Source organism: Podarcis filfolensis (assembly GCF_964270895.1).
Source record: "Podarcis filfolensis genome assembly, chromosome: 4".
In the NCBI taxonomy this organism is placed as follows: Eukaryota; Metazoa; Chordata; class Lepidosauria; order Squamata; family Lacertidae; genus Podarcis; species Podarcis filfolensis.
The window spans coordinates 5,480,337-5,552,425 of record NC_139607.1 but is presented as its reverse complement, the minus strand read 5'-3'; the positions used below and the strand labels follow the sequence as shown (position 1 = coordinate 5,552,425).

Sequence of the window (72,089 nt, the reverse complement as noted above, 5' to 3'; positions counted from 1 at the left end):
CTTAGCATCCCAGAGGCCACAAGGAAGGTCACAGTTCCTGGGTCCTCCCGTGACCTTCTCAGAGCCCAGTAAGCAGCCCTCCACCACACGGAATGTGTGAGTCCTGATTTTGTGTGATTTTGTCTTTGCTCTCAGACCCAAAGTGGCAGGCCAGCTGTACTAGCATTGTGCATTGCTTGATGTGTTTTTTAAAAATTAAGTTTTATTGTATTATATTAATATGCTATAGCCATTTGGAGTCTCCAAGAAATGAACCTAATTAGGCTTGCCATTAGGCCCACCAAGCCAGGTCCATCTGCCCTGTATGATGTCAGGTGGAGGCCAGGTAAATACCCGGCTCAGTCTGATAGCAGTCAGAGGATTCTCAGTGCCTACAAAGTCATCTGCAAAGCACTGTGCAAGACAGTGACTAGAAAGGCTTATCTTCCACAGAGTTTTGAAAGGACAAGAAAGGTTATCAGCTATCATAGTAACATCAGACGACTGACAGGTGGGTGACTCCACCCACCTGTCAAAGGTCACTCACAAGGGCTGAGAGAGAGATCTGTCTGGTGCAGTGGCCTGACCCTGTTTCCTACTACAGTGTAGCACACCAACCAGCTAACGGATGCCCTACACATTTCCACCTCCTTATCCCCTTTCCTATTTCTTTTCTTTGGCTTCTTCCTCCTCTCCTTGTCCGTCCCCAGAGCAGGGAAAAGACACCCACAAAATAGCAGGATGTGCTCTCTGATCTTTTAGCAAAGATGGTAACAGCAGCTGCAGGGCCTGGGCCTAGACCTGCCTCCAGGAACCAACTGGGCCCTTTGATTGGCTCCCATGGTGGAGCCCAGTTGCTCCTGCTCCTCCTGTGAATCTTGCTGTGCAATGGCAGTGCACACTTTATAGCCATGTACATCACAAAACATAGCCATAGCCATAAACAAAATTAACCCATAAACAGCAAAGCTTTACATAACATAAAAATAAGCAGAAAAGCCCCCCAGGAAAAAAAAACCCCATCCATGTCATTTCTTTGTCTCACAGAAGAGGATGGCTACCCAATAATCATCACAACATAGAACTTAATAACTGGGCAGAAGATGAAAGGTCAGAGAGAAGGACATGGTAAACGTGCAGGCAGACTTTTATTACTGAACATTCTAGAATGATTTATAGTTTGCATTGCATCCAGCCTTGAGCCCACTTTGCTTATTTACGCTGCCGGGATAACTGTGGAACACTACGGCTTTGCTGCATTTCTTATAGTCTACATGCCATCAGCCAGACATTTTTTTGCAAATATTCATATAACAACTGCAATGTAAAGAACTCACCTACTGTTGCCTAACCTCTAAAAATTAGAGATGTCTCAAATATCTGTGAGTTCACAATCATAATGCAAAAGTGTATATTCATTTCTCTTGAGAAATACTATCACTATTGTTTCTGTAAGTTGCTTCAGGTCACTTTTTGTGAAAAGGATTACTACTACTACTACTAATAATAATAATAATATGAAAAAGGAGGGTTTGGATGCACAAGAGGATGCACACTTAAGCCAATAGCATATGTGATGCACAACAACAGTTCTGCTTTGATTTAAAAAGATGCTATGCTTCAAATGGGAGCATCATACACAATTAAGCCAACTATTACTACTACTGTAGGGTTGCGCATCGAGGTCCCCAAGACACCCCCCAAAGAAAAACACAATTGACACTTAATTTTTGTTTAAGGTTTTTGGCATAATTTTGCCCACAACAGATAGTCATAACCAATGCCTAAGCAACCACTCACATTGCTGTAATTTAATAAAGTTGTGGGCAAAATTATGCCAAAAACCTTAAACAAAAATTCATTGAAGTGTTTCAAACATGACAGATGACAACTTTACATGCAAAAATGCTGTATTTTTGTGCCACAAGAATAGATGATGATGATGATGATGATGATGACGATATTTATACCCCACACATCTGGCTGGGTTTACCCAGCCACTTTGGGCAGCTTCCAGCACATATGAAAACATAATAAAACATGAAACATTAAAAACTTCATGATACACGGCTACCTTCAGATGTCTTCAAAAAGTTGTGTAGTTCTTTACCCCCTTGGCATCTGAAGGGAGGGCGTTCCACAGGGAGGGAGCCACCACCAAAAAGGCTCTCTGCCTGGTTCCCTGTAACTTTGCTTCTCGCAGGGAGGAAACCAGCAGAAAACCCTCTGAGCTGGACCTCAGCTGGATGAATGTTACATTTGGGACTGCAAATTGAATAAACTATACATAGTTTTTTGATTGGCATTCATTTAGAGGGCATTAGTCACAAATGCTTTCCTGGTCAACTAGTGTAACTGCCTAGAATATATTTTGGTATTGACATGATACAGCATTGTAGAAAGGAGCTTTATGCTGCTTAAGGCACACAAAAAAACAAGCCCTGTGGAATTTCTCCTCAGCCCCAGGCCTTGCTCTGCTGGAGAACAGAGATGTCTGCCTCCCACCCCAAGCCAGGCTGCCACTAGGGGTGAAGTGGGATTCAATTGCCTGTCTGTTCAGCCCCTGTACAGGAAACACAGAAAGGCGCCATCTTGTCCTTTGCCTCAGGCAGCAAAGTATATTGGTCTGGCCCTGTTTCATGTCAGAAACCCCACGGCTCTCATCATTTACGTTCTTGTTATTGTGTCATCCTTTTTTTGCTGATGCCAACGTTACCATGGGCACCTAGCAACATATTAATTTGCTGTCGTCTGATTAATAATTCACTTCATTGTGAGTTCAATAACGAGTTCAGAAGAACATGGTCAATAAATAATAGATGGCATTCTTTCTCTCTCCAACTTGGCTTTAATTAAATTACATTCATTATAACAATACAATAACAAGAGAGGGAGTTCAATAACCCATTTTAACAGTTTCTCCTAGAAAGAAAGATTTGCTAAATCGTATAGTCTATGGTTTAAACAGTTGACGCGGTAACAAGCTGGCTTTTTTGAAAAAAGAAAGAATAAAACTCAGACCAGCTGATATTCTTTTATAATAAGAGGTAACAGGTGTTCCCTGTAACATTGCTGTGTTGCTGCAGGATAAAGTTTACCTTATTCAAACACTCCAGAGAGGCATGTTCTTCATTTTTGTGTCACCCTTTCTCCAAGGAGTTCACAGTTATCCCATTTTATGCTCATAAACATCCTTTGGGGTTTAGCCCGGCTGACAGAAATAGGGACATCAAGGCCATCCAGATAGTTCCTTGACTAGGGCTGCAATCTTAACTCCCACTTACCCAGGAGTAAGCCCTGTTTATGTCAAAGGACTTATTTCTGAGTAGACATGGTTTGAGTAGAGATTTGAGTAGCGATTTGAGTAGTGTCCCCAGTCAAGGTCCAGCGTTCTCTTCATTACACCACAAGTCAAAAAAGCTTTAAATGCTCACAAATACTTTCAGGATAACATAAATCTTAGACTCTGTCCCTCACTCTGTAGTCTTTAACATACTGTTCACTCTTAGGATGGATCAGGATTTGCTGTACTCTCTCACTATCTCCAAGATCTCCCCATAGCCCCTTAAGTACAGAATTCATACTATTTTTTGAGACAACTATTGGATGCTCAGTTTATTATTATTCTAATAAGTCTGAATTATTTTCCTACTGGTCCAAATGCCCAACCCTTGTTTAGCCTCCCCCTGCCCTGGTTTGCTGAATTCAGACATGCTCCCCCACCCATGCGCTGCATTTTGGAGATTGCCATAATACGCAGGTGTCTTATCCTAGGGTCTCATCCTTCCCCTGGCATGTTGAGTCGATGATGAGGGAACATGATCCCTCCCAATCTTCAATGTATGATGTTTGTGCAGGTTGATACAACTTGTGCCAGGTCATGTCAAATTCATCCCACAAGGGGTTGAATAATCCTCCAGTTTTTTGCTGCCAGCATGGGGTTGCAAAAATCAAGGTGACATCAGTATGTATCTTATGGGCTGCATTCAGTTGTAGTACACAAGTTGTGTAGGCCTGTCATATGCATAGTTGGCCAAATGTCCAATAAAGGCAAGGAGGCAGACCCCAAAATTCACTGCTGGATTGCAAATATTTTCATAATCCAGCACTAACCCTAGCAGAACTAAAACATGTCAAAAAACGATGTGATACACAAGTACGCCCTCAGTATACAGGAACAGCCTTCATGAGTGGATTCCTCTAATTCCAAATTGCAAAGTCCCAAGAGTTAGAAGGCATCTTTCTTAAAATCGTAGGCAAATGGAAAAACACATTGCTATTGAGATCAGTGTGTTTCCACATAATAAAACACATGCTGCAATTTGATCCCCTTTAGGCAAACAGCACAGGAAAGCAAAGGCAAGCTTTTTCTTGCATCACTGCTATACTTTATTGCTGTGGTAAAATACCTCAGGGAGGTATTAAATGTTGATGTCATTCTCTTTCTAATTTCAGTGTGAGAAATACCCTGAGAAAAACTGTGTTTATACAGGGTGCAGAATGTAGACAAGAGTTTATTTTTAAAAGCCCACAAGGAGATATGAGTGTATGCATCTTATTTCTCTCTATCAGCTGGGTTCTTCCCTTTAGCTTACATATACTGGCAGAAAATGAGTTGTGAAATGCAAGGTGTTATAGTTTGAGATGCCATTATCCCCTGCCCTCTGGTGTAGAAAGTGCCAGCTTAACCTCTGCATATCAACATGCTCCGCCATTGTCTGGTTTTAGAACTTTATGCCTTTTTGCTCATTCTTATAGAATACCTCAACTAGGGAAAATGTGAAATGCCTGCATAGGCAGAATTTGTAAGTTTTGTTTGTTTGTTTTAAATAACCTTGCTTTTCAAGGGACAGAAAAATAAATTTGTTATGACTGATGGTGAGTTTTAGCATTTAACTTTACAGACATCCTATTATTTGATCTCAAGTTAATTGTTTGGGCTTTTTTAAACAATAATCATTAAAAGAATAAAATACAGCTGCAAAATTCACCAATAACAAAGTTAACAAAACAGCAGTTAGGAACATCAATGCAGGAGGAGGGAATACAACCCCTAACCAAAACTCTGGGGTAAATTTGTGTGTCACAAGGGGGAGATCATTCCTCCACCTGAGGATCACAATCTCACACAATCTCACCCTTAAGCCACAGAGGGGGTGGCACTGCCCAAGGGATCTCTCTTGCTGACCTTAATACCAGACAGTTTGATGTGTGGGATGAGGTGCTCCTTCAGTTAATTTGGACCCAATTGTTTTTTTCAAGACTGTATATCTTCTCATTGGAGTCAGCTCATATATTCAGCTATAAATCGGCAGTTACCTGAAATTCATGTAATTAACTCAGATGAAACAGCATAAACTTATATGACAGCATCACAAGGGTGCATGAGAACTACAGATGTTTTCACTCTCATTGCCACTAACCCACCTGCTGTGGGAGAGATCTCTCTCAGTGTCTTCTGCTCTTCTGTATTATCTTGATTTACTCTTGTTTTGCATCCAAGATCTTCATCTCAGCATGGTTATTTTATATCCTCTGCTAGGTTACACTTGGCATCCATTCTAATGCTATCTTCCAAGAATGTCAAATTTCCCCTTAGTTACACTCCTGGTGTATTGCCATCTGTTGCTCTTGATCTCCTCACTCATGTGCATTTCTTTTCCATTCAGTCAAATACTTTTAATTTGAAGTCCCAGCAGGGCTCATGCATAATCCTTGTGCTGTCCTTATGTCCAAGGGTGAACATAGGGCTATGTATCAGAGTGAAATGCTACCACTGCTGAAACTAGAAAGGATTTGTTTTTTTCTTAAATAGGACTATGCATGTAGATAGAGAACATTCTGATAGTGCCACAGTGTATAAGATTCAGGTCCCTGTTTGGCACTCACCACCCAAATTTCAACAACAGGGAAGGAAGAGTGAGTAAGGGACAAGGGATGGATATGCACAAATATGTATCCTTCATCGTACCATATATAGTTTTAACAGTATAATTAGCAACAACATCTGTGTGTATTTAAAATAATTCTAGGAGCAAGAGGATTTTCATCAGGACCAGCCACAGTTTTGATTACCCACCTCCCAGCAACAATTAACATTGGGGGGGGGGGATCATTAGCATCAAAGGGGACGTTTCTGTGCCCCATCCCAATGTTAACTCCTGTGTGTGTGTGTGTGTGGTGTGGAGAGTTCTGTCCCCTTAGCTAATCATGCTATTTAAGTGCTGTCTGATTTTAGCCTTAGTTGCAGCTTGAGAGAACTACGTGCTAAGTCAAAGGAAAGTGAGTTTTGAGGAAGGATTTGAAAGAAGAGAGCGAGAAGCAGCTTGCAGATGCTGTAGGCATAAGGAAATAGAAAGGGAGAAAGGACAGAGAGGTTTAAAGAAGCAGGTGTCGTGACCTTGGGGTCTGACTCTCCACTTTGAGGGATAAGGCCATGGACTTGGAGGAAGTACCAGAACAAGAGAGGGAGTTGCCCTCAAAATCACCACCAGATGTGCCTCATAAGGCTCAGTTCAACTGGAGGGTGATAGAGGTGGAAAATCAAAAGTCACATGAAGAGCCATAGTGCAAGACAAGGACAGAAACAGGAAGACACACATAATTATACTTAAACTTGTATGTTATAAAGGTCCAGTGAGAAGGACAATGCCTCTTCTGAGATATGCATATGATTGTGACAAGCCTATAGCTAGCGTTGAACAAATTAAGGAGTGAATTGAGCCCTGAGGTTCCTGCGTATAAATCCTCTGGAGAGCAATGTGCTTTAAATTGGATATTAGATTTAAAAATAGAAGCAAGAATTGATAACTCAAAGGGCATTTTTATTTTTGTGGAAGACCACTTATCTTTCAGTGAAGTGATCAGTATAATAAGAGAATAGTGGCCACGCTTAAAAAATAACAAAGAACAAAGTTATGTTTTAGGCCATAGTAACAACCTGTTAAGCCTGGCAATTTGGGGACTAGTCTTATAACAAGATTCAACTGGATGACAGCTTAACTCCCTCATCGTTGGCTCAGCTGAAGATATTCTGGTGTATCTCTCCCATCCCGTCTCAGCTGGAAATCAGGCAGCTGAGCTGAGCCAACAGATCTTAAGACTGCATAATTCCTGAAAAGGGGGCACAGTGTGACGGGACTAGATCCTGTGCATTCAGCTTGTCATGTGCCCTGGCCAAAGATTGGTGCAACTCCAATTCTATTTTAAAGGCTTGTTTTTGTTGAATCAAGCCCATCAATCAGAGGAATTTGGCACTCTCCAGGTGCCCGGCTTTGATTCCTTGACCTCCCCGTCAGCGACTCCCGGCAGGACAAGGCGAGGTCTTTATCGGCCGATTCTCCTCAAACGTGAGAAGAACACAACCACTCCTCCTCCCTCACTCCCTGCCATCCCCAGGGAGGGGAAAGAGACAGACAGAAATGTATTTACATGCCTTTATTTCTGTCTTTCCTCAGTGCAGAGAACAACATGTCTGCACTCTCTGATACCCAGCTGCACAGAGAGAATAACTCCACCCATGTACTTCCAGTACAGGGTCATGTGACACTCTGAGCTAACATCCGGTGCTCAGAGCACATAATAGACTGTCCCTTCTTCCCACGGTACAGTCCCAAAACATCAACATCCTGTTTGGCTTTCCAGCCATCTGGAGCACTCAGCAGCATTGCTCCTTTTTCGTAACAACCTCCCCCAAAAGAATCAATGCGTGTTGCGGCATGCATAGCGTGATCCAGAGAAGAAAACAAACAGTTGTTATACACATAACACTCCCCTGTTGTTTCAGTTCCACCCTTGGAACTACCCGCCACTGGTTTCCCCAGTGTACCTCTCTGGTTGTCTGGCTTCCAAGGAACGAGTGCATCTGCACTCCCTTGGCTAGCAACTCTCTGTTGTGTCTTTGTCTCTGACTTAGACACAGCTCCAACCTGTCCTCGGTTGTTTACAACAGCAACACATGCAACAGCTAAATTAGCATACTCTTCTGAGTACCTTTTGGGTGGCTCACCCTTTGTGACTCTCTCAGACCTGCGTATGAGGTGCTGATCCTCTCTGCTCACTGGTTCAGTCTCAGGACTCTTAGGAGAACCAGTTCCAATGGTAAACAGTGGTTCATCCTTCACCTGTGAAGGTCTATCCAATGTGTGAGATTTCCTCTCAATGACTGTGACGACTGAGCTCTCTGAGCTATCACTGTCACTCTCAGTACCACTGTACTCTGTGAAGTCATCATCATCATCTGAATCGTCCTCTGTGGGAAATGTGTGTGCTATCACTCTCTCCTTTTCAGGAGCACTCTCTAGAAATTTTGTGAGAATCACCTGACCAGATTCAGACAAAATTACTCTGTAGAGACCCTTTTCATATCCCACAAAAATGCCTCTGGCATTCTTTACTCCACCTGGAGCTTCTGTCCTCACATGAGACCCAAAAACCCTGAAATGGGCAACAGAAGGTTTTCTCTGGAACAGTTTCTCAAAAGGAGAACTTCCCAACTCTTTCGACACCTTTCTCACCCGTGCATGACAATACGACATGAGTGACTCCGCCCAGTACTCATGTGGCAGATGTGAACTAAGCAATTGCGCATTCATCCCCTTTTGCAATTCTCTGTTCACCCGTACACCGACACCCCTGTTCCACGCTTCCGCTGAAACAGCAACCTTGTGTCTAATCCCCTTCTTCTGCAGGAACCTCTGGAAATCCTGTAAAAGAAAAATCTGCTTCTCATCTGTCAAAAGACAATCAATGTTAGCATCATGCATATCTTTAACTTTGTCACAAAACTCCTGAAACCTTTCTAAGGCTTCCTGTGGCTTCTTTAACACATAAACCCAGACAAAGTTAGAGAAATGATCCACACACACAAGATAATATCTTGCATTGCCTCTAGATGGTTCTAGAGGACCAATCACATCAGCATACACCCGCTGAAACGCTCTGTCGACCCTGGCCACCTTCTTGGCGCTTGTTTTGGTCACACCTGCAAGAGAAATCATGTTAGACTCAGAATTACATTCCATGTAATCACTTTGCGTAAAGTCCAACAAATACAGTCCACCTTTCTGTCTGGCAGAAAGATATAACTCTCCATCTTTGAAGATCTCGCAGCCCTTATCATCATAGGACAGTTTCAGTCCTTTTTTTGCAATCTGCGAAACACTCAGCAGATTGAACTTCAGTTCAGGAACCAAGTAAACATTGTGTATTGTCAAGTTCAGACTCTTAAGATACACAGATCCAACCCCAGTCGCCTCCAGCTTCTGACCGTTGGCTTGTTCCACAGCGAAGCTTTGCTTCTTAAACGTCGAAAAGAGTCCTCTGTGTGGGGACATATGAACCGTCGCTGCAGTGTCGATAATAAACGCGTTCCCAACATCTGGCGTGGTTCCTTTCGCCATCAAAGCCCTTGCAGGTTCCACCATAGGCTTGGTATGACCTTTGCCTGACGCCTCAGGCTTTGCTGAGCGGCCCTTCGCTCCTTTCGGCTGGCGTGGCTTCTTGCAGCTCCGCTGAAGATGCCCAGCCTGTCCACAATTGTAGCACTGTACAACGTTCAAAGCTACAGCATCCTTTCCAGTAGCCTCATCGGTGGGGGAATTAGAACTCCGTTCCTCCCTCCCCCTGTCCTTTACTTCCAGTGCAGCATGCCGGCTGTGTTCATCCTGAACCACGGCACTCAGGGGCACTCCCCCCTTCTTGGCATCCATGCTGAACTCAAGTCTCAGCTCTCTCACCCTCGAGCTAGTTAAAATCCAAAAGCTCCTTTTTGAGCTGTTTTTCTGCCTCTCTCCCAGGCAGGCAATCTCCAAGCTATCTCAAAGTCAAAACAACTTTCGCTTTCCCGGCTCTGACTGAGCCAGCCCCAGGTGTCAGTAGTTTTCCACTTACTGACTGTCGTTGCTTAGCAACTGTGCATACTTTTCATCCTTATCTCGCCGCAAGAATTTCTGGTATGCAAGCCTTTCTTTCAGAGCTGTTTTGCCAAACGCAGCTCTCTCGTGAACCAGAGAATAAATCATTCTGCATTCACACTTTTAGCCCGATATTCAGCATACCTTTTGGGGCTCCGTTGCTTGGAAAACACCCCCTCTAGGTGCCAGCCGTCTGTTTAGCTTCTGGCTGCAATTTCAGACGTTATCTTCTTTCCTTGGTGCAGAGGATGGCACACGATCCATCAACCTCTCACCTCTCATGCTGATTCCCATGGATCAGATAACCAGCAGCGTCTGCTACCATATGTTGAATCAAGCCCATCAATCAGAGGAATTTGGCACTCTCCAGGTGCCCGGCTTTGATTCCTTGACCTCCCCGTCAGCGACTCCCGGCAGGACAAGGCGAGGTCTTTATCGGCCGATTCTCCTCAAACGTGAGAAGAACACAACCACTCCTCCTCCCTCACTCCCTGCCATCCCCAGGGAGGGGAAAGAGACAGACAGAAATGTATTTACATGCCTTTATTTCTGTCTTTCCTCAGTGCAGAGAACAACATGTCTGCACTCTCTGATACCCAGCTGCACAGAGAGAATAACTCCACCCATGTACTTCCAGTACAGGGTCATGTGACACTCTGAGCTAACATCCGGTGCTCAGAGCACATAATAGACTGTCCCTTCTTCCCACGGTACAGTCCCAAAACATCAACATCCTGTTTGGCTTTCCAGCCATCTGGAGCACTCAGCAGCATTGCTCCTTTTTCGTAACAGTTTTCTCTCTGCTGGGACGCGGGTGGCACTGTGGGTTAAACCACAGAGCCTAGGACTTGCCGATCAGAAGGTTGGTGGTTCGAATTCCCACGACGGGGTGAGCTCCCGTTGCTCAGTCCTTGATCCTGCCAACCTAGCAGTTCGAAAGCACATCAAAGTGCAAGTAGATAAATAGGTACCGCTCTGGCGGGAAGGTAAATGGTGTTTCCATGCGCTGCTCTGGTTCTCTAGAAGCGGCTTAGTCATGCTGGCCACATGACCTGGAAGCTGCACGCCAGCTCTCTCAGCCAATAAAGCGAGATGAGTGCCACAACCCCAGAGTCGGCCACGACTGGACCTTATGGTCAGGGGTCCCTTTACCTTTACCTTTTCCCTCTGCTAGGCTTAGGCCAGTCAGCCGACAGCAGTTCTGCTCCCGAGTTTCAAACTGGTATAACTCAACCCCATCTTAACTGGGTTATGAGTCAATAATCTTGTACTTAATGATTTTTATATGCCCACATAAGTCTTAGAGAAGACTTGCACAACCTGTGGTCCACCTAGTGGCCTGGAACTAGCCCCATGCAGCTCATCACCACCTTATATTTGGTGCTGAGGTTCTAAAATACACACTACACAATGCATGGCGAAAGAGCTGTGTTTGGCTTGGAAAGTAGGTAATTTATTGTGGCAATCTATAGGCGACACTCAGCTTCATTAGAACAAGAATTGACTGAACATGGGAAGGATATACCTTGGTTCAGGTATAGTGAAAGATAAGTCAAATTTGCAGGGTAAGATTTCAAGCCAGCTATTAGACACACAAATATTGTAAAAGAACTGGATACGAACCACACATTTGTCAGTCTTTCATAAACAACTGCTCATTCAGTTTTCTGCGTCCTGCAACAATCTGACTTTGGACTTAAAATTCTGCATCTGATAAGGAGTCTTTTTATAACCAAGCTGTTTAGGCCATTGTCCTTCTGCATGCTCAAACTGCTTTTTGAACTGTGTATATAATTTTGCCAGATGTTTTCTGTTTTCAGAAATGTGTGACAAATAGATATGATTGGCTGGACATCACAAACCTTCAGGCTAATCATTCACAGCAAGGATGACCAACTGGTGGCTCAGAGAACTGATCCTCTCCTCCTAGGCAAATGTATCTGGATCCAGTCATCCTATCAAATCTTAACCAAGGTATAGGGAAAGCTCTAAGCACAGTTTTAATCATGAATTGGAGGGACAGGGAGGCATTTTCAAGTTGGAGGGATAGAGATGTTCCACATTTCATTTCTTTAGGAATTTTTTTTCCATTCTGTTTATGTGTGTATGTCTCACATATGTCCTATAACTGCACATATGTATATTAAGCTGTGTGCAGGTGCTCCATAACATGATCATCAGTTGTGCAGCCAAGCACACTTGTGGCTCCAAGTCCAGTTGTAGGTGAATGGGGGCTACAGTGAAGAATTTGGCCTTCCCGGATACAAATTTCCTCTTCTATCAGGGTAGGTATTTCCAGCCTAATGACTCTTCCTCTCCCTCTTTGAGGCCAGTACCAGAGAGGTCTCCAGAACTGCAAAAACACTGTCAAACCTGACAGCCAAACAGATCAGTTCAGACTGAAGTAATCTCACCTTCCAAGTTTAGCAAGAAAAGCTTCTGCTGTTTATTTTTCTATGAATAAACACTTGTCATCCTCGCCCCCATTTGTCAATCCAGCACTTCTTTCTAAATACTAAATTCCATTTTGCAAATGGGTAAAGCCCCTAGTATGACAGGATATGCATTTCCTTTTATTGAGGGGGAAAATAGGTAGTTCATTCAGCGGAAACAATTTGAAAACATGTTTTTAAATTACTTGCTAGAATACATGTCTTCTTGCAGGAGATTACTCTGGCTCACGCCCCAGGAAACAGAATTCTCAAACACCATGAACTTAAGAATTGAAAGGGGTGATCCAGACCGCTACTCTCAGGGCGACATGTGATTCTCCACTCTCTTTGGCTCCTGTCTCCCATCAGCTGCAGCAGAAAGAGGCAGGAAGACACAGACAGCACAGACCTCATTACACCATGAACTTTTGTTCATTGTTTCGTTTGTTTTGCTCCCCCCTGGCTGATCCTGAAGCAGTGGCTCATTTCTCACTAAAGTAAGATTTGTCCAAACTGCCCGAAATGTGGCTTGTACTTTCTCAATGTTGAGTCCCATACTCTGACTAATATCAGGCAGATGTATTGTAAATGGCAAGATATAGATTTAAATATATAGTTTTTCTTCTTGGAGAGATTTCTGCTGTTTGGTCTTTCCCTATACAGTGGTACCTCGGGTTACATATGCTTCAGGTTACATATGCTTCAGGTTACAGATTCCGCTAACCCAGAAATAGTACCTTGGGTTAAAAACTTTGCTTCAGGATGAGAACAGAAATCATGCTTAGGTGGCGCGGCAGCAGCAGGAGGCCCCATTAGCTAAAGTGGTGCTTCAGGTTAAGAACAGTTTCAGGTTAAGAACGGACCTCCGGAATGAATTAAGTACTTAACCCGAGGTACCACTGTACTGTAACGGACATAGCCCTCTTGAAGATATAGGGGTCTTGCTTTTCTTTTTGTGAAAATCTATTTAATCTTTGGAAATGCATTAGATTTTAATTTGCCCTCTTAGGTAAATATTAAGTGTAAGTTATTTTGCAATGTGTACAGTAATCAGTACCCCTTTTACTCTTTCAGGTGGAGCCTTTTCTCTAGACAAAATGGCTGCTTCCAGGATGAGGACAAAATTGCTACTCAGCAAATGGTTTCAGCAGAGACCTTGGCTGTACATACATTACCATCTTAAAAGGCAGCATTTCATTTTTTCTCACTGCTTTTCAAGTCAAATATGCCTGGTGCACACAGGTAAATATGTACAGTATTGAAGTCCATAGTGGTGGGCAGAGAGTGGACAGTGATGTCTTCACCTGAAGGAATTGTCTGGTTAGTTTCTCCATCCTGTCTCTGCCCCCAGAAATCCAGAATATCCTGGGATTCAATGCACCTTGAATATGGGTACTATGCCCAAGTTGGACAGGATAGCTCTGGATACAGCCCTTGCCTTTCTCCCCCAGGGCAGAAGTGAGGGCTGCTCACTGAAATCAATAAAGAAATCTAAGCTATTCCTGGAGAAATGATTGGGCACAAGCCTATCCACACACAAAATACAGGAGCAAAGAGAGGAGGCTCTTTCTAACTAGGTTCTTATTTTGTGTGGAAGTTTCCACACAAAAGAATACATAATACCTAAAAACATAAATGTATCATTTATATAAAGTTCTAAAACCAACCTTAAAGCAATATATATAGCACTACACTTCAGAACACAAAACTCTGTTATCCATATATGGGCCAGAATTTCCATCTCCCAATGGCCCAAATGAATAAAAACGCCTTAAGCTGGTGTTGGAAGGTGATCAATGAGATGTTTGCACAACATATGATGAGAGTGAAGTTGTTTTGATGCTCAGTGTCTTTCCAGGCAACGTCTGCATATGCTTTGTGAAACACAATTCCCCTGTATTCTCCAGGAACAAGTTTTATATGCTCAGAGGCCCTAATGAAAAAGCTCTCTTGCTCTCAGCAGACATTTAGTGCTTCAAACACTTTGAAAGATTGATTCTTAGTGCTAAGTATTAGCATAATTTTGCTCATAGAATTTTTGTACCTTTCACCTCCCTTTTGAGTGCTAAATTTGAAACGTATGTCTTATTTTTTCTTCAGATATAATGGACTGTTGTGGCTTGAGGACTCCCCCCAGTTTGTGTTGGATATGAGTGTTTGAAGACATTGGTTCAGCCGCTTGTGAAATACAGTCTCCTTCCTTAACATTTAGTTTCCCCCACTGCATATAAAAGTCATTGAAATTAAATGTATTTGATGCTTCATCATGACCAGTTTCTATTGCAAAGGCTTTGTTAGGTGACATTTATAACTTACATGTATTAGGCAGTGATACAGTTCAAGCGTGTGTTCATTTCATTCCCAGCAAAGTATTGAGGAAAGGATGAGGAAACAGAGAGCTGGAACTTGGAATTATCACTTGTAGAAGTAAAAGCTAAAAGAGGTGAACAGAGCCTTTTCCAGGTTTCCTCACTAAGGAAGGAAGCTTGTGCGGCGGGGTGCACACAAGAGCATTTAATGCCAATCTAGGTTTTTAATTTTTTTATTTATTACTAATATTTAAATTTAGTATTTAATTTAATTTAGACCACTACAGTGGTGCCTCGGGTTACAAACACCTCGGGTTACAAACACTTCGTGTTACAGACTTCGCTAACCCGGAACGAGTACCTCAGGTTAAGAACTTTGCCGCAGGATGAGAACAGAAATCATGCTAAAGTGGTACCTCAGGTTAAGAACAGTTTCAGGTTAAGAATGGACCTCCGGAACAAATTAAGTTCATAACCAGAGGTATCACTGTACAATATATTTGTGAATGGGGGGGGGGGAATCAGGCAAGTTTGTGTATTATGCAAAAGCACTCTTTATAAGAATCACATGGCTTTCAGCATAAAACCTGCAGTACTAAAAAAAATCCCTATTAAAGGAAATGAAAGTCAACCTTTGTGCCCATCTATGTTCCTCAGCCCTGAGTGCTCACTGGAAGGACAGATCGTGAAGCTGAGGCTCCAATACTTTGGCCACCTCATGAGAAGAGAAGACTCCCTGGAAAAGACCCTGATGTTGGGAAAGATGGAAGGCACAAGGAGAAGGGGACGACGGAGGACAAGATGGTTGGATAGTGTTCTCGAAGCTACCAGCATGAGTTTGACCAAACTGCGGGAGGCAGTGGAAGATGGGAGTGCCTGGCGTGCTCTGGTTCATGGGGTCACGAAGAGTCGGACATGACTAAATGACTAAACAACAACAGCGTTCCCCAGCTCTCCATAGCAAATGCAAATAAAACGATTTAAATGTGTTGTAAAGTGCAATATGCAAATGTGACACTAGATGGTGACAGTGAGCTATGCAAAATTCAATGTATTTTTCAAAATGTTTTTTTTTTAAAAAAAGCATTTTCACTGTGTTTTTTATATGTGTGTAGATTCCACCTAAGTCTCACCAGCTCAAAGTTACTGCCTTTGCAGAATCAGCAGAAGTTTTTAATGGAGAAGAGGCTGATGGTTGGCAGTGGGCAAAAACTACCAATCTTCAGAGAGTTCTACTTCCCCCCAAATATCCCACACCAGGAGCTTTTATAGCAGCTAGACAAAGTCCAGCTGGCCTCATGGACCATCTTCTCCACTGAAATCAGCATCCTTCTGGTAAACAATTCCATGTATGAGAATTGCAGCATGCATTAAATGTTCATAAAAGAGACTATAGCATGACTTAATCATATGCACTGACTGCAATATTTTGTCCATGTTAACTAACCTTATGACCTATAATAACTCATGTAGTTATAAAAATATGTATATTCCACTATTCGTTTTTTTAAAAAACCAGAAATGTTTGCAACAATTGCAAAGGAACCGCCCACTAACTTTTAGGAGACCCTAACATGCATATGCCATGTTAAGTTGTGTACACTTAATAATTAACCGTCACCCTTCCCTGTATTTAGGTTGTTCAAGGGAAACTGTCTGATTGCCACCTCTCTCAGAGCATCAAAAAGTAAAAAAAAAAAAAAAAAAAAAATCCCACAATGTATGCATACTAATTTAATTAGACCATCTTTAAATTTCCCCTAATTTGTGTCTAGCCATGGTAGGAACATATTTCAGTGGGACAAGGCATCCCCGACCTGTCAATGCCGCTGGTGTGTACAAAAATGGATACAAATTGAGGCCATGTTGATGTGAACAGCTAGGGAGGAAAGAGTGGAATGCACTGAAAAGAACAACTTCACTGTCCTTGAAGGTTGTTGGTATCACTCCAGAAACCTTCCAATTCATTTTAGACAATATTTCAGTGGCAATTCTACAATGGCAAAATATTCATGTACATTGACTCAGTAATCTTTTCTGAATGTGAGAGTTTAGGTGAGAACTTAGGTCCAAACTAACAGCTGAAATGCCCTGAGCATGCATGAAATCCACCAGAGTTTGTGGGGTGGACCATTTAAAGGCAAATGGGCCATTTGAAACCAACAGTTCAATTATGCTTGAAACCTGACCTTTCCTATTTAGGGTATAAATTTTGTTACCATTGAAGTGTTTTGTGGGGAAACAGGTGCACATATTAGATTGATTTATAAAACTATTTTGGATTGAAACATGGTCTCATTGCATTATGATATAGATATAAAAAGAGTTTGAAGCTCAATGCTGAAAATGTGCCACCTTTTGTGGCATTAAATGTTGAATCTTCCTTCCTGCTCTATTATGGACAGGGGTGGAAATATAACAATTACGGAAGTACTCAGTGCTGAATATGCCCCCCTCCCCATCCATACACACACACCCCACACACCCAACAACACAGTTTATTTCTGACCCAACACCACATTTTATTTTTATGGCCATTTTACAACCTCTGTTGTTCTTCATGGTTTACAACATGGCAGCCAATGTTGTATAGTGTTTGTTATTTCTGGATGAGCACACATAATTGTCTCTAAAAATCATTTATCCAACAGATGTCTCCTCTTCTCTTTCTGCAGTTGGAGAAGTATTTCTGTGTGTTTCCTTTTTAACAATCTGTAGAGAATTTAAAGCAATCTTCCCCTCTTTAGTCAAAAGATGAGTAGCAAAGTAGAAGGCATATTCTGCCTATACTGTACAGATGCTCAACCTAACTTGGTCATTTATTTGATCCTTTCAAGAAGCAAGATTTTTCACATTACCTTGTGGAGGTAGGTGGTAAAATGTGTCATAAAATAATAATCTGTATTGTTATATATACTTTCAATTATTCTTTGTGTAAAATGTGTATAGGAAAATGTTATGTCCTTCACAAACATATATTGTTTTCATTCAGATTTTGCGCTGCAGCTGAAAAACCTCACAATTTTAGTCTGCCTTTTGCAGGCTACTTTGAAATGATTGCATAATTACTCCTTGTATGATTGCTAAAATCTTTTCCTGTTTCCTTAACCGGTCTTGTTCCAGAAACATAACTAGCTGCAAAGCAAGACTCCCAGCGCATTTGTCAAAACAACGTGAAACATGACCAAGTGCAATACCATTTAACAATGGGTATTTCTAAAGTGCCACTTAATTAAATTGTTGTTCATGCAGTAACTACAGCATCAGTTTCCCTGTCCTAGTACAGTATGCTGTGCTGAGGGACAGATGAGCTTCATAGCAGGCAGTGGGAATAAACAGAAGCAGACTATAAACTAATCAGACATTCCCCCCCCTCTCCTTCTGTGCACATGAAAGCTTCAAGTGGGGAGGTCTTAGCTTAGTGACATGTTTAAGATATGGAAGGTCTCAGATTCAGTTTCTGATATGCACAAAAATATATTGGGCGTTTTGCTAAATAGTCAGCTGAATCATATTGAATGAGCTGATGATCGATGATAACGGCTGGCCGAAATTCTGTTGGCAGATGGATTTTCCCCTATATCAAACTAAAAAAAATTGAAGGGAAAATGGTTGTTCTGGAGTTTGCTCATGCCTGTTACTTTTCCCCCCATGAAAAGGTTATTCCACTTTTCTAGATACAGAGAGGGAAGGAAGGCGAAAGATTTATCTGCTGCTGTTATTTCTGAAGAGTTAAAAGGAAGCACATGGTAGATACAAATTCACTTCTGTGTGTGTTCATACTTTAATCATTATTATGGAAATGGAAGGGTAAAATAATACTTAATGATGGTAGTAATGAGATTGCATAACTTGAGGGTGTGCTAATCTGCAGAAGATTAAGAACGTTAAATAAAAGGAAAGCTGTGTTATGTTTGCAATTATATCTCAGAATTTTTCAAGCCTAGAAGGCTGGAAAATGCATATTCTTTATCCTCATCACTTCTGCTGAGAAATGCCCTTTCCATCAAGTGTGGTCTGCCAAGCCCAATCTAGAACATGAACTATGTGGAAAAGATTGTGGGGCACCTGGCAATTGTCCTGTTTTTGGAGTTGACCTGGGGATGTCATCTTGACATGGGGATGGTGGTAAGATTTCCTGCCTTCAGGTCACCCTCCTCCTGTCCCACCAAGGAAAACCACAGCAAAGTCTCCCCAGTCTTGTGCATTGGGCTGATGACATGTTGGGACAGCCCAATGGCTGTCATGGAGGCCATAAAGTCCTGAGCCACTGTGGAACTGCCAGCCTCACCAGAGATACTAAAATCCCTCAGGTCCAGCAGCCTGTGGAATCTCAACAAGTTGCATAGGAGGAAGTCAGGAACACAGCCAGGAACTTTTAACCCAGGAGGAATCTTAACACCACAGAATGGCAGAGGTGGTGGTGATATTTTCCTTGGAATCTGAGTGGTCATAGATGTGTGGCCTGCAGGTGGAAAACTGTTTGGGTGCATTTTGAGTGGCTAAAGTCCAGAGAAGCAATTCCCCCTACTATTCTCTTGATCAAATTTGCAACTTCCATATATACTCTTCATTTTATTGTATCATTTGGATTTTATTTTATTTTTTAAAAAATACTTTTAGGGAGGACCTTAGCATGTGCTTTTCGTTGAATGTGTAATCTAGCCCTTTAATTACATCAAATGGAGTTGTGTACACAAAATTTGGCCAACACTTGGATGTGAATCCATTTTGTCTAATAGAGAAAAGCAGACTGTGTAAACAGAAAACATGCTGCTGAAATGTGTTGGTTTGAAATCAGGGGTTTTTAAATCCTTGAAATCTGTCCAGAATTTCCTTTTTTCAATTTTGCAGCTCTTTCAATAAGTTCAGGTGCAGCATTTGAGCTGCAGAAAAGAGCAACCTTTTTATTCATTCATCAGAGGAGCAATCCAAGAGTATCTTCGTGCCAAACTGACATGGCACTCTCATTTAGTTTACTAGATGCATTTTCTTGCCAAGCCATTTCTCTTCTTCTTCTTATTGCAAAACCATGGGGTGGAGATAGCACCTGACATGGTATTGAAAAGACATGTAATGTATAGCCTGTTCCTAAGCATATTTATTCAGAAGTAATTCCTCTGATGAATCAACTTATCTATGTATCTTCCAAAGTTTTCATATCATTTTGATCAGTTCTCTTCTTCTATAAATAGCCGGAACTCACCATGAACTCACCCTTGTTCTCTGAGAGGTGCCTTGTTCTCATAGAGGCACTGTGGTTGGTTAGTGCCTCTCCTGTGCCCAGGAGATTGGCCTTTTGCCTATCCTGGATGGCAATACTCTCTCTCTGAAACAGGTTCATAGTTTTCAAAGGCTCCTTGAGGCTCAAGTAATCTCAGTGGCTAGGAGTGACTAGGAGTCAAATTCTTGGACAAAGTCAGTGGTGGAACCAGAAGCAGGAATTATGGGGTATACATATTTATTTATTTAATAAATAAATAAATAAATAAATAAATAAATAAAATTAATTAATGGCAGAGTCCAACAATGTGGGGGCGGGGGAAGTGACAGCATGCTCCTTGTGGTATGGTGGTGTCCCCCCTCCCCCCGATACTGCCCATGGACAGGGGTTGCCTGATCATGGTGATTCATGCATTGGTAAGACTTGATTACTGCAATGCAGTCCATATGGGGCTCCCCTTGTGCCTGGGTCTGGAAAGAAAATGCTGCAGCTAGACAGCATGAGGATGGACTATGACCAACAACTCAAGAGCTCAAAAGGTTGCACTGGCTGCCTGTATGCTACCAGCAAAGTCACACAAAAATATAGCATTTTGCTATTATATCACTACTCTATGTGTTGTTTGTTCAACAACAAGATCAGGTTCAATATTCTTATATTAATTTACAAAGCTGTTAACAACATGGGTACAGGATATCTTAAGGACTGCCTGATCTCTCATACGTCTGCCTGATCACTGAGGTCTTGGGGAGAGTCCCTTTTGGTGGCTCCTGCTTGGCTTAGATGCACAGCTCCTAACTATTAGAAGCCGTGCATTAAGAGTTGTGGGCCAAGCCTGCCCCCCTGCCCCCACTGAGATGAGGCAGACACCCTCCTTGCTAACAGGAGACACCTCTCCAGTTTTCTGCCCAGCTTTTAAGACCTGCTGCCTTGCTGGATCTGACTGAGGTCCATCTATCTCCACATTCTTTTGTAATGACAAGCCGGAAGCCTTTCACTGCTAGTAAGCAGAACATGCATGTAGTAGCTTTCCAGGCCCAACACAGGTTTTGGAGGTCCTTTTTTCAAGATATCATCTACTCCACCCCAGTTTGGTCATTCTATTCCCTGCAACTCTCTCCATTGCAAAGACTGCTTTTCAGAAAATGGAGATGTGAATTATATACGCTGGAAGGCTCTCAGTTTCTATGGAAAAACACTGTCCTGTCACTCTGGTTTGGCCTCTGGGCACCTAGGGCCGAGAGCTGACTGGTCCAGCCTCTGGGACCAACCATATTAAACCAATATTCAGAAGTGTTCTGTTTCTATAAATGGAAGAACCATTTAGTCAAAGCTACTTCGCCAGAAGTGGATTAGTCATGCTGGCCACATGACCCAGAAGCTGTCTGCAGACAAACACCAGCTCCCTCAGCCAATAAAGCGAGATGAGCGCCGCAACCCCAGAGTCGGTCACGAATGGACCTAATGGTCAGGGGTCCCTTTACCTTTACTATCCATTGACAGATCAACCAACAAGGAATAAGTACATGTCAGAATTATATTACCCTTGCTGGTACCTGGGAAAATCAGAGGCTCACTATGTCAGGTTCCTATTGGAAGACCGGACAAATGCTAGAACATTAGCAGTGGCAAAGTTTTTATCGGTGGTTGCAAGAACCAATGATCCCTATCTTTATGTCTGAACAAAATAATTGTTTAACCTGGAGGTAGGCTGTCTGAATTGTGCATTGCTTTATAACGATTTGTTGGGTCTCTGGACCGTAATAAAGATTGGTTGATTGATACATGTCAGAATTCAAGCCCATTGTAGCCCTTGAACCTGGGACTTGAGGGACAGCAAGGAGGACTCCAGCACCCTCCAGCACCCTCCAAATGTCCATATTTTCCAGGGACAGTCCCAGAATTACAGAAGCCGTCCTGATTTCTGATTTCATCCTAGAATGTCTCACTTTTGTTTAGGACATCCCTATTTTCATTGGAGAAATGTTGGAGGTTATGGAGTTATGCAACCTCCAAGCCTAGGAGATAAGTTACTATACAAAGTTTGTAAAAGGCTGCTGAAGACATCTGAAGGCAGCCCTGTATAGGGAAGTTTTTAATGTTTAATGTTTTATATATGTTGGAAGCTGCCCAGAGTGGGTGAGGCAGTCCAGTCAGATGAGCAGGGCATTATTATCAATCATTATCATTACCATTATTATGGAATAGGACAGCGAAATATTGGAGAGTACAATGTACCACCACCTTGTACCATCTTATTTTTTGGCCTGTTGTTTTTCTACCTATACTAACATGTCTGAATTAATTTTGACTCTGGTGTTCCAAGTTATTTAATCATGAAAACTAACCCTGGTAATTTGGAGACGACCCTAAAGGACTTCAAAATAATAAGAATAGTTTCTGCTCCAAAGGGAAGTGGCAGAACATTTTGGTCTCAATTTGTGCAACAAATGTGGCAATTAATTCTGGGAGGCTTTCCCACTGCAATTTTGGAAAGCCATCAGAAGGATCAACATAGTAACTATTCCGGTATCTGAAAGGTAGGCTTAGTTAATTTGCTTCATGTTACAAAGGATTTTCCTGCACCATGCAATAAGAGAGGATTGCATCCTTCCTACTAAGAATGGCACTGCTACAGAAGCTCTGGTTCATAGGGCAGTTTTTTTGTTTTTTTTAATTCCCTAAAGAGATCTTAGAAATTATCTTGCTGAGGTGTCCATGAAACTTTGGCAGACTTCTCACAGAAGAAAGGAACTCACTGTGTGTATTTGGACTTTGTGAAGCAGTGGGACCAGATGAAGAGTTGTTCTTGAGCATGTCAGAATCCATTAGATGCAAGTCTCCTGATAGCCTGGCAAAGAAAGATTGTATTGCTCATGGTAGGTGAAAGTTCAGCTCATGCTAAAAAAAGATAGTAAATACTAACAATGTAGAGCTAAGAAGGTGCTTTAAAGGATTGTAAATGACCGTTAGAGATTTGGCTCATTATGAAAGTTCATGCCCAAGTAAAATTAGTGAATTGCAACCTTCAGCCAACAGCATATTTGTTTTTAATGAACTAATTGAAAGCATCCAGCCTTGCTTGGAAATTCTAAGAAACCAAAAAACATGAGATTTAGAAATGGAAAATGTAATTTGTACACCCTGTCGCTGCATCCTGGGCTGGCTCAGGGAACTCCTGACCCAGATCCATCCGTCAAGTAATTTGAAAGTGGATCTAATGCTCACCACCTCCTTCCACTCCATGACTGCTGCTTATCCACCAGCTACTAACTACAACTGCATTATAAGAAGTGGTCACCTGACCAAAACCCATCTTATTCACTGCCACCCTGAAATGGGGTGCAGTTTGGAACTGAGATTCCAAATTGGGCAGCATTGTGCTAAATTGGGTGACAATATATCCCGAGGTGCCCAAATGCAGTTTGGAACAGTTCAGTCTGTCATTTTAATTCAAAACTGAATCCAGAGGCAGCAGCTTGCAAGAACAATTGGGGAGGGGCAGTGTTGTGCACGTGACATCACATTGACATCCAAATATTGTGCGTGTGATATCAGGAAATTGGGAGGAGCAGGGGGCACAGCCGAATGTGGCAGCCACACAACTTCGGTGACCAGCAGCTCCTCCTCCTCCTCCTGGCGCCGCCACTGGTGGGAGTCTGCTTCAACCACCCTTCCCCTCCACAGCAGCAGCAGGAGGAAAAGGAGCCAACCACTGGAGTTGTGACTCGCTCGGCTCTGCGCTTCACCTCTGCATTTTTTGGACATTGAGGCACCCAGCTCCCGCCCAAAAAATATTTGGGGGACCCAAAAGGGCTCAGCCCCCAGAAGCTGGCATCCCTGATTGCATCCAACCATTTTAAAATGTAGAACAAAACTTGAGCCTTGGTCTCGAATGATGATATCTTCAGGGGTGTCCAAACTGTACATTTTGTACATATTGGCTTGTTGGGTCATCTGTTGTGCTCTTGTGCTCACCTAGGCCTTTGGATTCCACATGAATTCCAAATAATCCATTAGGCTTGAGAAGTAAAAGTCATTTCGTGTTTTGTTTGCAGTGTATGTTCCACATTTAACATAAAACCATGGAAGTGGATGTGTCATAGTCATGCATAGAAGCCAAGAGGCTTTCCGAAATTATGGCCAGACTAATTCCCGCACTGTGTTGTGAGGCATACTAGTAATGTACAAGGGAACAGTTGCTGCACCATGCAAAATAGTGATTTGTCACTCTGACATCACCTTCTTCCAATCAGCTTCCAGTGGAAGTGTGTCTGCAGTAGGTATTTGCTTTCAGAGGAGGCACACTCTGAACAGTGATTCATGCAGAAGCTGAAGATGTTCTCCAGTGATGGTGGGTAACTTCTACATATTATAAAAGAGTGATTCTGGTCCCATGTGCCTGAAACAACACGTCTGTCTAAGAACCAGGTGGGTGCAAGGCAGCTAATTCCCTATGGGATCCTCTCTTTCCAGACAAGACTGTGTAGAAAGGAAGGATCCAAGCCAATTTTAATTAAACAAATTAAATGGTTATGATCCAGCCATAAGTTCTATAGATTTCAATGAGGGAATTATCAACAATTATCAAATCTCTCCTATTAAAATCAGCAAGTCTTAAAGGTGCTAAGTCATTCTGAATGGCATATCAACAGTTTAATATATGAATACAATTCTGTTATGGTATGTTATGAATAAAGTTATGGTAGCTCAGTTGAGCAAGGCCCCACAGAGGTTTCTGTTGGTTGGTTTGTCTGGTAAAAATACCAGCAGCCCTATAAAGAATTAAGCAGGGTGCTCAAATGGAGCCTGATAGATTTGTACATCTGTCTCTGTTCTGGCTGCCATACTGCCACACTTGTGACAGATAGTTCTGTGTCTCTAGGGACCCATTCAGAGTAGCAGACAGAAGCAACACAAAGCAAATTTTAGTAAGGAAGTGGCTATTTATAGGAGCACTAAAAACACTTCATTTATTATTCTTTGAAAAATACCACTGTGAGATTTCTCAGCAGTACCCACTTAAAGTATTAGGGGGATAAAACAGTTTTCTCACTCTTGTGGGTTCAGTCTAATGTTGACCTCCTTGGCATATTAGTAATACTTATCAGTCAAGGCTCCCATTTGCCTGTGTTTCACAGTCCATTTTTACATATAGTTGCTCACCACCCCAATCTCTGAGCAGTGTGAAATTCCAGGGGTTCCAGAAGGACTTTCCTGCAAAACCTTAAATGCAGGTGGACAGCCCTGTTTGGATGTTTCCACTAGCCCAGCCCCCAGTGTCCCAACAGCACACCCAGTCTTTGTAGATTGAGTGGGAATGTCTGAAGAGGTGAACCCTGGGTGTTTTCCCTGAAGATGCCTTCAATCTTTCATGTGAACAGGTGCCCCAGTCACACAGAGATTTCAAACACATGGAAGATTCTTGAGTGCATTCAGTTCAACATGAAAAGATCCACCCTTCAGACTTTCTACTCGCCATGTAGGTTTGGAGGATTGGGGATATGAGGTCAACTGCTAGTATGTCTGGCTTCATTCCTCTTGTGACATTTTCGTGGTTAACCCTTGAGCAGGGTTAATATTCCCTTGTGACCATTTGGATATGTATATCCTCAGGTTCTGTGCCTGTTCACTTCTCTCTCTCCTCTCAGTTCTGGTAGAAAGGGTGGTGATAGAGAAATGAACCCAGGCTCCCAGCTGCTGCAGGATTCCTGCCTCTTCTGTGGCTCTGTGGACACCCAAGGACTATCCTTCACATTGAAAGGTTTGTGTTCAGGTCACTTTTAGACGCATCTGGCTACATACTGTGGGAAACAGTATGTTGTGCAGGTCCGCATCATCCTGATATGTGCTCAAGTGCTTGTTGTTTTGCCCTGCTGCTTTCCCTGGGGAAACCAGCTCTTTAAGACTGAATTGGAACAAATGGCAATTTGAGGTTCCCATGGATTGCCATTTGTTCCAATTCAGAAGTAAAGAGCAGGTTTTCATGGTGAAAGTGTTGAGGGCAAACAAAAAAGCTTGGAGTGGGAGTTTTAAGGTGCATAGAAATGCGGCACAAAAGCCAGTCTGGATGAGCCTAAATGGCAACTGGGGAGGTGTAAGCAGAACTGGGAACTGCTCTGGGGGGCAGAGCTCTCTATGCATAACCAGGGCACTGAACATTGCAAGCAGGGGTTGGATACCTGTTTTAACTTCCCACCCAGAGTCTGTGACAACTAAAGTGGAATTCTTCAAGCTGTCTATAATACAAAATGTAAGCAGATTTGCATGATGAATTATTCTACACTTTTGTTATTTTGCACAATTCATTCTCTTTCTGCTAGCCATAGGGGGAAAGGTAAGGAAGTCTGATGTATCTAAAATCTTATCCAGGCACCCCCGAACTTCTGAGATTCATAGAATTGTATATTTGGAAGGTACCCAAGGATCATCTAGTACAACCCTAGATTCCAACACAAATTTGCCCACAAGGATGTATTTGCAAACACAAGGGATAGATATGCCATGTTACCATAATGGTTTAAACTAACAAACCTAGTCAGAATAAGAGAATGAAAGGAATAAAAAATGGGGCAAGTTTGAATTATTATGGTTTCCCTTTCTGACTGAGGTCACCAACTTTTTTGGGCCAGTATTGACCAATATCAGGCATAAGCAAACTCCAGCCCTCCAGATGTTTGGGACTACAATTCCCATCACCCCAAGCTAACACGACCAGTGGTCAGGGATGATGGGGATTGTAGTCCCAAACATCTGGAGGGCCGGAGTTTGCCTATGCCTGACCAATATAGTCAAAAAATAGCTGCCATAAGGGTATCCAGTTTTAATATTTGATCCAGTTTTAATATTGTTTAATATTATTTTACTTTGTTGGAGGGAAATTATGGCATTAGCTCCTATACCTTCCACTCCGGTTCTCTTAGCCCGCTGCTTCCTTCCTTCATCAATATGAACGAACAAACAGAGTTTGTTCAGCACCAGTGACCCGAAATTTACAGTATAAGAAAAGAATGTCTGAAGATAAACTGTCAGAGAATTTCACACACAACCCTTGACATAATAACCCTTCCCAATTTCACTCCCTACACATATCATGGAGAACTGGGACACAATTTTCATTTAGCCTTACAAGCTCAGGATATCCAGTAAGCAAAGGGTACAATAATAATGCCATGTTTGGTATCACCTGACGCTTGTGTTTCACTCTGATTATTATTATTATTATTATTATTATTTGAACATTCACAAAGATGACCTTTGGTGCAAATTCAACTTTTTCTTCTTCTTTTTTTGTCAGTCTCAATAGGATTTTTTTTTTTTTAAGTATTAGGGGCATTGAGAAAAGAGACTGTATTGAAATGATAAATCAATTATCAATTATCACCAAGTGCAGACAGCAATTATAGCAAAGTAACCTCTTTTCAATGGTGAGGAAAAAGTAGTAAGACTGAACCAGGGACAAAGATTCAGGACAAAAGGGAATACTTCACACAGCACATAGTTAAACTATGGAATTTGCTATCACAAGAGTTACTGGTGGGCACTAGCTTGCGTGGCTTAAGGGGGTTTAGACACATTCATGGATGACAAGGCTATCCATGGTTAATAGTCATGCTGCCTGCATACTACCTTCAATATCAGAGTAGTATGCCACTAATTGTTGAGGAGCACAAATGAGCTGAGTGCTGTTGCACTCATGTCCTCCTTATGGTCTTCTCATAGACATCTGGTTGACCACGGTGAGAACAGGCTGCTAGGTTGTGATCATGTTCCATCAGGTATGGTAGGCTCCAATCATTCTTTTCTTTTTGATGGTGTTGGGAGAGTATTTAAACATGTATATCCCACCTGCGGTCTCAAATGGAACAATTTCACTATATGACAAGCGCAGCTTGGTCCCACAGAAAATACCGTATTTTTTGCACCATAACACTCACTTTTTTCCTCCTAGAAAGTAAGGGGAAATGTCTGTGCGTGTTATGGAGGGAATGCCTACGGGTGGCGGGGGGGATCTGCTGCAGTCATGAGCAGAGGATCCATGGTTCCCCTTCCTTCCCTCCTTCGTGGCTCGCTTTGAAACAGCAAAGCGGGAGAAGAGCCGCTGAGTGGGGAGGAGAGAGCGACAGAGAGCCTGCTTCTTTAAAGGAGCAAAGTGGGAGAGGAGAGGAGCCGCTTACACGAGTGTAAGCGGCTCCTGTCTGGTTGGTTCCTTTAAAGCAAGCAGGCTCTCTGTCCCTCTCTCCTCCCCACTCAGCTCGCTACATAGCAGCAAAGCTTTTCAGCTCACTAAGCCGGGGATGAGCGGGGAGGAGGAAGAAAAGCAGAGCCTGCTTGCTTTAAAGGAGCAAAGTGGGAGAGGAGAGGAGCCTTCTCCCTTTATACCCCTCTTCTTCATTATTAGCAGCATCCTTCTCCACCCACCCCAGACGTGCTTCTTCTCCCCTTAAACCCCTCTTCTGCATTATTAGCAGCATCCTTCTCCACCCACCCCACGTGTGCTCCTTGTCCCTTGAGTGCTTTTCCTTCCCTCCCCACTTAAAACGTGGTTACAAAGCACGGATCCACATGGATCCTCAGGATTTTTGCACTGGGTCACCCCAAATTCACCATCAGATCACATAGCATGTCCATGGCTACATCTTGCACCAAAAAAACCATGCACCCACTGTTGCCTGGGGCCGCAGTGGTGCAAAAACATGGTTACAAAGCATGGATCCACATGGATCCTCAGGATTTTTGCATTGGGCTACTCCAAACTCACTGTCAGATCACATGTCTGTGGCCACAGCATAAACCACAAAAATCATACATCCACTGTTTCGTTTAGAATATTTTTTTTCTTGTTTTCCTCTAAAAACTACGTGCGTGTTATGGTCAGGTGCGTGTTATAGAGTGAAAAATACGGTACTTATGTTCTTATGCCAGAGGTATGAGAACAAATCACAGAAGCTCTACTCAGTGCCTGGAAAGTTCAGTTTAAAAAGGAACTAATTCTATTGCAAGCTCATCCTGCTCAAAAATAAACTAGTTCCAGTTTGTACTTTCCCAACTATTTCAGTCCAAGGTAATCCAAACGAACTTTTCTCCTTCATAAAAGGTTTGTCCGGGGGTACATCATTTCCTCCCCAACATGCATAATGTTACAAGCTTTTGTGCTTACGTATAGTGTCCAAAAGTCAAACAAAAACTGTATGCTAAGTAATACGATATCTGGTCAACAGACTGTCAACACGAAAAGCTTTCCCTATAATTGTATTTCCATACTTGAAAAGGCTTTTGGTGTTTAATTTTACATCATTTTCAGTGCCTTTTTATCCACCAGAGAACTTTCCCCCCTCCAATATACTTGCAGCGGAAGAAGTATTTCTTTCTTTTATTAATTGAAGGTTAGTGGTAGAAATACCCATGTACTGTAACTGCTTTTCCTAGACTCATCATATACAATCCCATGGTTGCTGGACCAAGAGCTAACCTGGGACCAAGACTGACAGTTCCCATTCTGGTCTTAAAAGTTGCACAATTATTTCAGTGCTGTTTCTAGGTTAGGTAATTAGCCTTCCCTCCAAACTATCCAATTAATTAATAGCCTGTCCCTGCCAAGAAGTTTTAAAAGGACTCCATTCTTTTTGTAGTTCAAGCCCTGTTTGTTACACCGAAGACCTTGCAGCGAGAAAGCTGCTTTTACAGAGCACTCTTAATAGGAAACAGAAGAACTGATTATTGATCTTCGTCCATAGTGTGGGCAGTTAATTTGGTTAACAAGGCAGTTGCTGCTCTAACAAACACACTGAGGATCATGTCCTTGACTACTTAGTTGGAACTTCTCTTAACCTTTTTAAGAGTTTTGCTAAGAAGAAGTTGAACAAACTAAGAAGTGTGATGCATGCAAGTCGAGTCAAAGATCCATCTAGTCCACATCTCTGCAACAATAGCAATCCAGCTGCCATTCTTGTTTCCATTGGAAGCTCACAAGAAGGGCAGAAGTGTCTTCCTCTGTTGTGTTTTTCTCAGCCTACTGTCCCAAAATCACAGGCAGTTTTTTAAAACTAACATGAGACAGACTTCTCTTCCGTAAGTTTATCTAATCCTTTATAAAAGCCACCCAGGTTAGTGGCCATCACCTCTTGTACCTGTGAGTTCCAAAGCTAAATTATAAGTTTTGTAAAGTATCACTTCCTTTTGTCTCTCCTGAAGCTATTGCCAACTTCATTGAGCAGGAAAATTATATGAGAGGGAGAAAATGTTCTTTTGGCTCTTTTCACACTGTTCATAATTTTATAAACTGCTATCATGTCCCGCTACTTTTCTTGTTTCTAAACAAAAAATTCCCAAATGCTTTATCTTTTCCTCATTAGGAAGGTGCTTCATTTCCCTTGATCATTCAACAATGCAGAATTCGGCTCATCTAACTCCACATGGGACTAGGCTATTAGTTTCCCCTTTCCAGCTCTTTCAGATTCTTTTTTTTAAAAATAGCTGTGAATAGCATCCCATCTGTGGCCACACAATGACTTTATATAATGGCTTTATGATGCTTGCAGTTTTATTTGCTACCTCTTTCCAAACATTTCCTAACATCTAATTTTGCCTTTTCTCTGCTACAGCACAGTTAGCTGATGCTTTTGATAAGCTTTTCTCCAAACCCAAGGAACTCTTTCCTAGGAAGTCACAGCAAACCTAGCAAATGGCACTCAAATCGCTTGAAAAATCTGCATTTAATATGTTTTCTGCAAATATGCTCAACAGTAACATTCTTTAATAAGATCCGCATGGGTTTGCAGACTCAGTCAGAAACACAGGCATCTAGGATGACAGTGCTGAAAGTGCACACTGTCTACATAAAATTTTGAATACTCCCTGAGATTTTTCACACTGTCACTTCTAAAATTAATCTGAGCAGCTTTTGCTTTTACTAATAATGCTGCTGAATTTCAAGGCTGAGGTGAGCATTATGGCTCCAGCAACTCTTTTTGTGCTTGGTTTAAAATCTGGTCTGAAAAAAAAAATGAAGTCTTGTATCCCAGGTGTCAGTAGTAAGGTGGGACACTAAATTTCCCAAGACTTGTGCAATGTGTTAGACTCTGTTCCACTGCTGCCATTGAAGCAGGAAGTCTGGCAGAACCTTCCAAACATGTCCCTCCTTTCCAGCGAGGGTAGAGGAAGGAATTCTATCCCATCGCACTCCCAAGAACGCCAGTGGGGCAAAAGTTTAACTCAGAAGAAATTGAGCTTTCTCCCAAGTTAGAGATAATGGGTGAAATGTCTGTGAAAAGGAGGGCCATTTTTCAATTGACCTGATCAGTAAGTGTTTGGAATTTCAGCAGTAGTATCCATAAAGTTCCTCACCCATTCATATCTCACCTAAGTTTTCACCAATTATTCACCACAGTGATTAGTATATTTATTTATTTTATAAAATTTATGCGTTGCGCACTCTCGCTCTTTTACAAACACCTCTCAGAGTGGTTTACAAAAAGATAAAACAAGAAAATCAAGAAATTGACCTTCCTACTTTAAAACATACGAAAGTTAAATACTACAAATAAAAATACCTCCACTCTAAGCATTTGGGGTGGAATCTACACACATATAAAAACCGTTCTGAAAATGCTTTTTTAAAAAGCCTTTTTAAAAATGCATTGAATTTTCCATGAGGCTCACCATCACCATCTAGTGTCACATTGTATACTCCACTTAAAACAGACTGAAAATGTTTTATTTGCAGCTGTATAGCTGAGTCCTGGGTAGACTTGTCTAAACAAGAATGTTCCTAGCAGGCAATGAAAGGAGTGTGGTGGAGATGCCTTCTTGATCTCAAGACACAGGGAGTTCGAAAGTGCAGATGCTACCCCACAAATAATTGAGTTCTTACAACTGCAGAATGGATATTATGTGGCACCTGTATGTAAATTCTTTAGCTAAACATCTGTTTTAATCTATTTGTTTTGACCAAGAAGAGTGTAACTCCTGGACCACACTACCTTTGTGTCGGAATGAGAACTGTGCCCATTTTAAATCCCAGCAGCTGTTGCAGAAGTCAGCCTTTCCTATTACTTTAATTCATCTCTGCTAATTATCATCTCCAGCTATTCCTGTGAATGACGAAGTCAAAGGAGAAGAGTAATAATTAGCCAAGGGTTTTTCAGATTAATTTGTAGGAAAGTGAGAAATTAAATATTTTCTCTTCCCAGCAAAGTTCTTTGATCTGTAACAATGCTGACGTCTATGAATCAGCGCTTGGAACAAACATTGCAAGCCATGCAAGTGTAGAATGAATGACACCATTGTGCAAGCCAGCTGCTCCTGCATTCCTCAAAAGAAAAGGGGGGGGGACTGTATTACCTTGTGAATATCGCTGTACTACCCCACATATATTCTTCAAGGAGAATTTAAATGCTCAGTCTGAGAATTGTTGGCATGTGGAGAGGGGGTGGGAGGAGGGATGGTCTCAATGGCAAAGCACATGCTGGTCCCAGCTTCGTTCTCTGGCAGCTCCAGTGATCATCTTCTGAGATCCTCCTCCAGGTCTTCCTCTGAGGCACAGAAGGATCACTACTAGTCAGAAAAGATAGTATTGATCTAGATATGGGGGGGGGAGGTCTAAATTGCTATAAGGCAGTTTCATCTGTTCCTGTGTGTGGCTTTTGCTCACATGGTCTGGAGGGTGGTCTCTAATATAACAGCTGCAGTAAATCAGGGGTCAGCAACCTTTTTCAGCCGTGGGCTGGTCCACCTTCCCTCAGACCATGTGGTGGGCCAGACTATATTTTTTGGGGAAAAATGAATGAATTCCTATGCCCCACAATAACCCAGAGGTGCATTTTAAATAAAAGCACACATTCTACTCCTGTAAAAACACGCTGATTCCTGGACTGTCCATGGGCCGGACTGAGAAGGTGATTGGGCCACATCTGGCCCGCGGGCCTTAGGTTGCCTACCCCTGCAGTAAATGAACAGGTGAAGCAGCTTTAAAACTATTCGTCTTCAACAGTACCTGCCTGAGGTATAGTGAGGGATGGCAGTTTGTTTGAGCAGGGTACCCTCAGAGTCCCACTCCTCTCCCCCACCATTCACTCTCAACTTGCCTCTGAACTCTCTCCCTACTGCCGCCGAGAGGAAAATGTCAGGTGAGTGGACAGGTGGCTGCATCACTTGCTCCTTCTCATATCATTTGTTTCTGTTCTGCTTTTGATCCAGTCGTTGGCAATGGCAAAAGGAGTGGTGAAAGAACTGAGGGCTGTAGTAGGGGAAGAGTGGACCCCTGCTGGTGTGTGGACCTTGGCAGGTGCCCCCAGTAATGCTTACACCTGACTCTTCACACATTCATTGGAATTTGTGGACACTGGGTGTGTGGGAGTGGGATCATGTTTGCTCCATGTGTTGAGCAAATGGCAAAGAAAACCTGATATGCATCATAGCTCAGTTGGCAGAGCATGAAACTCTTAATCTCAAGCTTGTGAGTTTGAGCCCAATGTTGGGCAAAACATTCCTGCATTGAAAGCGCTTGAACTAAATGACCCTCATGTTGCCTTCCATGTAATTTACAGTTAAATTATTCTATGATTCTACATCCAACTTAATAGTCCTATGGCTTTATCCTGCTTGTCCCGGGTACCAAATTTGTGAAGGGAGACCCTTGTTCACATTGAACAAGCTTAGTTCACATTTCAAGCTATTTCCTGACTGCATCCAGTTTCAGAGTGAAGACAGCAGGCCAAAGCCCATAGGTGAAGCATGATTTTCATGTGAAGAGGGTCATTATGGCATTGGTTCATTTAGCCCATTATTGTCTCCTCTGAGTGGTTGTAGATATCCAAAACCTCACAAGCCTTGTCACCTAAAATCTCGAGCTGGGTATGCTACAGCCTGAATATCTAGGATCTTAATGGTGGGAAGCATGTCTTCTATTAATAACCTAAAGGTTCCCAATCATCCCATGGTTCCTATTCTAAACTCATGAGCTGAAACCACTGAAGCACATGTTCCAGGTCAACATTTTTTTTTTAAAAAAGAGACATAATTTCTATGCCTCTCTCAATATGGAAGGTATTGCATCATGCATCCCAAGGGTTTTATGTCAAGCACAACAACCAACTGCATGCTTAATCCACTGTTCTTGGGCCTTTGACTAATCAAGCCTGATAGAGGAGCAGGTCTCACACCACGGGCATCATTTTTGTTGGCAGTTGTAGCAACCAGAGTTTTAGCCAGGTCAGCCTCTAGTTATATTAACTCAGAAGCCACCCACTTAATCAATACAGCCATTCAACTATACTTTTTAAAAGGTCATAATTACATGGTTTGTTGCCAAGACCATTCCCAGAAATTAGAAGTAACAATTAAAAATGTGTGGATGTTTATGCCACTGGTAATAAGAACTACTGATGATATAAAGCAATTTTAATGGGACCTCTGTATACTATGAAACTATGCTGGAAGATTATTGTAATGCTCTTCAGGTATCATGTCTTGATTATTTTGGGTGTGCATTTATGATCTTTGCACAAGTGTTTCTCACCAGTGAGTAGGTCAAGAATGAATACTGAAAGGTATTGTACCATTGAAAATCAGCCACTGTGACTTTGAAAAGCTTTGGCATGGCAAAATCACATCTGATATAAGAAAAGAATTGTAAGGAAGTGGCCTACCTATGCAAGTACCAGAATCACTGGCTGAATTTTGGTTATCTGGGTCCATGTGAGGGGCTGTGAGGGGCAAAAGGAGGTGCAGGCTGAACACTGGGGCTTCCTGATGGTAAAGTAGCAGCATAAAGTAGCAGCTATTTTGATGAGCCGTGGTCTCTTCTAGGTGTTCTGCCCCTCTGCATCTAATAAAACACTACTTCGAGTTTTTGTATCATCTCAGAAAGGGCACATTTCGAATAGGCTGGTCCACGTATTCTGCCATCCCATGTTGAAAAAACTAGTCATCATAAAACCAGGCATTGTGCATGCATGTGTTTGTTGTTGGCAACCGCCTTAAGCAATTATAAAATAAAGTGATGCACTTATGTGAGTAAGCCCCTTAGATCAGTATTGAAACAACAGCCCCATACTGTCTCAAACAACATTTAAGCGTGATTCCTCTGTTCTTGCTCAACTTCACTGTCTGTCACTTGAAGGATAAAGAAATTGGGGGCTCAGTGATGTCATGCAGAGGGAAAAGGACCCTAGTAAGGCTGCTGTTGCAGCTGGCTGCTGTGTATTTACCACTAGGCCCACTTGGGGGCTTGATAAATTGTACAGGAAAGGAAAGTTCACAGCAATGAATGGATTCCAGGGCTAGCACTCCAGTGTGTGTTCAAGTACAATACCTTGTCCCTTGTGAAGAAGAAGAAATAGCGAGGAGAGAGATCAGAGGGGTGATCTGAGGAAGGTAAAATGCATTAATTAGAGAGGTAGGAAGATGTGACATGGTCAGAAATGAAAGAAAATCCTATCAAATATTGAACTGGTATCTTTCTTTAGGGATTACTGAACCAGCCATTTCCCTATTATACTCAGCAGTTGTGAGACAACATGTTTGATGTTTTGTGTTTCTCAGTAGGAAGAATACTACCATACGGACTTTTTTCTGATAGAACACAAGAAAAGAATGCCAACCCTCTAGCAGTTCATAGGTTTCCTCCTTGTTTAAGGTATGACAAAAGGCTGCCAGCCCTCAAGAAGTTAACAGAAATCAAGTTAGAAGCATTAGCGTGCAATGCACTGTGTGAGTCAATAAGACAGCCAACAGGAGCATCTGGGTAGCTGCTGATACTCTTTTTAAAGTCAAGGAGATAGTTATTAATCACTAAATGAGATTATGGGTCTTTTAAAAAGACAAGCTCTCAAAACAATGAGTGAGATTATTCAAATGAGAAAAGAAAATAGAAGTATTGTGAAAGCCTCTTACCTCTGCAACATCAGCTTCACAAACTTGTGCTGTGCCCATAAAGCCTAAATCTATATTCACCTGATGCAGCTGCAAAGTACTTGGGTTCAGGGGCAACAACTGATGAAAAACAGTATGTAACCTTGATTGCTTCAAAACTGGGAAAAGAGTCCTCCTCTTCTTTTCTGGGTGAGTGTTTGAAAGAGCTATGTCAATAGCAGCAAAATTAGGAACTTTTAGGACAGGCAAATGAAAGAGAACCTTGTCAATGGAGTAATGCCAGAGTAACATAAGAATCCTTGAACATAAAATAGTTGACTTTTTAACAAACATATATCATTTACCTCTAAAATCGTCCTCCCTGCAAGCAGATTGTAAGATGGCCAATGCAATATGTTGTTGTTGTTGTTGTTTTAAAATGAACCAGGGGAGACCTCTCAGCCTAGCTACTGACCTTAGTACACTGGTATAAATAATTATTAAGGCTACAATAGTTAAATGTATTGAATACTGTAATCCTTCTTGAGAGGTTGCTGCTCAGCAAAACATCTGAGGATATATTTTTGAGGGTTGGGGTAGCTAATAGATTGCCCTGGCAGGTACAATTTGAGACTCTGTGACAGCATTGAAATAACTAGGCAGGATACAGGATTGGCCAAATCTTTATCGACTACAGTAGAAAGTGTGGATGGCATGGCAGTATGGCAGGGATCTCACTCCACATTCCAACCATCCTTAGTTCTCCTTCAGAGTAGAGAAAAACCCAACAGCCACCATGGGAGTCACCTAGTGCTGAGCCTTGGCCTCAAACGTGACAGGAGTGAGAAATTTCAGCTTTGCATGTGCCCCATGGCCAATCTCTCTCTCTCTCTCTCTCTCCCCCCCCCCCCGCACCTTTATTATGCTGATCCTTCCCAATGCCATTTCCACTAGTATACGTAGACCTTAAGTCCCCAAGGGAAAAGTGCAAAAACCCTAGCCGAGGGGCAAGTTTGAGGGAACAAAATCCTTTTTGGCCCTGTCAACCAGCAACTCAAATAGCCCAGTGAGGCTGTAACATAACACCAAGGGTGGGCAAAATGGCCCTTTAAGATCTCACCCTTCATTCCCCTTGTGAGATCCTGTGAGACCTTGAGAGACGTCATGGACCTTCCTGACTGCTCTTTTGGGCCCTTGCCACCGGCCAAAATCACCCTGCACACACAGGTGCCCAGAGCTTATACTGCTTAGATTTGATCCTCTAGCTAGACCTAAGGACAGACTGTAGATAGAGCATTCCAGCATGGGTCAGCTACCATATGAGGCCTGACAGCTATTTGTTTTGTATTTAATTTATTAAAGTATTTATATCCCACTTTTCAGGACAGGTGTCCTCACAAGGTGACATACAAAGCCAGTCTCAAAACATATACAAACAGAGAAACAATAATTTGTTATGGCACGTCAGAGAATGTAATGGCTCACCAGTGAAGGGGTAAGTTGCACAGTTGTTGTGCAACTGTTGTGATGCATCTTTCAAGACACAGCAATGATAGGGCAGTGGTACCTCCCAAATACAGAGGTCCAGTAAGGGTGAGTGGACCAGGAGTATCAGAAGAGGGCCAAGAATATTTACTGTTCTTCCCTTGTCCTTCAACCTGCAGAATACAAATGATATTTAAACTATGGAACAGAGTCACTTTTGCATGGTGGCTGAATAAACAGATTATACTGCATTCCATAAAAGCAAAATAATATTTTATAGGATTCAGAACAGAAGGAAGGTTTAAACTTTGATGCAAAGGGTTGCATAATGATGACCTATGTGCATGTGTGCTGCATAAATAATATATTAATAAGGTAGCATGTCCTGAAGTTTGTAAAACACACCCACAAAAAACACAGGACATTTTTAGTAATTTAAAGACATGCATAAGCTGTTTGACTAATTTCATTCAAACATATTTTGAGATGTGTTAAGAGCACTCTCATTTCCACTTTGTATTTTCTGAAAAATGTTAACAATCTCCCAAGGAACATATAAACCACAGAATTGAATTCTAATGTCCCTGAGCCATGCTCCCCACTGCCCCAAGACAAGGCAAAACCCTATTTTAGGTCTGGCAGCATATCTGCCACTATCATTATTCCTAATTATTCTTGACATTTTGTCCATTATACCGTCAAGTTCCTCGGAGGATAGAAATAATCATCCAAAAGTGGAGCCTGGTTAATTATCTACATTGTCTGTGAAAGCCGGTGGTGTAATGGCTGAAACATCAATTACTGCAATTGGTGGTGTGTACTGACAGAAGAAATAGATCTTTGAAATCACCCCTACCACCGAATCATGGACATTTCTATCCTCACTCCTTCCTTGCCAACTTTGTGTCAGTGAACCTCATTTGTTAGCAGTAGAAAATGATAAGGGATGTTTAAAAAGGCAGTACTTGTGTGAAATACAAGATGAATGCCTCTAGGGCAATACATATAAGCGTGCCCTTCGCAGGTCATCCAAATATTTATATATTGCAACAAGCTAGCAGCTATTTTTATAGTAGCAAGAAGCAGTAAAGGAAAATATATTTGTGGGATATGATTTGGGACAGAGGTATACGCGCTGAGATTTTTTAAAAAAAGCATTCACTGTGATTGTTAGCATAATTATATTTTATCTCTCTAGTAGCTATTGTAATACAGTTTGCATATGCAAAAGGGTGGTGTTTATTAGTATACTTTTTTTCACTCTATAAGACGCACTTGACCATAAGACGCACCTAGTTTTTTAGAGAAGAAAAACAAGAAGAAAAAAATTCTGAATCAAATGTTGTTGAAGAGGCCAAAGCAACGCTCCTGCTGCGCTAAAGAGGCTTCGTGGGGCTACCCTGAAGCCAGAACAGCAAGAGGGATTGCTGTGCGGCAATCCCTCTTGCTGTTCTGGCTTCAGTGAAAGCAACGGGCTGCCCTTCGTCTCTTCCCCACCTCCTGGAAAAGTGAGCAAGAGCCGCACACGGGCTCTTCTCTGCACTCGCTTTAAAGAGCCGAGCCGAGCCTGTGGAGGGAGCCGAGGAGGGAGAAGGGCAGCCCGTCAGTCCCTTCTCCCTCCTTGGGGAAAAGCCCCCAAGAGCCGCACACACGTTCTGTGCGCCTCTATAAAGGGAGCGCTGAGCAGAACCTCCCGCCTGCATTCGCTCCATAAGACGCACACACATTTCCTTTTCCTTTTTAGAAGGGAAAAAGTGCGTCTTATAGAGCGAAAAATACGGTATGTGTGTGGGCATGGTGCCATCATTGTGATGAGGCCCGTGATTTAGCATGCAGAAAGCTCTTGGGAAAGGTAGCGTTTATTTGCCTTCCTGGGAGCGTGGGAGGCCACCTTCACTTTCAGGTGATCAGAGAAGACCCATCCTGTGAAGACCACAAATTCCAACTATATTGCCACCATTTTCAGGAAGTTCTGATCACCAAGTGTTTTTTTCTTAGAGGGCCAACAAGGCCTGTTTTCTTAACAGTGAGTAGTCAATTTCCATCCCAGGTGGTCATTATAAGAGCCTTGTAACATTTAGAATTGTGTTGCTTGTTTTCCTCTCCCTTCTGAATCTCCTTCTCCTTGTGTCCTTTCAATTTATGAGCCTGCAGGCAGGGACTCTGCTACTTTCAGGTGCAGCACAGTGCTGTCCTATCACCGGCAATGAGGTATGATTCAAATTCCATCCTTCCCTTGACTTCAGACCCCAAAATGTCTTGAGGCAGTTTACCCATTCAGCTGCAAGCCATCAAATGTTGCATATTTAAAAAAGGTAAAGGAACCCCTGACCGTTAGGTCCAGTCGCAGATGACTCTGGGGTTGCGGTGCTCATCTCGCTTTATTGGCCGAGGGAGCCGGCATACAGCTTCCGGGTCATGTGGCCAGCAGGACTAAGCCGCTTCTGGAAAACCAGAGGCGTGCACGGAAACGCTGTTTACCTTCCCGCCGGAGCGGTACCTATTTATCTACTTGCACTTGTGCTTTAAACAATGATAAATTATGCGATGGACATGCATATGAGAAACAGAGTCCAACCTAGCAAACACATATCTTCCTTTGCATTGTTTCCCGTATAGATTGTAGATTGTTCTAAAAAGCCTTAGGACATTTCAGAAGACAAACACCTTGAATAGTTTTAAGCTGAGTCTAGTTCTCACCAAGATAGTAAAGACGTGTTGGGGCTGTACCATTTCAGTCTGTAGTTTGGGTTCCTCTATTCTGAATAAATTCACTGCACGTTAAAAAATAAAAACATAACCCTAACATGCCAGGTCAATTGAGAACCCTTGTTTGTTTGTTTGTTTGTTTGCTTGCTTGCTTTTAGCCTTCTTTAGGCACTATTACAAGAAGAAGAAACATGGGTAGAGTGGGACATCAGTGATATACATGTTGCTCCCCCAGGGATGCATGACTTCCACCAGCTCCTTCCATGATTACAGTGAATCTCTGTAGTGAGGAAGGTCCAGGCAGAAGTTCACAATAATCGTATACGGAGCCACTGGGGCAAAATGGGCACCCCCTTCCCACACCCCAGTCTTCCTGTGTTCCTTCTTCTGGTGATAATGCCTGAAGAAGGCTTGTGTGTAGCTGGTTTGTTTGTTTAGAATATTCTTTACCATCAATCTGAAGTTTTACAGTCTAATATACAGTTCTATCACTTCAGTGAGAACTAACCCTTTGTATATATGAAATCTTCAATGGCATAGATCATATTAGTGTTTTCAGTCCAACACACACAACAGCATAAACAGCCATAAAAGGATAGAGAGAGAGCTGAAACAGACTCATTATTATTGAAAGCCAATTCAGCAGTGTAAGTCCATGGGGTCATAAAAGTTGCACAATTATAATTATGAGCAACAGCACTAGGCTGTAGGTGTCTTGTGGCAACTGTTCCACACAGCTGTAGCTTAAAGAGCAGCTCAGCATATTACTTTCATTGAAAGGAGAGTTTCTTCCCTCCCGTCTAGGGACATGGAACCCCATCATACCTGGGCTGTATGTCAAGGCCATAGCTGTCAAGCATCCCTTATTTGGCAGGACAGTCCCTTATCCCAGCGCCATGTCCCGCTGCTGTCCCTTATTGATGATGTCCCTTAAATAAGCTACTGAAGGTAATGGGGCCCTTTCTATGTCCAGCTGTGCTTTGTCAACAACAAATTGTTGCTGTTTTTTTGTGTTGAATATATGCTATATGGTAATTTATGGACCTAATAGGTATCTAAAGCCATTTGCATGCAACAAAATATGTATTTTATCCAAGTAATTGTTGATCCCTTATTTTGGCTGCTGATCCCTTATTTTCGAGGCTGCTGGTCCCTTATTTTCAAATCTGTAAGTTGACAGCCACGGTCAGGGCTAATATATGGAACAATTACTGTGCAAGAGGTTTTCAAATCATCTCCACATACCAATTGCAACAATGCCATACCTATAGAATGCAATCACAAGTAATGTTGGTTTGATGTTTGTAGGGGTGTGTGCAGCTCCCCACCCCCACTCCCCACCCCCTGAGAAATTTCGCCTGTGTTTCTGGATTTCCCTTAATTTCCCAGGGAATGTTCTACACATATTCTGCTAGCACAGACGCCTCCAAATTTACTTCCAATAGCATTAAGTAACATGACTGGATAGCATAAGGGTATGTGACCTTCCCTGGGTAAATGTTGCTAATTTTCTTCAATGACATCTGTCTTCCCTCAAAATCCCTACAAATGTTTCATTTTAGCAAAACTTTCTCAATATACATAGAGTTTTGCTTCAGGCAAAAATCATTAAACATAGAAGCACTTTCCTGGATTACTACCACAAAGAAAACAAACACTTGTGGTTTGTATTAAGCAGTGTTTCAACACACACACACAAACACACACACACATTATTAAAGGAATTAATAGAAGTAAGTGAATCAACACACGTGGCCATCTAAAGAAAGGGGGTGTTTGTCTGGAGACTATTAAGTCCAGAATCTAAAATTACCTAACTAAAAGGTTTAGTGCTACGAATTGGTTGGAAGTAAACATTAAAGTGTTGTTTTTTAGGTTGTTTTTAAAAATTGCTAAAGAGCTATCTTTATTTCTTTTTTAATATCCATAAATGTTTTAATCTGGTATTGAGAAAATGTATTCCCTTTGCAGATTTACTAGTTTAAAAAATAGAGTGGTAGAGTGTGTTGCATTGAGTGAATAATTAATTTGATCTGAAGCTGCTTTGTTATTGCCTGTTACATATTAATAGTTTACCTTTGATGGCGAGGATGACAAGACTGTGTGGTACTATCCTGCAGACTTTGCTACTGACAGGTGAGTGCTCTGTTCTGCTGCAAGACACATATCCTTTGTAGTCTGAGCTTTCTGTTTGTAGTTGTCAACTAAATCCAGTGTTTGTTTGCCACAAATAATTTGATAGATTCCACATCTGTGGAAATGGGGGGGGGGGACTTGTATCTGAGGGGAAAAACCACATAACATGTTTACTATTTCTGTTTGAACTTAATTAGAGTATACTATATTTTGTGAGGGATCATGTTATGCCACAGAGTAAAATGAATAATAATGAAAAGAGAAGGGTTTGGGATGCATACAATTTGTCTGGCAAAAGCAACAAATGTATAAATTGTGCGTATTTATCGTAGGAAGAGCTGTCCAATGGGAAGATGTGGTTGAGCTGAAACTATTCAGAGGGTTGTGGTTGTTACTCTGCGAACATCATTGGCAGTGTTGAAATTATGAAATTGCAGAATTGCTTGATCCTCTCTTGCTTTCACTCATAACTGACTTCCCTTACCAGAATTAATACTATTACATAGTCAAATCTTATTAGCTATGTAGCTTTGTGACATCATCCTGCTTACCAAATGGCCTGAAGTTGGCTAGGGCTGCTTATACAGTCACTGGAATGAGGAAAGTAGGAGGGAAGGAACAGCTGCCTGGGGAAACAGTGACGCTACACAGGATAGCAAAAGGTAAAGGTTTTGCTTGCTGATGACACTCACCCAGTGAGCATTGGTGGGCTTTGATGGGTGGCACCTACTAGTTGGTAGACACCTCAACTAGGGCTGAAGAAGAAAGAAATCTGTGGTTTTTAACCGGCTGACAGAAAGATGATGTGTGTGTGTTTGTGTGTATACATACACTCCAATAATATACTAAGGATGCTTTGCTAACTAGCACTGTCTGTCTGGAGGCTGGCTGCCAAAAGTTAATCTTGTGTATGTATAAAAGAGAGGTGGCAGACCCTCATAAATTTCTAGTGCTTTCTCCTCACAATGGATCTGTTGTTGTAATAGCCTGTCCCATACCAGTGGGGACAATGAAATAACGTTTGTGTGTAATATAATATGATGTGATATCATTGCACCCCATCCCAATCTCTGAGTGGCACAAGGTGCTTACCCAGGGTTCATGTTTCCTTTTGGAATGAGGCACAATGGAAACTATGGTGTCTTTATTATATATGGTTTATTTACACACATATAAAACCTGAACCTATGATTGAGGGGTTCACAGCATCAACACCCCTGAAGGGTCTTGTTTCTCCCATAGCCGCAGACTTGGATTCAAACAGAAATCTATCATTGCTCTCAAATGGTGCTCTGACTCTCTCCCCAGCTTGTTTTGTTTACTTCTACATCACATCACTGACACTTTCAACTCTAAACTCAGGCTTTGTCCTTCTATCTCTGAGCTTCAGAGGCACCAGCTTCTCAAGATGATCAAGGGGGCTCGACACAACGTCCTAACATCATGCACGTGACATCGCGAGGAGCCAGGGGGCAGAATCAAATGCCCTCTGAACATTGAGGGGGCCTGGTTCCCTTAAAAAAACCATAATGGGGGAGCAAAGTGTCTCAGCCTTGAGGAGCTGGCGCCTATGCTGAGTTCTAACTATCTGCTGAACTGAGGGAGGGGCTCCACCCATTTGCAGAGTCCCTTTCCTCTGCTTCCCTAATGGCCCATCACCCAGGCTATCACCTCAACACAGGAAGCTAGCCTGGGTTATATTTTAACACTTGGTGGCCCAAAAGGATAGAAGGATATTGCCTACAGGCTACTTCCTCCCCTCCAAAAAATAAAATTCATAACAATATGAATATAAATCATTTGTTTAAAGCAGAGATATATCACTAATGCTATTTGGCAATGAAATATAACATGTGTTTCAGTTATTTACTACGAAGTAGTTTTTGAAGAAAATGTCCTCTAGCAGAGTGATGTTCTAGGCAAATGAATTAGAATTGCATTTGTCATCAGGTACATCTAAAGGTCAACCTGACTTCGGCAACAGTATTCTCAGCTTTTGACAGAATTTGATCAATCTTGTCCAGAGTCAATTAGCATCATGTTATGTGCTGGCTTGGCTCTTCTTATCAATGCATTTATCAAAAAGCATTGCCGATGTTTTTCCTCTCCTTTCTTTCTTCCATGGAAGCTTTTTGGGAACTCCAAATACCCTACATTATAAATTTGGAAATAGGTAACATAAAGCCTAAGGCCCAGTAATGTCACATCTGGCTCCTAGCATGCTCTGATAATGGAAGAAAACGAGTCATTGGGAGCACATGTGCTGCATCTGTAATATACCAGGTTCAGCACCTCCAGCACCTCCAGTTCAGCAACCTCCAGCACCTCCAGTTAAAATACTCCACAAATAAACAGTACAGTGGTACTTCAGGTTACATACGCTTCAGGTTACATACGCTTCAGGTTACAGACTCCGTTAACCCAGAAATAGTGCTTTAGGTTAAGAACTTTGCTTCAGGATGAGAACAGAAATCCTGCTCCGGCGGCACGGTGGCAGCTGGAGGCCCCATTAGCTAAAGTGGTGCTTCAGGTTAAGAATAGTTTCAGGTTAAGTACGGACCTCCGGAATGAATTAAGTACTTAACCTGAGGTACCACTGTATTGTGCTGATAGATCAATTATTCAAATCGGTATAAGGCATTTTCACATATTCATACATCACAGTCTCATTGTCCCAACCTAAGGGACAAAACCAGATGTGCATAGGGGCTCTGTAATTTGGCATTTTAAAGACCTAAAAACTACCACAATGGTCTTGGATTGCTTCGGGGATACAGTGCTGTGGGAGGGTTTGTTTATTTATTTATTTATTTATTTATTTATTTATTTATTTATTAATTACATTTCTTTCCCTCATTTGTCTCCAAGGATCTCAGGGTGGTGAATGTGGTTCTCTTCCTCACAACAACCCTGTGAGGTATGTTAGGCTAAGAGATGGTGACTCGCCCAAGGTCACCCAGTGAGCTATGGCCGAGTAGGAATTTGAACCCTGCTCTCCCAGGTCCTAGTTTAACACTATAACCATTACACCACACTAGCTCCCCTGATTTAAATTCACACACATGGAAATGTAGCCTTATTGGAGTTCACTGATTGGGTCTGCGTTGCTCCGGGACAGGAGGAAGGAAGTCAAATGACACCGAGTTGGTTCAAAGAAAGAGTTTATTCTGCTCTCCGGATAGCAGAAGGCACTTGGATGATCAAGTCCACAGCAAGTCCAAAGAAATGACAAGTTTCATGCAGTATATATATCCTCCAGGCACGCTCTCCCTCCTCCCCTCGGAGCCCAACCACGTCAGCCTATGTACGCAGGTTGACATCACATACGTTCCTGCTCCGGTACTCTCAACCATAAAAGGATCTTCCTTCCTGTACTTCTGACCATAAAAGGATCTTCCTCTTCCTACTCTTATCTAGGAAGAGGTCATGATCTCCGGGAACACGCTTTTGGCGTATTTCCCGGACATTGGTCCCTATGTATTTTGTGGTGAGCACATAAGATAAAGTATTGACGTGTTTTCTTTGTTCCCCTAAAGAGTCAGGGTCATCCCTTGCTGTGACTGATAAAGGAGAGAGCTTGTTTATGCAATTGTGTCCTTATTATGCTTTTGCTCAACAGTTCAAGTTTTACGCATTTAAAAGTGCTCTCTTTTGAGTTGAGTCAGTTTTAAACTTGCTACACAGAATCCCATTCCTTCAATAACTATATTGCCTGACTTTCTTCCTTTCTGAATCTGACAGCAGCTTTGGTGCACGTTTGACTTTAAATCGGAGACATGACATTGGTGGGTTAAGCCTCCCTCCTTCTTTCCTGCTGCTTCTGTTGAATCCTGGAACCAAGGCTTGAGTTTGGGGCAAGTACTCTTTGGTGAGAAAGCCCCAGCAGAGATTTAACATCGCAAAACATGCAGCCAAGAAAACATGAACATATAGGCTGTAAAACCTTTAAAATGTGCTCTTCAGATGAGTTCCAAAATGTCCACTTCCCTAGCACAGAGATAGACCACACATTTGGTAAGTCATAGAAGTGTTTACTTACAAACATTTTTTGGCTACTAAATGTAAAAGTTTCTAAGCAATTGATAGAGAAAAGAGCTAGTTTCAGACTTCATTGCAGTCTGAAACAAAAGAGGCTGGTTAGTGATGCTCAGAACTCCTCACATACAAAAGTCTGTATGCAGACGCTTGGTGGCCCATTTCCTCTCAAGTAAGGAGGTGACAATATAGGCTAAGCTTGGCAGGACAGCTTACTCTATGGTTTTAACCCCTTCATGCACTAATTAGATTTAAACATACTAAAGTTATATGAGGCTGGAAGCCTACAATCTAATTTGCACACACACAATTCAGGGCTGCTTTTATGCCTTGAAAAAAAAGTCAGGAACTCTAATCAATTTCTAGGTCCCATCCAGTTTGGCTCCAGCTGCCAGAGGCATTTTAACCCCTATATTTGCAATGTGCAGAATGATGGAGATATTGTTCTGCATTAAGGGGGATGTCTTGGCTACAGTCCCATGTTGCTATTCAATCTGGTGCAGGGGAAGAAGGGAAGGGGTATCTTTAAAGCCTTTGCTGATGTCTTGGACTTGTGTCATTGGAATCAAGGGCAGAGTCTTTCAGCAATGATGACAGGAATATTAAAAAAAACCTGAAGTTTTGTTTTAAAGAAGCACAGGGCATAACCCTCCTGAAATAGTCTTTTCAGCCTCTTTCACAGCTGTGTGTGACAGAATCTTAACACTTAGCATAATGGTAACCTCTGTCCTCTGAATTTTTTAGTTTTGCCCACCCATCCAGTTACAGTGGTACCTCGGGTTAAGTACTTAATTCGTTCCAGAGGTCTGTTCTTAACCTGAAACTGTTCTTAACCTGAAGCACCACTTTAGCTAATGGGGCCTCCCGCTGCCGCCGCACCACCGGAGCATGATTTCTGTTCTCATCCTGAAGCGAAGTTCTTAACCTGAAGCACTATTTCTGGGTTAGCGGAGTATGTAACCTGAAGTGTATGTAACCCGAGGTACCACTGTATTTGCATTGGCTTTTTGCTGCTGCCTCCCCTCCACTGCCCAAATGCCACTTGTGAAATCAGACGGGAAACTCTGGGCCCAGTGCTTCAGCCTGGCTGCAGTTTCACAGTTGGCATATGAGGGGGTCTATACTGCAGGCTGGTGGTCTCCTGCTGCAGCTGTAGGGGCGAAAGGTCATGTTTAAGAATGGAAGGCCACACATTATTTTTTTTTTTAAACTCAGCCAGGCATATGTTTCAATTGTGCCTGAGAGGTTTAATTGGTGACGGACTCCAACATTCACTTTGGACCTTCTACTTGAGGCAAAAGTTCAGTGACAACTTTGGAACAACTAGGGACTGAGAAATTTATCAGTTTTGTTTTCTCATGTTTCCAAACTTCAGTTCAGTTCACACTCATTTATGATTTATTTTTTTAAATTAAACAACAACCCCACAAAAAAATTTACAGGATATTCTGTACCTTGCATTGTAAAAAAGAAAAAAAAGGGGGTGTAAGAATACAGAAGTAAAGTTCTATTAGTAACATCTCCCATCATCTCATGTGAGTTAAGTATTTGCCTTTCTTAATAAAATAATCCTTAAGATGAAATTGGTTATGGAGTTGAAAAAAATCAGAATGATTCTTGGAGATAACTGAGTAATTTGTGAGTTTTGGGCAGGTTTCTGAATTTCATTATCATTTGGCTGCTCAGCTCAAAATTATAATGAAATCGCATCAGTGACCATAGAATAATTGCTTTGATGTAAATTTATTTTTTATATTAAAAAGCAAAGGGAATAAACTGCAATATGATGGACAACATGTCTGGATTTCCAATAAAAACCACCATCCCACCATTGATGTGGTGTGTTGTTTAATTTGGGCAGAATCCAGCCAAAATTAAACTATTTTAATTGTCTTGGATTTCAGTGAGGGGAAGCTAAACACATGCTTAACTCTCTTTAAAATCAGTGGGTCTTTAAAAATATTGGATTTTGGCTGGATTATGCTTTTTATGAATTAAATATGTTAACCTTTCCCCATTAAACTCAACATAATGTAGATAGAGAAAAAAAATAAAATCTGAAGAAAAAACACATGCAAAACAAACCACAGGCAGCCCAATTAAGTGTCTTTCTCCAGATCATAATGCCACAGTTACTAATTAAAAATGTGGAAGGCTTTTTTTTTTTAAACAAAGGAAGACCAGGGAGCAATCCTACGCATAAGAAGCCGGAATGAATTAAACTGGCATAAAATTACACAGATCTAAACTCTGTTCAGCAGCGGTGTTACTGCTGGCTGAGCCAGCTTAGGTCTAACAGAGGGCAGGGGAGCCTTTAAAAGAGTGTTTTATGATGCATCTGACTAGCCATTTTTGGTGAAAACAGAATATTGGAGTAGAGGGACATTTTGTGTGAGCCATCAGGACTCTCTCTCTCTCTCTCTCTCTCTTTTTACCTTATGAGTTGACCTAAGTCTCAAAACACCACAGATCTCTGAGCCTTTGAATAACAGTCGTGAAGAAGAATGAAATCATACAGTGGTACCTCAGGTTACATACGCTTCAGGTTACATACGCTTCAGGTTACAGTCTCCGCTAACCCAGAAATAGTGCTTCAGGTTAAGAACTTTGCTTCAGGATGAGAACAGAAATCGTGCTCTGGCGGTGTGGCAGCAGCAGGAGGCCCCCATTAGCTAAAGTAGTGCTTCAGGTTAAGAACAGTTTCAGGTTAAGTATGGACCTCCGGAACGAATTAACTACTTAACCTGAGGTACCACTGTATTTGGTCTTAAATGAACTTCAGCTGATAATGGTGATTTCTGGAACAGTCAAAGGTCCTCACGTTCTGGCTGATGTAGAATAAACAGGGTGTTTCAGATACTTTGCAAACTTTTTGCTCTTCTTGCTCCATGCTATCTTGCTCGTCTATCCAATGTGAACTGGTTCCCACACTGGCTATGAACCCAGGTTTTCATATTCTAAGCCCAATACTCTACGTTCCACACTGACATGCGCTGTATCAGTGTTTCCCAACCTTGGGTCTTCAACTGTTTTTGGACTACAACTCCCATCATCCCTAGCTAGCAAGACCAGTGGTCAGGGATGATGGGAATTGGAGTCTGAAAACAGCTGGAGACCCAAGGTTGGGAAACACTGTGCTATATCACTCTGGCTCTCTGTAGCCCATCTGCTTATTGCAACTGATGTAAATGAGAACACCAATAGAATTTTGTGCTGACTGCCATGTCTGCTCATGCACGTTCTCCATGTAGCCAACAGTTTGGCCACCAAGTTAGTGCCTTTCCCTACTTCATGATATTTGCTTTTAAAATGACATTTACTTTTAAAGTGACACTTTCCCCCACCTTTGAGTGGCATTTTGATGGCACGCTCTGCAAATGTTTGGCAAAGATTTGTTGAACTGATTAAAAAGAAAAGTCAGTACAATGTGGATGTTGATTTTTCTAGTTGCTGTGTTGGTTTTTTAGAACGGCTGACATTGTTTAATGGAAAATATAGAGCATTGTATCTTTTTGGCAGCAGTAGCAATCCCCCCCCCCCCCGCCACCCACACAGATACTGCATGCATGTGCCGACTTCATTAAATTGCTTCTGCACACCTCTGGTGAAGGAGGCTGTGTGTCAACTCTGACAAGCCACAGAACCACTGCAAGCAATGAAGCCATTAAAGGTGCTAATGCATCCATCACAGATTCAAAAATTCCACTTTGTGTCTTATACAAACTCTCCTTGTCTTTTCACCCTGGAGACATCAAGTCACAGAAACAAGTCCCTAGGTATTCCCGACCATTAGTTATCATTATTTTCTGTGTACTCTCAGCTCCATTCATCATGCTGGCACTGCTTTTGCAAATGGCAGCTACTGAAGTTAATGGACCACATGTTTCGTAACCGTGCTGCCTTTCTATCAGGGTGAAGACAACAGATGTAACATTTCCAGGATGGCAGAGGTGGCTCATTAGAGCTCTTGCTTCCCTCCAAACATGCATAATTTCATATCCTGGGGCAGCCTTGGTTGGGGGAATGCCCTATTTTTCAGGTTTCAGCCTGGTTCAGTTGAACAATAGTAAATCCAGCTGAAATGCTGTGACATCACAAAAACATATCTCCACCAACTGCAATATTTTAAAAAAAGAAATTGAACTTTTTGTGAAATGTAGGTTACGTAAGGTGTGCAAGTGTGTCCATGGCACATGCTACTTAGGCAACTAGCTGCCAAGATGCACAAAAGGTGCAACAAACTGGGCTTTTTTGGCATGGAAGACAATGCACCAGTCCAGCAATTTGATAGGCTCACCTGGACACAAGTTCCAAAGCTGGTTTCACACAGTACATGAAGAAACTGCTGGATCTTTTTCTTATAAAGAATGCTAGATGTCATTCTGAGTTGCTGTTGTTGAAAAAATAATCATATTGGTTGGTTTATAGCAGGCTTCCTCAACCTCAGCCCTTCAAAAGTTTTTGGCCTACAACTCCCATGACTCCTAGCTAGCAGGACCAGTGGTCAGGGATGATGAGAATTGTAGTCTCAAAACATCTGGAGGGCTGAGTTTGAGGAAGCCTGGTTTATAGTTTATATAAAAGAGTTAATAGCATGGAAGCTGGATCTAGCTGGTCCCTCCAGCACACATTCTGTCTCATTCACACATCACTAGCATTGCTTACAAAGAGTAAATATAACACACATAAGTCACACTATTAAGAAAGAAAAATGGCTTCAGATCCAGAGCCTACATGGTGGAAGCAAGTTTCACAACTGCCTCAAGCCATGTTGGGTGGGGTGTGTGTGTATGTGTGTGTGTGTGTGAGTGAGAGAGAGAGAGAGGGGGGGGCGCTTGGGAGTTTGACTGGAAACATCACAAAGAGAATTTTCTCTGGACTATCTGTTAGTGCTAACACTGCCCTCTACTGACTGGAGGCATGCAAGATTGCTGAAACCCAACAATGTTTTCCTCATTTTATAGCTGATGTGCTTTAAATGTATGGTGCAGATGTGGTGAGTGTCTGGCACAAAAGCACCCAGTGAGTTTCATGGATGAATGGGGAGTGGGATCCTTGTTCAGCTTGCTAGCCACTCCATCTCTGCATCCTATTGGATCCAGTCAGCATGGCCAAGGGGTGATGGGAGCACCAAGCTGGAGGAGTGTTGCACTAGCCCTTATCAGCCCCAGCCAGTGTGGAATAATGGGAGTTGTTGTTTAGCACTATCAGAAAGGCATGATGTTAATGACCCCTGCACTAGGTTATCCTTCTATGTCTCTAGCTTTACCTGTGAGATAAGCCCAAACCTATTTGACCACACTCAAACTGCGTTAGCAAACTATAATGACATAACAGCTGCTAATACACCAAATCTCATTATATATTATTAGTCTTGCACTGGAGGTTTGATAGAGTATTAACGACACTCAAGTTTTTTATTGCTGCACAATGGAATATTTGAGCATACTGGATAGCAATATGATGCCTAACTGGATGCAGATAGCAGCTATGTCACAGACATCTCCAAACTATTGGCCTCAACACATTTTTTCCTAAATAATGCCTAGCATCAGGGGTCACTGATAGGAAAATATTAACAGTTAACTAAATAACTTGCACAACTCCTAAAAATTTTATAGCTCCTGGTATCCAACTGTCAAATTGAACTTGGTTTCAAACTGGTAGCAGTTCTGAATATAGTAAGAAAGAAGCATTGGAAGCAGAAGATATATTATTAAAGATCTCTGGAGATAATTGTGACCAGCACACATGGTGACATCTGTGATCATACACAAGCTCCTCATTAGGGTACCCTAGCATGCCAAGACAGTTCTTTTTCTCACTAGTGAAAACACTATTGGAATTCATTGCCTATTTCTAGAGATCAATCAGATTTTTTATTCTTTTATTTTTTTAAAAAAATCTTCCCTGTAGATGTTGCTGCATGGAGGAAGTAAAATCTCATCTGGTGGGGCAGGCACCGCTTCCAGGTGGGGATTTATATGAATGTGATGGCAGGAAAATGTGCTAACATGCACATGCAAATTTTGCTCATGCAGATGAAGGCACATCAAATAGAGGATTTTCCAGAATCTGAATCAACCAATCCATTTTATGCAAATAAAATTGATTAATGTAGCAAGGAGTGAGGGAGGAGTGAGCAAGATGGATTAATACCTGAGGGTGGTTTCATCCTATTTCTCTTCCGAAACACACTTCATATGTATTCCTCTCAAAAAAAAAAAAAAAAAAGTACTCTCAGTTGTTGGACAAAAATGAAAAATCTCAATGAAACTGACATGTGCTGGAATCAGGGCTTTTTTAGGGGGCCCCAAGAGGCAATTTTTTCCAGGGCCTCACACATGAAGGGCCCATCAACACTGGCAATGCTGCACTGTTGCCAAATTGTACAAGCTGCAGGCAGTAAGGAACTGCCATCTCCACTCGCTGCTGTTCTCAGCAGTTGGCTTAGACCATCAGGCCTAATGCACATTGGGGAAGAGCAGCAAGACTATATGCTATGGTGGCCCCCATGAGACTACCTATTTACATGAGAGTAACAAGAAGACAGAAGATTTCAGCTAGCTCCCCAGAGGCTGCAGTCCCATCCTGTAAAGTCAACTTATGGGTCATTTCCAGGGAGGTCAGATCACCAGGCTGTTTCTCAGGGTCAGCCAAGACTTGCTTTTTAAACTCTGAACTGCCCATTTCTATTCAAGCTAGACGTTATAAGAAGATTGCAACAGTAATAATAAAAAATAATAATAAACCTTTATTGTCATTACAGCACCTATGTGCAGTGAAATTAAACAGGCCACCCCCATACATTCAGTCTTGTTCATGCTCTGTGTGCTTGTCAGAAGTCAATTACACCACTATTTTTTTCCCATTCAGCAGCCCAACAGCCCATGGATAAAAACTGTTGGTGTGGCTGACTATACTTCTGTATCTCCTGCCCGAAGGTAGGAGATTAAAGAAGTGCTGGCCAGGGTGTGAGTCGTCCCTAAGAATTTTCCTCACTCTCCTGAGGCAGCAGTCTCCCGTGATGTCATCTAGCAAACTCCGGGGACAGCCCATGATGTCATGTGCTGTATTCACCACCCTCTGTAGGGACTTCCTGTCCGTGGCTGTCAAACCAGCATACCACACTGTAATGCAGTATGAAAGGACACTTTCTATTGTGGCCCGGTAGAAGGAGATAATCAATTTTTGTATGACATTGTTCTTTCTCAAGACCCTGAGGAAATGGAGTCTCTGTTGGGCCTTCCTAACCACTTGGGTTGTACTGAATTTCTAAGTGAGGTCTTCACTAAGGTAAATTCCCCGGAATTTAAAGGAAGAGACTGTCTCCATACAGCCCCCCGATATACAACAGGGCTAGTTCCCCTCTCTTCCTCTGAATGTCCAACACCATCTCCTTTGCCTTGCTGATATTGCAAGAATTTGATGCCTGGATTGCTATAGCTTTACCATAGTTGTCAATGCACTGGTAACTTCCAAGTTGGATTACTACAGTGTGTTCTGTGTAGGGCTACCCTTGTGATTGATCCAGAGGCTGCAGCTTATGCAGAATGCAGTGGTTTGTTGGGGAAAACGACTGCCAGAATATTGCACCTTGTCTGTGGGATTTGCATTAGCTATCAATCTGTTATCAGGCCAGGTTCAAGCTTTTGGTGCTAACATGCAAGTTCCTATATAGCTCAGGTTATCTGAGAGACTACCTTATCCCACAGTTACCTGGTAGGTAACTGTGTTCTGCAGGAGGGTTTCTCCTTGAATTACCTAAAATATCAAAAGCCCTCTCAACATTACATACATTGAAGCAGGGCTTTCTGTTTGTGGCTGCCCCTGTTTTGTGGGAAAATATCCCTAATGAGATTCAGCAGGTGGCCAATATTTGTACTTCCCAAAAACATTTTTGTTACAACAAGCTTTTCCAGCTGGATGGAAAGATTTCAGCCTTAGGTGTTCATTGTCTATTGGTTTTAAACCTACCTTTGGTGTTTTTTTGTTTTGCTTTTAAAACTATTTTAATTGCTTTTATGGTGTGCTTGAGACTCTTGTGAAAGTTGATACATAAATTAAAAATAATAGCAGCAGCTGCAACAACAACACCACCACATGGTATATACTTAGGTCTGCAATACCCCATCTCTCCCATTATGAGGGGGGAAGGTATACTATATATGGGCTCAGAACTGCTGTACTCATGTTTTTACTGCGGTCTTGAAATGCTAAACTACAAAAATCCAGTAGTAGCCATTGGAACAGAATTATATAATTGTCCTTGCAGATAGTGTAGACAGTAGAGAGGGGCTCAATTATGTCAATGAAATAGTCATTCAAATACGTCCATATATTATATTTGAATGGTAGGGGGGAAACACATTCACTGCCCCCACTCTGCAGAAACATTATAATCAGTTTTAGCCTTTCCTGGTTACTTTTCATCCAGATTTCGACCCAATGGCCTTATTTCCTCCCTCAGGAAGGCACACAGATCTGTGCCCATCAGGCCATCTAATTATGTTGCTTTCTTCAGCTTCAGAAAGAATCTATGGCATATGCAAGATCTAAGGACTATTAGACCTTGTCGGCCTGACCAAAGTTGGCAGCACGCTGTGTGCCATGCGAGATATATTTCAGTGATCAGAACTCAAACCTCTAATATAGTTTAAATTCATTTTGAATATTTGATCTTTTATTTGACCTAAATAAAAGATGAACATGGAGATTTAAGCAGGCCAACAACTTGTTTTTCTCTTTCCTGATTAAAAAAACCAATCCTCCTGTCAGACTGGGAATATCCCCTAACTCACCCAGTTTAGGATATTCCACTGTTCTTCAGCGGGGTTTCTTTTCCTGTCAGCAAAGTTAGCGGCTCACGTATATGTCAAACAAATCTTCAATAATAAAGAAAACTGTAACACAATAACATACTGTTTGAGAGAAGCTGAAACAACATCATGAGGCAAGAGTGACAGTTGGCTTCTCTAACTGAACTGAACTGAACACACACTGAAGGGAGGGGCCAATTCCTGAGCAGAATGCACAAGCCCCGCCCACCAGATGCCAGACATTCTACTATTCAAATTAGGCCCCAATGTTTTCCTTGCAGTCGACAACTTGTTTTTCTCTTTCCTGAGTGCATAATTCACTGGGAAATTCTTCTCTGGAAGTCCCTTGAAGATGAAGAGGAGCTCTTTGCAGCCCTCAGTCATTTGAAGAGTAAAGATACTGCAGGCGAAAGAGTCTTCAGCGATAGGTAACAGGGTGTTTTTTCTCACATTAAAACAAGTTCCCTGCAGTCAAACAGCCACACTTTGAGTGGCTTACTGTACAAGTAAAATGCTGGGCCCCAAATCATGTATGCATTAATGTAGTCATATTTATTTAGATATTTATACACCACGCTTTCATAGGAAGTTTAACAAGGCAGTGTGCAACATAAAACCACAACAATAGCAGTAAAAACCATCTATAACGTATGAATGAAGACTGCTTGGTCATAAATAAATAAGTAAGATCCCAAAGCCCTATGTCAGGGAATGGCAGGGCTCTGACAAGTGTGTGACAGAGGCAAGGTGCCCAGAGATTGATCCAGAGAGGAGGGCAGTGATTTATGGGGCTTGGTGTCAGAGACAGAGGTGCAGGATGTATGGGGAGTAGAGGAAGAGGTTGTTCAGATGAGGGGCAGGCCGGTTGAATCCCCACCATCCCCTGCCCTACTGTCTCCTAGAACCAGGAGGGGCTAGAAGATGGAACAACAGGGACGACTTCCATGCATGAGAAGCCTCAGGTTGCACTTGCACACTCCATCAGACAAGAGTACATAAGCCTGGGAGGGGCGGGGACACAGTCCCACTGTTGTTTCAACTTCCCCGCCATCTACGTAGTACACCTAGTACATCCAGTGCACCTTAAGAGCTGGTGTGTGTGCTTTTGTCCCTAAAGAATGAACTATCATTTGTTTGCCTTCCTTGGCTGGGTGTGTGCAGGACAGGCTGTCTGAACAATACTATTTCTAAAAGGCATCTGAGGGAAAGCAGGGATGACTGCTATCAAACTTCAGTTGTTGTTGTTCTTTATTTGCATCCCACCTTCCCCCAGAAATGAGACTCAAGGCAGCTCACAAAAATTAAAACAAACGTGGATAAAACACAGAAAGCTAAAAAACATATAAAATATAATAGTTCAAAAGTAAACTATAATAGAATTTCATGTTTATGCCAGGGGGAAAGAACTATGTCTGATTGTGCCAGTGCATTCTGACTGCACTGGCTGCATGCAACCCTCATGGATCAATTCCAAGGAGGTCCTGGAATCCCAGCAAGTTGATTTGGACTGAACTGATTAATCAGTTCCTCTGCATTGAGAGGCATCTGGAATCCATGAAAGGGGACACTGTTAAAACCCAACACCAGGACTCCAAGCACAATGCCTACTGATAGCTCTGTCAGAGACCCTGAGCCAGTGCAGCTGGGTGGAGTTCTGTCCCAGCTGTTCCCTAAGGAAAGACTGCTGATGCAAGTTGAACTTCTGCCTGTATTGTAGACATTTTGTCAGTCCCCAGACTCTGGTCAGTGAGAAACCAGCAACCCCCATTTTAATGGGACTAGAAGTTGCAGGGCTGAGACTAGACTTGCTTTGCCACTGTGGAGATCAGTGCTCGAGAAACCCAATTCCTAATGTCTAGACAATTCCTTCCATGTAGGTGCAAAAATGAATAGAAGACAAAACAGAGCCCTTAAGAAAACCAAGGGGCTGAACATTACTCACCCAGCACTACTTTCTAGGTACATTAAACAGGTAGAATCAAAACCACTACAAAACTGTGCCCCCAGGTTCCAAACTAGCCAAGGATCTCGTTGCTGGGGGTACTGATTTTTGCTTTCCTGTCTACTTCCTAGTGTAGGTCATCAGTGAATGTGACCAAGGCTGTTTCCGTCTCAAACGTAAACCTAAACTCAAACCCATATTTGTTTCTGTATCTTCCTGCAGTGAGAAGAGCCTTCTTCATCTGTGAAATGTTCAAGGCTATGAAAACTTAAAATATAAGGGTGGAACTTGGGTGGAATTCTGACCTAGAATGGGAGTTAGTTTAGAAGCCAATACTCTGATCATATGTGGAGCAACTGCTGTTCATAACTGGGAACGATATAGAGGATTAGTTTGAAATACAAAAACATACAAGTCAGTTACCTAAGGTCTGTACAACATCAAATAAAATATTTAACTGAGCATGTATAGGTTCATGGTCTTCTTCAAATATTAAAAATAAGAATCATTAGTGCATAACCTATTCTCTTCTATTCATCCCTGCAGGTATAAAGTTAGATCACACATGTTGTCTGTGAAGTCCTTGCTCTTGACTATGTTGAAAGCCAGGCAGTGAGTGAATGGGTAGCTTGGAGCAAAGACATTCTATAAAGAGTGCCCTTCACTTATCAGGTGATACACAGCATAAAAAGCAAAGTGTGTTATTGAAGTGTAACAACCCAAATGAATGTTGCACAGGTCTTCCGTAGCTTGAAAGTTTAGTTAAAGTTATAGATGCATAAAGAATATATGACAGATTCATTAAGAATTTGTGATTGGTGCCAGTAATACAAATCAGAGAGAGTTGGCTTACAGCAGCCAGAGCATTTTACTTTTAAAAGTTCATGCTTGCTAAAGCCATATATGACCCAATCTTCATTTAAGATATGGAAATCCACTGCCCCCAGGCCCACACCATAATTCACCTAACTCTCTGGGACTCTATGGAGAAAATGGAAGGTGAAACTTGAGTGGAATTAATAAGAATTGAATACGTTCCTCTTATTTCCATGATAAATAGCTTTGAGTGTGACCAAGTGTGTGTTAGGTGTATGTAACTGGACCTCCTCACTTTTGTATCAGCCCCTCCCCTGTCCCTTGACCTCCCCACTACGTCCCACTTTCCCCTCTACCTTCCAGTAAGCAACAGCAACACAACGGACTGGATGCGACATGAGCAGCAGTACTCCACCACACAGCTTGCTATTCCTGCTGTCAATAACATGATAACTCATTTCTCCAGTTGCCCCATCCCTCCTGCACATTCCAGTAGCATTCAATTGTGGGATGTACTTTGGTTCTGTGCTCCAATTTTAATTTATCAGTCAGATGCTGCAATGGTGCCATGCTCCTGGGCCTTCTGCTCCTATTAATCCTTTAAGCAAGTGTCCCTTGCAATTTAAACAGCAGCTGAAGACAAGCGATTTTGTTGGCACCATGGAAAAAACCAAGTCTAAACTCCCCCTCCTCACTGTCCACAGTCCTAAGGCTGGTTAGACAGTCATAATTTACACAATTAAGGTCACATCCCATGTGACTCTATGAAATGTGACCTTTGTCTGAAATCTACTGCCAATCAGAAGAGACAACATTAGGCCAGATTCATTACAAATCAGCTTTAAATGTCCACATCTCCTTTTTTGCAATGGCAGCAACAAACAGAACAACCATGGGTACAATTCAGTGTTGCCCTATTGAAATTGTTCTGTGAGTTCATTTCTGACCCAGATAGAGAAGCTGCTTCTGCTTGGCATGACCACACTTCCACCCCATCCTGACCCTCCTCACTCAATCTTTGGCAAGAGTAAGGATCACTCTAGTGATGTAAGGAAGTGAGAGCTGGACCATAAAGAAGGCTGATCGCCGAAGAATTGATGCTTTTGAATTATGGTGCTGGAGGAGACTCTTGAGAGTCCCATGGACTGCAAGAAGATCAAAGCTATTCATTCTGAAGGAAACCAGCCCTGAGTGCTCACTGGAAGGACAGATCCTGAAGCTGAGGCTCCAATAATTTGGCCACCTCATGAGAAGAGAAGACTCCCTGGAAAAGACCCTGATGTTGGGAAAGATTGAGGGCACAAGGAGAAGGGGGCGACAGAGGACGAGATGGTTGGACAATGTTATCGAAGCTACTGACATGAGCTTGACCAAACTGCGGGAGGCAGTGGAAGACACGAAGACCATGGGGTCACGAAGAGTCAGACATGACTAAACAACAACAGCAACAACAAAGGATTGCTCTGCCCATGTATTTTCACATGATCTGAAATTTAGTAAAAGAAACACCTGAAAATTCATTAGTACATCTTTCTGAGAAATAAACGACTCAGCCTATACTCCACAATGATTGTCATGTTTCCAGTGACAATTTGGTACACATATAGTTCAAGATAATCCAATTATGAAAATTAAATATGTATACTGTAACTCTGTATGTATGCTGTAAGTATGTATATGTAACTCTCACAAGGAGGTGGATGTAGCGTATACCCCAAACAGTCCACTGTTTTAGAGAGTCTGAAAATGGAACATTTTTACATTCATGTTGAAAAAATATTTTTTGCCTCAGTCATTTTATCACATGTGGTGGTCCTGTGAAAAGGTGAAGGGTTTAGGGCAGGCTTTCTCAACCTCGGCCCTCCAGATGTTTTTGGCCTACAACTCCCATGACCCCTAGCTAGCAGGACCAGTGCTCAGGGATGATGGGAATTGTAGTCTCAAAACATCTGCAGGGCTGAGGTTGAGGAAGCCTGGTTTGGGGAAAATGATATATAATGAATTGAAAAGATGTTCAAATTGATAATCCCAGAAAAACCTGAACCTTTTTTACTAGGAATAATGGGGACAGAGGTCCTGAGAAAGCTGGCTACCGACAACAGCAACTAGAACTCTATATGCACAGAAGTGGAAAGAGAAAGGATTACCAAAAAAGGAGAAATGGCTTATGAAACTGATGGAATATGCTGAAATGGTGAAACTTCTAAATTAAGAGGACATAATGAGGAAGTTTAAAGTGGAATGGAGACCCCTTATGGATTATCTATCAAAATATCACCAATATGTGAAGTCATGGGCAGATTTGAAATATAAGCAGTGGATTAATGAAAGATGTAATGGTTTAGATAATGAAAATGTATATCTTATAGCTAACAGCTAATAAAAAGGAGTAAAAAACAAACACCAAGGAAAGGAGGGATGGGAAGTCAAGAAGAAACTTTGTATGTTTAAAAAAATGTATATAATGATAAATGCTTTGAAATATTGTTGGAGACTTAATAAAATTATTATTATTATTATTTTAAAAAATATGTTTTACCTCACAATAGAGAACAGCATTCTCGCACAGAAAGAACCAAACCTCCAGGCTGGATTATGGGCTGTGGGAGTTTTGTCATACATTCACAGACTTGAATCAGATTTGTATGTGGGAGAAGCCATGCTTAAAGAATGGAAGTTTCACTTGCTACAATAGAAAAAAGAACTAAAAGTATATATTTATATACTACTCAGATATTTGTACACACACAGAGAGAGAGAGATACCACTGAGAAGAAAGTCAAAAGAAAAATATAGTAGCTTGGCTATAACAGCAAGAGAGATATCAAGAGATCTGTTCTGATTGCAGAATTTCATAGTATCCCTATGAAAAATGTAAGAAAATGTATTTTTAGAATTTAAAACTGTCTCAGCAGGGAAACATGAGGCAATGTGAAAAATGTTTTCATATAAATTGGTTCATTTGATGGTTTTCACCTGAAATTCATAGTGGGAAAGAAGTGAAATTGTAATGTTCAAAGTTTACGCTTGAACCTGGGACAAAGTTCTAAATCTACTAGCTCACAAGTTCATCTGTAGTTTCAAAGAAATGCCATGTACGTGTCCTTCTTCCCCTATTGTGGGCTTTTCCAAGAATGACCCAACTTAAATTTGGGCTCTGTTGTGAGGTGAGGTAAGCCAGCAACCTCAAGCACTGGATTTGAGGCACCTTTCAGGACGGCAAATGTTTGATGTGCGACACCTCCAGCAACAGGCTCTTCAGCCAGTTCCCCATTCTGCTAAGGTCTGGTATGGCCATCCAATTAGGTCCTCCTCCTCCATTGAAAATTATAACTAAGTGCTGCTTCTCCATCTCATATTAGGGTTGGATTAGCAAGGGGATGAAACAGGAAAAGAAGCCATAAGGCAGTAGCAATATGGTTAGAGGTTTTAGTATTGAGCTATAAAGCCCTGAAAAACTTGGGACCAGGATATCTGAACAATTAACATATTTCCCTCTATTGCCCTAAATGATCATAACAATCAGCTGATGAGAAATTCAGATGAATTCTAAGGGCTCTTCCTATGCCTAGAAAGCTCTGGTCTAAGAGGTTTCCCATGTGTCCAATGCTTCCTAGATATGGGTCTGAGTAGTGTTTCATTTGCCCCACAGCTTTCCCCAGAAAACATGATCTTTGCCACTGAACCAGTACAAACAGCAATCTGCAGAAAACCTGATTGTTGTTTTGTCCAATTCAGTGGATTTTCTCAGAGAGGAAGCAGCAGGGCTAACAGAGGTGTGGACAAGCCCAGACCCTCCAAGTGTCCCTATTTTCCAGGGACGTCCCTGATTTAGAGAAGCTGTACCGGTTTCTGATTTGATCCCGGAATGTCCTGCTTTTTCTTAGGACATCCCTATTTTCATTGGAGAAATGTTGGAGGGTATGGAGTTATCTGGCCACTGAGCTGTCTGAAGCTAATCCTGTACAGTACAGAGAAGTTTGGTTTGTTTTTGTTTTTTTTTAAAAAAAGTTTCACATTTCCTTATGTTTTATAGGAACTGGAAGCTGCCCATAGTAGTTGGGCAACCCAGTAAGATGTGTGGGATATAAATAGTAAAATTATCATTAAGGAAGGGGACATCCCTATTTTCATTGGAGAAATGTTGGAGGGTATGCAAGCCCTAAATTTCAGTTGCAGTGCTAGATTGCAAAAAATCTTTCTCGTTGTCACCATCAAAACCAGGGCACTACTGAGCGCTCACAGGCGTTGTTATACTCTTACTTTAAATGGCAAAACTTGTGTACATGATCATTGTGTTTTTCTTTTATGTGCTTGTCTTGATAAATGATCATAACATATACTGTATTTGATTGTTAAGGCCTGTATACCAATAAAGAAAATTGAAAGCATTTGTGCTCCCAATATAAACTATACCTGGCGATGACCAAAAAAGCACTGTATTTTGCGCTCTATAAGACGCACCAGACCATAAGATGCACCTAGTTTTTGGAAGAAGAAAACAAGAAAAAAAATATTCTGAATCCCAGAAGCCAGGACAGCAAGTAGGATCGCTGTGCAGCGATCCCGCTTGCTGTCCTGGCTTATGGGATAGCCGTGCGCAGCCTCTCCCGGGCAAGGGGAGCCTTCATTCCCCTAAGGCTCCCCCGAGAGCCGCACACACACTCCACGTGGCTCTTTAAATGGAGCGCTGAGCAGAGCCTCTCGCCTGCATTCGCTCCACAAGACGCACACACATTTCCCCTTACTTTTTAGGAGGGGAAAAATGCATCTTATAGAGCGAAAAATACGGTAGCTTAGAGTGACAGATAGTGATAGGCCCAAGGTCACCATTGAGTTTCATGACTGAATAGGGATTTGAACTTCAATCTCAGCAGGTCTAGTCCTCCACATTGGATGCCATTTCAGAATTCACAAACTTGAAACATTCCTGGCACCAGTTTAGTCCCCACACTCAACATTTGACATTTTTCACTAATCTGCTCCTCCTTATTCACTTTCATACTACAAATATTGTACATACTAGGCTGCCCTTCTCATAACGCTCCATACCCACACTACATAAACAATGGTCATCATTATTACCAATTATTACATTATAACCAATGTCATAATCATTATTTACTGCCATTAAGTATTTAGACGGATTGTCCAGGATTAATTACTTAAAGTTATTAGCAGGATTTTAATCCAACTGCTGATAAGATTTGGTACAATACAGTTTGTAGAACATCTTGTCTGATGACTGCTGTGTGCAAAAAAAGACGTATTTGGCCCTATAGGAAGTAGAGACAGGAAGTGGAGACAGGCAGCATAAACAGTGTGAATCATGTTGGTGCTAGAATACTATGCACCATGATTGTTGCAGGCAGCAAAATGTCTTCAGACAACCCTGCTCCATCGACAGTGTATTTATCCATCTGGCTGGACTTATGAATTTGGCTTGTGAATTTCAGCCATCTCAGTTATTTGGCCCTTGCTATCTCCCTTGGGTTGTAAATTCTGCAAAGAGCATTTTACCTGCAAGAACTGCATTAAAGAGGTGAGTTGCGCTAAATTCACACATGGTTGCAGCTTACAAGTGAGTTCTTTCTGCACTGGTTCAGTAATTTATAGATGAAGAAGCCATGGGTTTGGAGGCAACTTTGTGGTTCCTTTCCATGCAACTGTTTGTCCACCCCATTGAAGGCAATGCTCATACAGGAAGAAACTGTGCTATTTTGTCCTATCCCATGCTGTCTTCATCCTATATTGCCAGAGCAAGTTGTCTAAAACCCACAGATAAGTGGCTATCATTTGACTGTAGCAATGTGTGAATTAAGACTGAATTTAGAATTGTATTCTACACTATTTCCAGGTTTCAAGACCACCAATCTTTCCAGTTCCCAGCCTGTCATACACAGCTGCTTTTGACCTTAGGACCTGTGAGAGGCTTCAGTCCAAGCCAAACTTACTTTTCATTCCCTCATAAAAATGAACTGCGAACATGTTGCTGTGACCATTGCTTTCTGAGGTGTTGAAATAACTGTGAACTTTCCATGCTGTCATGCCTGTTCAGCCAATTCACATCAAATGCAATATGGTACAGATGGATCTTTCCATTTGCTTTCCATAGCATTATTTATTTTAATATTGGAGAACATTTTGAACTCCTTAATTTTGTTATTTTAAGGATGTCTTATGATATCTTACTCCTCCTTTTTGTAGTTGCTTTCACTTTGAAAAACAAAGGGGTCATGGCATGCACCATCTTTGACAAGTCAGAATGATTATTTCTTGGGAACTGTCAGGTTAAATCAGCTTCCTCTCCTGTGTTCTGTTTCAACAAGAGTATTTAATTCCAGCACAACCTTTCCGCATTTGACAGAATGACATTGGGAATCTACTGATACATGCAGAAGGTACATCTGGAATGTGAACAATTCATCGAACCTCTGGAAGATTCCTCTCATTGTTTCAAAATTTATCAACATTATATTTATTTAATGGTAGTGAAAGTTTTCAGAGAATAAAAGCTTCACTGAATATGTTTTCAACATCCAGTTCTTTCTATTGAATACAACCCAATTTAAAGCAGTCTCTTTAGCACAGGATCACACCTATTTATAACATTTGTTTTTATAGCAATTTTACTGTCATAGGGAAAGGCATTAAGAATTGTGGTTCTTTGTGTTAAGCACTAAAAATATGTTCCCTACAATTACTTCAGAGCATGATATTCTTCCAGTATGTGCTGAGTCTGTGTATTGCTCTGAGTCTGTGTATTTCTACATTTGAACTTCACTGTTTGTCCATGACTGTGACCCTATGCAATTGCCTCCAGAGCCTATGGAGACAGATTTGGACTCACAACTGGGCTACATTGGAGGCAGTGCTTGTGGACAAAGTGGCAGTTCTATGTGGGTGTTGTATATATATGACCTCTGAAATTGCTAGTGTTGATGATGGCTCAAAAAAGTACTACCATCCATATGAAATTCTGGGTGACTTCTTAGTTCCACGTTCTGCATTTGAACATCATTGATTGTATATGGCTGTAACTTTGATTGGCTTGTTGCCTCTGTATATGCTGAACACTGTGTATTAGAATACCACTGCACAGTACTGTAATTTACAGTTATTTAGCCTGTCATATATTCTTCTGGCACAGGGCTCTCTCTTCTGCCTGTGGGTCCTTTGCCAGCAGCAGCCAGTAGAAAGGGTGTTCCAAGGTGGGGAGAGATTGCAACAGCTTCAGATCACTTTGATCTTGAACCAATCTCACTGCCGTCACATTATGGAATTGGCCTCAGTTTCTAGGTGACACAATGACTTGCTTCCCCCACAAACATATCCTTCTGCCTCTGCCAGCATGCTCAGCATGTCTCTGGTACAGCAGTGGTCTGCTGAGCCTTTTTGGGTTAGGATTTCACCATAACACTTTAGTTTGGGAGATCCAGGGCTGACACAATAAATATTGTTGCCCAATACAAAGTGCAAGTTGGTGAATGCACAGGCAGACATTCCAAGAAGAAAATCCAATGCAAGACCTCCCTCTGCTAGTTTCAGGTGCACATGGCAGGTAACACGGCATGCACGATCCTGTCCTCCAAAGCATTGGAGTATTCGGTTGAAGGGGAGAGGTGGTAGTGGCCATCACCTACCCCTCCTAATTCAATGGTATTCCGTTAAATGAATCCAAGGGGCGTGGTCTCTGTCTGAAGCCCCAGATAGGGGGCGAGGGCCATGGCACAACCCCTAGCGGTGACCCTGGGGGAGTTGATGTGCATCAGCTGGGCTCCCCCTACTGGTGATTAACCCTTCTAAGACTTCCTGTGGTTGGGCAGGAATCAGATATAGTCATGTGGTTTCCAGTGCCTAAGCCAATAGCATTCACATTCTGTAACCAATAAAGTTGTGGCCTTTTTTACCCATTAACCCAAAATACTGTTTCATGTGTCTTTATTTCAACATCCCGGGAGAGTTTGGGACCTTGCCACGCAACACCTGCCGCCTGAAGCTGGCCTAATGGTATGGTCAACCTTACCTATCATGTCAGTTCATATCACGATTCACAAACATCCAGTTCCTTAAGCCAATTAGAGGCTGAAGAAACTTCCTTTTTTGCTGCCTGCCCAAGACTGCCACAATCAAGGTGTTTTCAAGTACCTTTCAGGCTGTAAATAAGGTTTGCATTCTGGATTTGGCTTGGTGGGTTACAAGTTCTGCAGCCCTGTTGCAGACCATGGCCCACCCAGTCCCCTAATTTGGTCCTGCAAAGGGTCATTCATGTGGGTGAGTCTGTGGAGCCAGACTTCAGTAGACAGTTGTAACAGGGGCTGCCAAAAATATTATTATCTCTGCTGGTGAATATTAGAATCCTTCAGGTAGAATCCACATCTATTGTCATGTATTATATGGAAATTTCTCTTGTTTTGTTGTACAATCCATCAAGTATTCCTATGAAATGAGGCATGAGTTCCAAAAATGACTTCAGACATTTTACAGCTTTGTCACATTTTAATTTTGGTTGATTATAGCTGTGCACATGCATATACAGAAGTAATATGACGGTTTGAACAGAATTTTATATGACAGGTTGAATAATTGTAATTTACAGTACCGTGCAGCAGTATTCTAATACACAGTGCTCAGAATATAGAGAGGCAACAAGCCAATCAAAGTTAAGCACATTTAAGGCCCACTGGAATCAGTGGGGAGTTAACTCACTCACTCCTATTGAAATCAATTAAGCTGGGCCAGATTAAGACCTTTAGAGACCCTAATAAACCATAGAATAAAATTTTATTTTCAGAAATGAAATGAAACTTACAGTCAGATGGAAAATAATATTTATTTTTGTATACTTTCACTGTATTTATATTTGGGGGGAAATCTCCTACTATGCCTAATTGCAAAGTCAAAACTAATCTGCTCCTATACTTAGCAGAGATAAGGCACCCAGCCTGCCTTGTTGCAATTTATCAGTTACCAGATTCTAATTTTGATGTATTCCCAAGATTAATGTATATCATAGCAGATTTGAGTTTGAAGGAATACATTGCCGCCTGCTGCTGCCACTGCCGCAGTGGCAGCAATGATTGTGGCCTGCTCCGTGGACGCCAGATCTGCTGCCTCCCAGGCAGCCCCCCCCCCCCGCCATGCCACTTCTACAGCAACCTCTTGGTGAATAGGAGGCATTGCTGGTCTCCTGACACCACTAGGGAGGAAATGGTGGGGGCTGCCCTTTGGTGTCCTCTGGGTTCTGCATCCTCCTGGCATGATTCGCAGCACCCACCACACTGTGACAACCTTTGATTTTTACTTCAATCATTGGGCAAAGCTCATTTGATTTCCCCCTTGTTCCTGATGAGGAAGGAATGCACACCTTTACTCCATCCCCCCCCCGCCCGAAAAAGTGCTGAACTTGAGGATACTGTTGCAATAACAGTGCAGAGTGGACAAAAAGTGGTCCTCTTGACCTTTGACAGTTTGGGGGCCAGGCCTCATTGGCTGGAATTGCAGAGGTGACAAAATGCTTGATTGTTTTCCGATCACACAGATACACTGTGTTCTCCTAGGTGTCCAGTGCAAAAGCCTCACCTTTGCTTACTCCATCCATCATGAGTCTGTTCATTTTATGAGCACACAAATAAACAGCACTCTTGGTGGAATGTGGAATCACCACCTGGGAGACATTTTCACTTACCTGTTGGGCTTTGCTCCTCAGTGTGGTGTTTAAAAACATTTGAATTAGGAACTTCCGGAGGCGGCGCGACCGGTAATGGCTGCCTTCTCCGAGTAAGGAGAAGGGAGCTCCGCTGTAAACGGGTCGTCCGCTACGGCGAAGCGGAGACCCACTCAGGAAAACCACAGGTGGCAGAAGCCTGTGGTCTCGGGACCCGGCGGGCGCCAGAAGCAGCCCCCAAAACGTTGAAGGGACCCCGTAAGGGGCTCCGGATCGCGGAGGGGGTAGCGGCGCTGTGGGTCGTTGCGCAAACAGCGAAGTGAAGCCGCATTGCTGTTGCCGGTCAGCGCTGTCCTTTCTTCCTGCAACTTTTCTGAACTTTGGAAACTACAACCCGTGAGTAAATTTGGACATTGAAAACTTTCTGAAACTTTTGTCAACTTTCTGAAACTTTTTGAGAACTTTATGAAACTTTTAAAACTTTTTTAAAAAAGTTGAAATCTGGCTGAAAACGGAGTGAGGATAAGCAGGAAGCCCATCTCCCGCTATACTGAACTTTAAGCAAAGAGCAGGAGGAGTGGAGACAAAAAGTTATGCGTTAACTAAATGCTGGCACCCTGTTAAAGCAGTTTTCTGAGTGAAAGACTTTGAGCTATTGACTTTTGCTGGTTATATTCGGGGTGCACTGATATCCTTCTTCTGTGGCACCAGTGGATTATAAAATAAATAAGAATCTCTGGTGCTGGAGCTGCCTGGATGAGCACCAGTTTGCAACTTTGGATACATTGAATTCAGATTTTGAAACATTCTGAGTTGGAACTGGATACTTTGAAACTGTTGCAGTCAAGGCACTGTAAGAAACACTGTTTTGCTTTAAGTTTTACTCTGCTAAAAATAATACATTGTGGAGGCGATAGACATGGATTTAAATTTATAAGTTTAACTTGGATTTGATCTTTTCCCTGAAGACGTATTAAGCTCCCTCTAGAGGATTTTGGACTTACAGCAGTGACTTTGTTTTACTTTCCCTTTCCCGGCCTCTGTTTGACTATTGCATCTGGGACTCTGCTTTCTCATGGGAACAACTTGGATTGACCTTGGATTACAGATAACTTTGGAATGAGTGGCGCAAGGAGAAGAGGAAGGACTAAACAAACAACTCTAACTTTATCTGCAGCCTCACAGCGTAGATCTTCTGTGCCGGCCTTGCCTTCCACTTTGCCTCCAGACATAGAGGCGGCCTCCCTAATACAGGCAGGGGAGGGTGAGACAGAGGAGCTGCACCTGGGAGATATGGCTTCAGGGACAAGTAGCTCTGTCTTGGAGAAAATTTTGGAGAAACTGGAGGCTCTGGACAAGAAGGCTGATTTGCATACAGCTAAAATTGAACAGAACACAGAAAGCTTGAATAAGCTGACTGGACAAGTTGCACAGAATGCCCAGTCTATTGGAGAATTAAAGGAGGCTGTAGGTGAAAATCGTAAACTGGCTGAAGATACTAGTCAAAGATTGGAAGAACTTGAGAAAGAAGTAAGACCACTCAGTAAACAAGTTGGAGAACATCAGATTTACTTTTTGATGACAGAACTGCGAAACAGGGAGACCAACTTGAGGATACGGTCAATACCAGAGGTGGAAGAAGATAATTTTATTGAATTTCTAACTAAGGAATTTGCCAAGTTTTGGAAGTTAGAGGAAAAAGACTTTAAAATTGTATCTGCTTTCAGGCTTGGCAGAGTCAGAAGGACAGAGAAGCCCAGAGATTGTTTGATAACACTGAGATCAAAGGAGGAAAGGGACAAGATTTTGGGCCTGCACTACGAAAAGTCACTAGACATTTTGGGCAAGAGAATTGAAATCTACAAGGACATTCCTAAGCAGTTGCTGGACCTTAGATCTAACTACACGGAATTGGCAAGACTGTTGAGAAGCAACGCAATTATCTTCAGGTGGGAGTTTCCACAAGGATTATCCTTTACCTACAGAGGGAGAAAGATCAAAATCAAAACAGTGGAAGATAGAGACAAGTTTTTGGGAGCACACGGAGAAGACCTCCACAAAGGACTTGGATTGCCAGCGCCAGAACTTCCAGGGGAGCCCGCCCCCTCGGATCCTCAAGGACCGGAGAACAAGGTACCACCCCAGAAAGAATAACCAGATCTATCCAGGATGTCTCTGCAGCTTTTGAGTTGGAACATAAATGGCTGTAACAGTCCCGAAAAAAGGTCTAAAATTTTTCATATTCTAAAAAAGGAACAATTGGACATTATATGCTTACAAGAAACACATGTGATTAGGCTCCATAGAAAGGTGTTAATAAATAAAAGGCTTGGTCAAGAATTTATATCATCGGATACAGTTAAAAAGAGAGGTGTAGTGATCTATGCAAAAGAGAGCCTTTCACCAAAATTTCTCTTTAAAGATGAAAGTGGAAGAATCCTCGCAATAGAAGTACAGTATCAAGGAGAAAAAATTTTGATATTAGGAATTTATGCTCCAAATGAAGGAAAATCGGATTTTTATAAGAAGTTGCATGAGATCATGCTGGATTATCTGGATTACAACAACGTCATCATGATGGGGGACATGAACGGGGTCGTATCAACAAATATGGATAAGTCACAGAACCAGAACATTACTAAAGAGGGAAGACTACCTAAGACCTTTTTTGAAATGACTGACAATATGGACTGGGTTGATATCTGGAGAGTTAGAAACCCCCTGGGAAGAGAAGGAACATTCTTTTCTGAAGCTCAACTGACTTGGACACGAATCGACCAAATATGGATAACTAGAAGTCTGGCACCTAAGGTGAGGAAGGTGGAAATCTGCCCCAAAACATGCTCCGACCATAACGCCTTGAGAATGGATATGACATTGATCCCAATCGGCTCCTTTAGATGGAAGATGAATGATGGCCTGTTTAGAGATCAAAGAATTGTAAAGAAGGCCCAAAAAACCTTAAAGGACTATTTTGAGATTAATTTGAACACTACGGTGGAAAAAAGAACTATCTGGGATGCAAGTAAAGCTGTGATGAGAGGGTTCTTGATTCAACAGAATTCCTTAAAGAAAAGACTGCAAAATGAAAAGAAAGATAAAATTCTGGAAAGTATCAAAGAGTTGGAGAAGAAGTTAAGATCTAACCCGAAGTCCCAACCGATTCTGAGAGAAATTAAACTTTATCAGGCGCAATATTCCAAGCTGATAAATCAGGAAATAGAATGGAAGATTAAAACAATGAAACAAAAAACTTTTGAATCGGCAAATAAATGTGGGAAACTGCTAGCTTGGCAGTTGAAAAGGAGACAAAGATTAAATACGGTAACAAACTTAGAGGTTGAAGGAAGGAACATTCAGAACCCGGGAGAGATTAGAAAGTGCTTCCAGAGGTATTTTAAAAAGTTATATACTCAAGGGCCACAAGATGAAATAGAGATTACACAATTTTTGGAGAGAAATGGATTAGCAAAGCTGTCAGAAGAAAATAGAACAATTTTAAATGGCAAAATAACACGACAAGAGATTGAACAGGCCATCCTGAGTCTGAAACAGGGCAAATCACCAGGGCCAGATGGACTGACCTCTAACTACTACAAGACATTGAAGGATTATTTGATACAACCTTTGTTGGAGGTCAGTAATGAAATAATGGAGGGGAAGAAGGCGCCTGAATCGTGGAAAGAAGCATTTATCACATTGATTCCAAAGTCAGAAACTGAAAAGACACAACTCAAGAATTACCGTCCCATCTCCCTTTTAAATGTGGATTACAAAATATTTGCAGATGTTTTGGCACGAAGATTTAAGAAAGTTTTAAGTGAGATAATCCATAAAGACCAGGCAGGCTTTCTCCCGGGCAGACATATGTTTACTAACACAAGGAACATCATAGACATATTGGAACTTTTACAAACAAACATAAACACTAAAGCAGTTTTAATTTTTATAGACGCGGAGAAAGCCTTTGACAACATTTCTTGGAAATTTATGAAGGGGAATTTAAAAGAAATGGGAGTGGGACGGGGGTTTGAGAACGGGATTGAGGCAATATATTCAGAACAAAAGGCTAAACTGATAGTTAACAATGTGGTTACAGAAGAGTTTAAAATTGAAAAAGGTACACGACAAGGCTGCCCGATTTCCCCATTACTGTTTATTTCGGTTCTGGAAGTGCTCCTGAATATGATTAGGGGGGACCGGTTGGTGGAAGGGATTCAGGTCGGAGCGAAACAATATAAACTTAAAGCTTTTGCAGATGACCTAGTTCTGACATTACAGGAGCCGGAGTCTAGTTTGAAAAGAGTACTACAACTGATTCAAAACTTTGGTCGAGTGGCAGGATTTAAGTTAAATAAGCAAAAAACTAAAGTTTTGGGGAAAAACGTGACAGATATTGAGTTGGAACAGCTTCAGAAAGAGACAGAACTAAATGTGGTTAAAAAAGTTAAATACCTAGGGGTAAACATAACAGCAAAAAATCTGAGTTTATTTAAAGATAATTATGAAAAATGTTGGTCAGAGATTAAGAGAGACTTGGATAGTTGGTCAAGACTAAAACTTTCTTTGTTAGGCCGAATAGCTGCCATCAAGATGAATGTATTGCCAAAAATGTTATTTTTGTTTCAGACACTGCAGATTGTAGACAAGACAGAGTGCTTCCGGAGGTGGCAGAAAGATATTTCTAAATTTGTCTGGCAGGGCAAAAAGCCCAGAATCAAATTTAAAATATTAACAGATGCGAAAGAAAGAGGGGGCTTTGCCCTGCCA

The 72,089-nt window shown here is 41.9% G+C and overlaps 2 long non-coding RNA genes across 6 annotated transcripts; one reads left to right on the top strand and one right to left on the bottom strand.

Annotated features, from left to right (window-relative positions):
* Positions 1-27,561: 27,561 nt before the first annotated feature.
* On the bottom strand, positions 27,562-55,317 carry LOC310761290. Of its 5 annotated transcripts, none has more exons than XR_014547333.1 (6): positions 54,877-55,317; positions 37,196-37,368; positions 35,753-35,916; positions 35,172-35,224; positions 32,201-32,410; positions 27,562-27,713 (listed from the first exon to the last, which is right to left on the bottom strand). It is a non-coding gene; the product is annotated as an uncharacterized lncRNA (long non-coding RNA). The 5 variants fall into 5 exon arrangements; XR_014547334.1 differs by having other exon boundaries at positions 27,562-27,706; XR_014547337.1 differs by lacking the exon at positions 27,562-27,713 and adding an exon at positions 31,298-31,950.
* On the top strand, positions 41,096-60,164 carry LOC310761318. Its single transcript, XR_014547375.1, has 2 exons — positions 41,096-42,040; positions 59,709-60,164. It is a non-coding gene; the product is annotated as an uncharacterized lncRNA (long non-coding RNA).
* The last annotated feature ends 11,925 nt before the right edge of the window (positions 60,165-72,089 follow it).